The sequence below is a fragment of the Ostrinia nubilalis genome, chromosome 9, assembly GCF_963855985.1.
Source record: "Ostrinia nubilalis chromosome 9, ilOstNubi1.1, whole genome shotgun sequence".
Classification (NCBI taxonomy): Eukaryota; Metazoa; Arthropoda; class Insecta; order Lepidoptera; family Crambidae; genus Ostrinia; species Ostrinia nubilalis.
Genome location: NC_087096.1, coordinates 16,981,026 through 17,038,255, shown reverse-complemented (window position 1 = coordinate 17,038,255; position 57,230 = coordinate 16,981,026). Strand labels below are relative to the sequence as shown.

The 57,230-nt window shown below is 36.3% G+C and overlaps 1 protein-coding gene across 1 annotated transcript; it reads left to right on the top strand.

The window, feature by feature from the left end:
* Positions 1-21,601: 21,601 nt before the first annotated feature.
* LOC135074754 (ETS homologous factor-like) lies at positions 21,602-56,789 on the top strand. The gene is made up of 2 exons (XM_063969127.1): positions 21,602-22,556; positions 53,530-56,789. Exons 1-2 carry the CDS (start codon positions 21,646-21,648, stop codon positions 53,762-53,764), a joined length of 1,146 nt encoding a protein of 381 aa, XP_063825197.1. The 5' UTR covers positions 21,602-21,645; the 3' UTR covers positions 53,765-56,789.
* The last annotated feature ends 441 nt before the right edge of the window (positions 56,790-57,230 follow it).

Sequence of the window (57,230 nt, the reverse complement as noted above, 5' to 3'; positions counted from 1 at the left end):
GAAAATAACCGTAGTATTAATGCAAATAGACAGACAACCCTATCAATTTTAGCACGCAGCATCCCAGAGCCGCTCATCCAGGTCGCGTGAAGGGCACCGCGGGTTCGAGTCCGTGCTAACTCACCGCCCAACTGACAGGTTTCGAGTGTTTTGACAATAATCGACCGACCACTCGATTTTTTCCCTTTTGGGTGCATGATACAATGTTATCTGCTCGGATCTGCGACAATATTGCACGATCATTTGATACCTAAGTCATTTTATTAGTGAAATCATCATGTAAGACGTTACATACGATTGTAGTTAATATGGATTGTTATGAAGTTTAAATGAATAAAAAATACACAACTTTACGGCACCCCAGCAAGTGTCAAAAAGCAATTCAATGAAAAATTACTACAATATTTTAGTTTGATCCTGAATCGGGAAAAAAATATAGTCGCGTTACGCAATTATCCTATCAACCTCTTCCTTACAAATATCATTTTTTCGTAAATTTAAATCTATAGGGAGGATGACAAAACATCAGTGAATTGATGCGCATTTGACCAGTTTTCTTGATTCGTTACTCATACTGAATTGCACAATACCACATAGGTATATTACGTTAACGGCACAATATCACTTATTAAATTAACTCAAAAAGATACTTATTATTATTATTTATTTAAAATAGTTGATATATTGAAGAACGCGTATGCGATATTATGCACCATTAAGAATATTGTAGTCACGTTCTCTCACATGCTTGTTTGCTCGCAAACCGCTCGGCAGGAGGATAACCCAAGCTCAGGAGGACAATCCTAACTATGTTGTCTATAATTTATTGCTGTTATTGTAAACTTATAATGTGACCATTTAGCAGGCAGCATTTATTTCCGTTTTCCTCCACGTGGCTTGAGACGTGTCCGATATATTTGTAAAAGTAGAGTACATAAGCTTTTTGGCGCTTAGAGCGAGCTTTAAAGCTGCAGCACTATTTTTACTTGGTTTACAGATTTCACACTACTTACCCGCTTTTCTGCATTTTATTATGCACACTTATAAAACCTCTAAAGTAATCAAGTTTTTTGAGAAAGTTATTAATATAAGATTTTAAACTTTCGCGTTCCATTTCAACTATGCAGCCGAAACGTCAAGCCGTGAGTACATAATGTAACTCATTAATAAACGTCGCGTTAAGACCCGTGTCTTACTATTTTATTTAAGTTATTAATAATTAATTATACTGATTAACAAAGTGTTGCGAAATAGGACGAAACAGTGTTTTTACCTTTTAATAATTGTGTGATTTTATATTTGTTTGCATGAGAAAATTTAATTCAAATCTCAAGTTTATCCTCCTGACTGCTGTTTTGTAACATCTAGTTATCACTGACTCATGTTAGTATTATTTCGAGATTTTCATGCATAAAGGTGAATTGTAGACTAACTAGAGCAAACGTTCTTACGAATGGTACAATCCAGGTAAAATGTACGAGGTTTGGTTCGTTAAAGGGTGACACTGACACTAGAACATTTCATAGAGCGGATGGTTGTTATGTTACAAGTAAATGCTCTGGTCTATGCTCGCTTTTCAGCACCGTTTTTCGAGTGTGTGTGATTACCTACATTATATTAATTTTGTATTTATTTGAGGAGAAATGCAACATAATATTTCTGGAATAATTTCAATGTGCAGCCACAAAAGTGGTGAGTTCGTCATCGGGCGGTTATTTCAGCATGAGCTCATCATGATACCACTAGTGCTGTGACGTCAATGATTGACCATCACCCCGCTCTACGGCCAATAGGTATTGGTCATTTAACGAGGTAACCTAAGTTAGTGCGTACCTACTTCATTGTTTGTGGAAATAAGTGAATAACTACTGAGTATCCATCAAAACCTTTTTGCGTTTTATTTCTTTTTGGTTAATTAAGATTGACTGTCGATTCGATGTCGATGGATGGACAATGGACACGATATCACGAGGCACAAAAACAAATCCGATATCATCACGTTTCTTCTCTTTTTGTTACGAGGATGGGGATATGATTCTTAATTTCATAAGATATTGAAATATCAATATTATTTATTTATTTCCTAGTTCAATTAAAATTTTGCAGGCTTAAAGAACCAACCAGAATGTCCGAATACCTATAGGTAACATGGTTCTATGTTTCGATGAGTAACTAGCACTTAACTTCTATTTCGGCTCCTGACTGACACTTATCTAGGTCTGTGATTCCCGATGTCAAACTACAGTCTAGATTGATAGAGCAGAAAGATGAAGCTGATTTAGAAAAATGGAAAAAACGAGTAGGTACTGCTCCCAATTTGCATATTGAATCGCATCGTCCCATTTAAGTTGACGATTGACCGACTTGACTAAAAAGAGTATCAAAGCATTTGAATCCAATATTTAACTGTTAACCGATCATCAGCTAAAGTATGCAATACTTGAATGAACTGTCAACAAGTTACTGCTATTACTCATAGATTCACAGGTAGACGTGTCTATAAAAAGTTTATCTATCCTCTAGCACGTGCACGGTGACGTATACGAAAGGAAAACACACCAAAATATTATGCAAGATAGTTTCCTCGTTCGAAATGCGCCAAGAGGATTCCCACGCCGGCCGCGGTGACGCTCGTGACGTCTGCTGAGTAAGTCTCGGTCTTGAGATGGAGCTTTGGTGATCAGAGTTTTACGCTGAGACTGAGACGGCCGCCTGACTTAGTGATTCATGAAGGACTACTAAGTCAGGGGTCTAGTCCCACAGGGAGTTTGGTATGATGAGTACAACCAATTTACGTAAATTGGTCGTTTTCTACCGATATATTGCGCAATTGCATAAAAATGCATATTTTATACAAAGACAATTTAGTACAGTATAGCAATGTTTAGTAGCATTAGTTTGTAAAATATTTAACTAACTTTATTCAGAGTAATTATTATTGTTTTCAAATAATGCAAACTCAAGTGAGTGAAGTTGTTAAAATACTTAAGATATTAGTCAACATTAAAATACTGTGAATCTTCATTGAAGGGATCATCCGTTTGTTTTGTGGCGGCCATACAATAAGTATTTATTTATTTAGTATGTAAATAAAATCATTTCCCACCCACGAACAAAAGGCTCCTTCACTTAACGCCCGTTTGACGTCACTGTACAAAACATCAGTTTGACCGGTTCAGAGACCAAGGTCGCAACTTCGATTCCGATTCGGATTTTTTACCACAAACTCATGTTGTTATGCAGATTTTTTGCAAAACTCAAACTTCGGATAGGTTTTTTGCGATGCGTCTAGTGTAATAATGGATACCTTGTCATTCTTGACCATTGCCGGCAATCATGGCTTTTTATACCGCATCAAACATGTCGAGTAAGATGGAACAATACCAATTCATGTCATGGTAATAAACGTAGTCCACCAAATTACAAAAAATCTGCTGAACATCTGCTACGGAGTGAACTCTACATAGTGAGTATGATAAAACTTTAAAGATTGGGATTATTTTAACCCTGTATAAGAAAAATTAAATGATTACTTCTTCATACTCAAGCTGTGAAATCTCAACTGAAGAATGCGACCTAGTGGGAGAGGTATATCACAAGTTTAGAACTTTGTTTAAGCGTCAAGACTAAAAAAAAACCTTTACCTACCGCTTTTCCAAAAAAGTTGAATCATAATAATATTGTGATCAATGTTAGCTTCTTTGTTCAGCGTTAAGTATTAATTTACCCACATGGCATATACTGGCTGAATAGTTAATATTAATAAAGTAGCACTCAAACAAATAGCTATATGACATAACAGCACATCGTGGAACCGGTCGCGAGGATAATTCCTCGCCTTGAGCAAATTGGCTGGTGGCTGATGCAGGCAAAGATTTATTCCGATTAATTGACCGGTTGGATTTTATTATGGTGATAATAGGTTGAGGTGTTACATCAACACGTGCCTTTAGTAGACACCTGAGGACGTTAGGGGTGATCCTGCTGCGCAAAATAATCTGTTTATGGAGAAAAACATAAAAACAATAGCAGTTTTACTGATGTCGGGACTAGGGTTTCTGCTCGAGCTTTCTCGAACTCGAGAAAACTCGAGAAATTTGGCTTCATTCGAGACGAGAAAAAAATCACCGGAGCTCGAGAATTCTCGAGTTTCGATATTGAAGCTTTAATATTCTTGAAAGTCTATTTTCTTAGACAAAAGTTAATTATTTAATAGGTTAACATTGCTTTTAGACTGGCCTAGTCTTTCCTTTTTTAACTGATTTGATTTGCAAGTAATGATCTCAATCTAAGTAATAATGTTCACCAACGAGTATGCTATATTTATTACTAGCTTTCCGCCCGCGGCTTCGCCCACGTGGAATTTTGTCTGTCACAGAAAAACTTTATTGCGCGCGTCCCTGTTCCAAATACCAGAATAAAAACTATCCTATGTCCTTTCCCAGGACTCAAACTTTCTCTATGCCAAATTTCATCAAAATCGGTTAAGTGGTTTAGGCGTAAAAGCAAGACAGACAGACAGACAGAGTTACTTGACTGATTTAAATACTAAAAAATTTGTCAACGGTCTGTTAGGTTAGGTACTCGTGCCTCCTCGTAAAGTTTATTCAAGTCGTTATCTTTAAGAAATTTAAACATTTATTAAAAAGTTTTTTTGGTTTATAAAAAAAACTATTTATCGTAATTTTGCTATTTGGACTAATGTTCTTTGCAAAACAAGTGATTAAATTGTGGCTCCAGATTTTTATAGTTATATTTTATCCTTAAAGTACACGAGACTTTATAACTTTTGTTATGATTCTTCTTTCAGCCTATGATTATTAGTAAATATTAATTATGAAAGATTTTATTTTTTGTTTCTTTCCTTACCAAAATAACTGGTACTAAATTCTAATATTGATTGTTGTGCATAAAAGTAGGTATATTAGATTAAAAACACCTGTGTTTTTATAAAATTTCAACCGATTTCAGCAGTTTTCATTAAAAGACTCGAGACCCGAGAAAACTCGAGACTTTGGCCTCGAGAATTCTTGAAACTCGAGAAAAAAAATAAGTCGAGAAATCAGAAACCCTAGTCGGGACTGAACTAACTACATCTGACGAGGTTCATGGCTCTCGAACTGACGGCTTAACGTGCCTTCCTTTTTAGATCAATGATGTTAATTTGTCTTGAGATTTTTTAATTGGTTTGCCCGTCTGGCAGATGAATCCAGAACCTTATGATTGAGAGAGCCTAACTTTCTACTACCTTACAACTTAGACCAATCAGGCGATAATTGATTTCTAGTAAGTATACAAGAAATCAAATCTATTTAGGATCATTGCGTAACATAGGACCCCCATATGCCCCATGAATGGAAGTTTACAAGTGACTCACTCCTAAATTGTAACAAAACAATTAGTGATTCTCCAAGGTCACCTAGTATTTGGCTAAAGTCTCGTTTATTGTCACAACACCATGTTTATTTACCTTATCCGTCACCGAGGAAAACAGACTCAGTAGGTAGTTGGTGATTGACAGCTACTAGCATATTCACTTCTTGTAAGAATCTTTCACACGACTTCGGTTCCCCACAATGCGCAATAGAGGGTACATAGGACGCATTTCCCCGAAATAGGTATGTTCCCAGAAGGGATCTAAATAAGAAGTATTTTCGTTACATCACAAACAATCATTGAAAATTATTGATGACCTTTATTACGCAATCAAAATAATATGTAACTAATATCAAAATAAATCAAATAAACCATAGAGCGTTGAGAGCAAAAAAAATTTGAGATGGTATTTTAAAAATAAAATAATAAAGAGACAACATACTCGTAGATCAGCCCTAAAAGTGATCAGATTGTTTACGGTACTGTGACAACTATCTAATAATCTCTCTATCCAGAATATCTGAGATAAACCATTCGTTATAACAGTTAAAAACATTTAGAATTTTTATAGATATTTTATTACGCTTTAATCGGATCATAAACATAGTTCCGAAAACATCCTGTCTGAATTTCGTTATTCACATTACAGGTTTTACAAAATTATTAATAAACACGACCGCATTCATAACATTCTCCTTAGCAACATCTTCAATATATGAGTCAAATGTATTTTATGGGATGGTAATAGAGAAGTTATTGACTTTAAAACATAAGCTCTCACCCCTAAATTCTCCCCTGGATGAATCTTTGAACTAATATTCAAGTCAACAACAGCCTCGGATACTAAACTATCCCCACCTACTCCTGACAAGCGCTCTTTAATTGGAGTCTTTTTCAACCCAAGTCTTCGTACTGTTTCTTCAGTTACGAAAGACGACTCCGAGGCCTGATCAAGTAATGCTCTAATCTCTATACTCTCCTTCTTGGTCGACATAGCTTTAACTACCGCAGTCGGCAGTAAAACTTGATTATTATTTCCTGTCGACAAACAAGACCCAGAATTTCTATTTCCTACACCTCTTTGGACATTACCTCGAGGGTGTAAAAGATAATGATGTCTACGTTTGCAGATTCGGCATTTAGTTACATATTTACAGAATTTGGCAGAATGATTGAGTCCTAAACAATTAAAACATACATTGTTATTTAAAACAAATTCCCGACGAGACTCCACCGCCTCCCTTGCAAATTCTTTGCAATAACTAAGTTTATGCCCTCCTTCCGTACAAAACGGACATGGCACATTTTTTACAATGTGCATAGACTTAGTAGTTCTATTATGTACATTATTTACATTTACCGAAGTGGATTTTGAATCTAAAAACTCCAATGCCCTGTAACGATTAGTTAGAAAGTCTTTAAAATGATCATAAGTAGGCAGTTCATCCGATGTGTTAGTTTCCGAAATCATGAACTCCCACTGACGTCTAGATTCAGTATCCAACTTCGATGTCAAAATATGAACAAGAACTACATCCCAGCTATCTACATTTACACCAATATTGATCAAATTAGCCAAACAATCATTAGTTGTATCAATTAATTCCTTCAGCGCATGTGCCGACTCATTTACAATGTTTTTCTGACTAAATAACCGATTTAATGTTTGTTGGCAAATGAATTTCTTATTGTTATAACGTTCCTCTAATAAATGCCAACACCTATCATAATTACATTCCGCTATAGATATGTGCTTCACAAGTTGTTCTGCTTCTCCTGTAAGGTAGCTCTTTAGATAATGGAACTTCTGTACCTTTGTCAAATTATCATTGAAATGCACCAAAGAACGAAATAAATCGCAAAATGTGGGCCATTCCGAATATTTCCCCGAAAATGATGGAATAATAATTTTGGGCAATTCAAGTTGACTAATTTTCCCCTGAACAACTTGCGAAGTACTATCTTCATCGATGTTGGAAGTCAACTTCAACAAACAGGTTTTGAGATCACATTTGAACCAAGTGTACAATTCCTCTACTTGATCACATAAGTCTTCTTTAACATACAAGGAATCAGTTAGTTCCTCAGGACATGCACTACGCATCAACTCTTTGTGTCCTGAAGAAAACTCTACCCACAGCTGTTCCAACAGTTCCAATTTACCTTCTACATACTGTTTAGTTATTTGACTTTCCGAAAGTTTGTTGAAATTAACTTTATGTTTGTTCAAACGCTTAAAAACATCATACTGAAATCTCATAATATTTTCAATTTTACACTCTTTACGTTTCGCCATTTTATGAATTTGACAAAACAGAATAAACACTAAACAAAATACAAAACCTGTCACTGAAAAATCAAAAATTTAAAAGTCTTCTAAAAAGTAAATCGACTGTCAAAATTAAAACCCGCACTGACACTGACAGTCAATCAAAAAGTTACTCACAGTGACATTTCTCACGAATTATGCCGAAGTTTGAAGTCTCGCTTCTGCCAATCCTTGCCGAACCTCCTGCAACCTCTGGTAGGAGGGCTGCTCCGCGGACGTCACTCCGTCCTCAGCCTGACGTGCGCCGACCAAGCCAAGCGCCGTCGAGATCCTCCTCAGGACCTCTTAGGTGAAGACCTTCACCTCCTGCAGCCTCTGAGAGCTGCCCTTGGACCCTCCTCTGTCCTCAAATGGCACCGGTTCCTGACGTACACGCCGGCTAAGCCCAGCGCCGTCTGAGGCCCTCCTCTGGACCTCTGAGGTGCCCCACAGCAGCAGTCCACTGCTCGCGTGGAGGAGGAATCCACTCCTTAGGATGCTAGTACCTCCTCACAGCATCCTGCTCGAAGGACCATGTTTAACCCTCCCATAGAGGAGGGTGGAATTCCCTCACCCTGCGCACTTCCTAGGCGCTATCACTCACTCCTACCTACCACTGACTGGGTACTACTAACTACTAGTGAATGAAACACTGTCTTGAGGTCAACTGAATTCAATGCTTTATTGCGTCCCGGTTATATTTAATTATGTCTCTACCTTACAGTCGGAGCTACGGCACTTGGTGATGCGATGGCGTACGTACCCAATCTGTCTCACGTCTGACATAGCCAAAATGTATCGGCAAGTGAAGATCTCGGAATCAGATGTGGATTATCAACGGGTACTCTGGAGAGATGACCCTGAAACTGAGATAAAGCATTATAGAATGCTAAGAGTGACGTTTGGAACTGCATCCGCTGCATTTTCTTGAGAGCTGACGTGCGACCAATGATGGGAATCCAAATTCGTCTGAATCTCTGACACACGATTTGCGACAAAAACTTTCCATCTACTTGGGTGGCTGTTGATCCATGCGAGAACTATTGTAGAGTCTGTCCATGCTCGTAGGTTAACTTTCTCAACACCTAAAACTTTGGCTGTATCTAGCATCAGACGCGTTAGTAGCACTGCTCCGCATAGCTCTAATCTTGGAATTGATACCTGCTTGACTGGTGCGACTCTTGTTTTAGCAGTTAACAGTGACACACGAACGTTCCCTTGGGAGTCAATCACACGGACATAAACCACCGCCGCGTATGCCTCTTTGGAGGCATCACAGAAGCCATGCAATTCGATTACGCAATTAACCTCAATGTGGACCCATCTTGGTATGTTAATTGACTCCAACAGTTTCAGCTCTTCTCGGTAAGTAAACCACTCATCCAATATATTTGTAGGTACAGCTTCATCCCATTCAATCCCTTCTAACCATAGCTTCTGAATTAGTAATTTTGACTTCATGATGCTGGGTCCTACCCAGCCCAATGGATCATAAAATCGTGAAATATCACTAATTATTTTCCTTTTAGTTACAGGTTGTTCCAGCGTCGGGAGTTTGACAGCGTAACGGAATGAATCTTCACTGCGGTCCCAGGTAAGTCCAACTATCTTCACTGTTTCATCTGACTTAATCTTCAATCCCTCTTGAACATCTTTCATCCCTGTTTCTCTTTTCATCTCTTCTATTAACTCATCGCAGTTACTCGTCCATTTCATTAACTCGAATCCTCCTTTTCCTAGTAATTCATTCATTTCCTTAAATATCTGGAATCCTTCTTCTTTAGTTTGACATCCCGTCAATAGGTCATCCATGTAAAAATCTCTTAAGACTCTCCCCGCTGCCATAGGATAACTCCCACCCTCATCAATAGCCACTTGTTGCAATGTCTTGACAGCCAAGTATGGCGCAGATGCAGTTCCAAACGTCACTCTTAGCATTCTATAATGCTTTATCTCAGTTTCAGGGTCATCTCTCCAGAGTACCCGTTGATAATCCACATCTGATTCCGAGATCTTCACTTGCCGATACATTTTGGCTATGTCAGACGTGAGACAGATTGGGTACGTACGCCATCGCATCACCAAGTGCCGTAGCTCCGACTGTAAGGTAGGTCCCACTAGAAGGTTATCATTTAGAGACATATTATTCTTACCCTTACAGGAGGCATCGTACACTACCCGTACCTTCGTCGTTTCCCTGTCTTCTCGTATGACTGCGTGATGGGGTAAGTATATCGCCAATGGATTGTCAACTTGATCATCAGGTACAAGTTCCATGTGATTCAGATCTATGTATTCTTGCATCACTTCAGAGTACTTCTCTCTCAAGGCTTCATTCTTCATGAATTTCCGTTCCAACGAAAGAAATCTCCTTTCAGATATCTCCCTGGAGTTGTCTACACAAGGAGGATCATTCTTCAAGGGAAGTCGAACTACATATCTCCCTTCCTCGTCTCTTGAAGTTGTCTTTGTGAATATCTCCTCACATCTTTTTTCTTCCTCTGTAAACATTTTCTCTCTTTTTATTTCAGGTTCCGCTTCCAGTTCCCAGAACTTCTTAAGGAGATCATTTTCATCGATCAGTGAATGCATTACTACCATATTCTTTGGCTGCTGCTGTGAATCCATAACCGTGCCCGAAATGATCCAGCCTAAAGCTGTAGATTGTGCAATCACTCCACCCTGGATACCCTTCCTTAATCCTTCTTGCAGAATCTGCCCATACACATCTGCACCTAACAAAATATCCACTTTGTTGGGCGTATGGTACTCAGGGTCAGCCAAGGTAAGTCCCGTTAAATCCAAACCTTCCAGGTCACCAACCTTTTTCGCTGGAAGAAAAGCTGTGATCTTTCTTAACACGTACGCCTTGACCTTGAACTTGATTTCAGGATTGACCCGTGACTGCAAGTTGATGTTAACCGTCGAGTTGATGATGACCTTTTTATCTCCTCCCAGACCAGATACAACGTTTTTCGTCTTTGTCTTCTTTAAACCCAAACCTTGTATCGTCGCTTCGGTCACAAATGACGCCTGCGATCCTTGATCGAGCAAAGCGCGTACCGTTCTCCGTGTTCCGTTATTAGCTTCAATATTTACCACAGCTGTAGCTAATAGTACCTGTTTTCCCGTTTTATCCGCCGAAAAACACGAAGTAATATTTCCTTTTGCACCTCCTGCTTCTTCAGTAGTAAGCGTACAACCGACTACTGCAGAAGACCCTTGCTCCTTATCCTCACTGGCCTCTGAAATAAATTTCCCATTAGAATGAAGCAGTGAGTGGTGCTTCCTTTTGCAGATCTGACACCTTGTTTTGATACGACAATACTTAGCTGGGTGACTTCTACCTAAGCAATTGAAACAAATATTATTGTCCTGCACGAAATCTCTACGTCTGTCAACTGTTTCTTTCGCAAAACCCGGGCAAAATGCAAGTGTGTGTGCTTCCTTACATAAAACACAACTATGGTTATTTACATGGAGGGCTTTCAACTTATTTGAATTTTGAGTCACGTTTTTCCTAGGTGTGTTGGATCCAGAAACCAAAAATTCGATTGCGCGGTATCTATTTGTCAAAAACTCCTGAAACATTGAATATGTTGGTAGCTGATCAGCCGAGCTATGACTATTCACGTAAAACTCCCAACTACGTTTGGTTTCTGTGTCCAATTTCTGACTCAAAATATGTACAACAATCACGTCCCAGCTCCCCACGTTGACACCAATGTTCAGTAAAGTGGACATACAATCATTCGTGGTGTCAATCAGTTCTTTCAGTATGGGTGCGGACTCATTAACCATGGTTTTCTGATTGAAAAATCTAATCAACGTTTGTTGGCATATGTACTTCTTATTATTGTATCGCTCCTCCAGTAATTCCCAACATCTGTCATAGTTACATTCTGCGATCGAAATGTGCTTCACAAGCTGTTCCGCTTCGCCTTTGAGATAACTTTTTAAGTAATGGAACTTTTGAACCTTTGTTAAGTCATCATTATGATGCACCAATGAAGTAAACAAATCAAAAAATGTTGGCCATTCCGAATATTTGCCTGTAAATAATGGTATTACAATTTTGGGCAAATTAAGATGACTCGGTTTCGAAACAACTTGAGAAGCACCATCTTGGGAACAGCAGGGATTCAAGTGCGAAGTAAATTTCAGTAAACTGGTTTTTAACTCACATTTATACCATGTATACATTTCTTCCATTTTATCATATAAATCATCTTTCACATAAGAGGAATCAGTTAATTCATCAGACCCTGCACCACGCATTAATTCCCGGTGGCCTGATGAGAATTCAGCCCATAACTGTTCCACCAACTCTATTATATTTTCTATGTATTCCTTTGAAATTTGATTTGCTGATAATTTATTGAAATTTACCTTATTTTTCTCAAGACGTTTATAAATGTCATACTGAAAGCGCATTACGTTTTCTATTTCAGTTTTGAATTCCCTGCGTTTCGCCATTTTACGAAATTTAAAAAACAATAAGCAATAAACAAAATAAATCTAAATTTAAAAATAAAGTCTTTAAAAAGTAAATCGCTTGTCAAAATTCGAAACACACTGACACTTGACACACACTGACAATTAAAATTTTACTTACAGTGACAACTTCACACGAATTATGCCGAATCGCTACGTAGAGATGACGAACCTCCTACTCCCTCTGGCAGGAGGGCTGCTCTGAGGGCGTTCCTCCGTCCTCTGGTCACCAAACCTGACGCGCCGACTTGTTGCGCTGTCTGAGGTCCTCCCGACCTCTGATGTGACCGGTCGTCCTCCTCCAGCTGCAGCCTCTGTAGTAGGGCTGCAGAACTCCCCTCTGTCCTCCCACGTTACTGAATCCTGACGCGCGCCGAGCAGCAAGCCAAGCGCCGTCTGAGGTCCTCTTCTGGGCCTCTGAGTTGAACGTGGGGTACTCCCGTTGCAGCCTCTGAGGGCTGCCCGAGGACCCTCCTCCGTCCTCCGATGGCACCGATCCTGACGTACGCTGGCTACGCTCAGCGCCGTCTGAAGTCCTCCTGCGGACCTCTGGGGTGCCCCACAGCAGCAGTCCACTGCTCGTGGAGGAGGAATCCACTCCTTCGGACGCTAGTACTTCCTCACTAGCATCCGGCTCGAAGGACCATGTTTAACCCTCCCGTAGTGAGAGGGTGGAATTCCCTCACCCTGAGCACTCCTAGCCGTTATCACTCCTATCACTCACTCCTACACTGACTAGGGGTACTACTAACTAGTGAATCAAACACCGTCTTGAGGTCAACTGAATTCAAATTTATTCTTTCCTCGGTTATATATAAAGGGCGGGCAAAAAATCTGGACACCGCGCGCTAATAATTTGCCTTAATCTAAGAGGTGCCATCTATTGGCCAAACTACGTGAACTACCTGTCATCTAGCGCGCGGTGACATCTATCGGTAAACCACAATACCTTAAACCGACGTCAACAAGTCCTAAGATATTGATAGGATTGCACATTATTTTGCTCAGCGCTGCGTCACTGCCAAGCCCGCGCTGCCAACTAACCCATATGCATTCACGCAGCGCAACGGCGAAGAGAGCCGGCTCTCTATTGGCGCTAGCTACGCACATAACTTGAAACTTAAGTTGAGCTTTCTATACAAGGTGTTACTCGTTGACCAGAGACATAAATAAGTATTTATTTCGGTAAAAGATTTGTATGATCCTGTAGATTGGCGAAGGAATTTCAAGGGGGACCTTGTGGCGATGACTAGTAGAGCTAACAGTTTCACGAACAAAACATTTCACAGGTTTTCTCGTGTTGTGCAGAGAGCACAAGTTTTTGATTTTGCAAAATTGGATCAATACTACACTGACTAGAAAACGAAAACTACCTTATACAACATAATATTAAAAATTAGAACGGTATCATGCTTTGCAATTTTAAGCTAGCAATTTTTAGTGTCGATTTCTAAACTAAAACTCTAGTATTGTCTAATTTATAAGCTTTTTTGTTTTCCAAGCAAATGAAAATAAATTAAACAAAAGTTATCAACATCTATTCTAATATTTATGCATGATAAACTTTATATCTATCTGTTATACTTGCCTAATAGTCATTTAATTGCCAAACGGATTTGTATCAACGACCAGTCTCATGCGGTTGGTTAAACCAATACACACGATTAATCTAAAGTCTAAAAAAGATCACGTTTGCAGTCAAATTATGTCGATTAGAAAAACCTGCCAATTACGAGTCACCTGTTATTCCGACATTTCAGTGCGAGTTGGGCGCGTGCCGCGATGCGCGGGCGCAGCGCGATAAAATGGCGCTCCGTGTTTTGAGCGATGAGGAAAAAGGTCACTTTAATTACTAGAGACGAGAAGACTGCTTGACGGGACTGACGTAGGGCGGGAAAGTGGATAGAAATGTCGTCGCTTACAGTGATTATTGTGAAAAAAAAAAGTATTTATTGCCTTAGAACCATTAAGCATAGGTACAGGAAGTTGAGTCTTACAGCTACATAAAGTACACTGAAGGCAGTTTGGCTCAGTCTACGTTGTAAGCAGTCCAGGTTGTGCCTGGTTTTCAGGCATCCCCAATTCTCTGATCTAATGTGATTAATCTAATCATTCTCACGCAAAACAGTTATATAAAAATGTTGTAAATCTAGGCTGTTTGGCTATGTATTGACTATCAGTAGTAGGTATGTTATGAGTTGATTGTTTTAAATATCTTTTTATAGCTACTTAACTTTTTACAAATTTTACATTAGACAAAAGAAAAACTTCAGTACAAAACCTATTTTCTAGCATAGCTACGACTTATCATTAAAATTTTCTGAATATTTTGCGACATGTTATGGGTATGCATAATATTTTTTTATTTGCATTACTCGTGTCAAGGTGTTCTTGGATATAATTAATTAATAAAATAATAATAATTAAAAATATTAAATTCAAATATTAATTCCGTAAAGTTGCTGACATTATTTGCATGAATAGAGCGTCATTTTACTGGCCCGGCGCGCGCCGGGTTAATCCCGGCGGTTTTTCCGGCGCGCGTTTTCCCCGCGCGTCCGCGGCGCTTGCGCAATCGGCCGGTGAACCCGCGTTGTGATAGGTCCTGAGAGTGGGTGTGCTTTCTTTGTACGCAACCTTATCAGCCGTTGCTTACGGCGATATGTGACTAAATAGGTTTTAACTTTACTGCTATTATAGAGCAGTAAAGTAAAGCTAAAGAGGCTGCTAGTAGCAAACAGCCTAACTGGATTTTAGTTTTTTTATTAGCCACATTTTTTGTTAGATGATGATGTTGGAGATTAAGAAAAATATTTTTTTTTTGGCTTTACAGTAGAACGCCGATTATCCGAACGCCGATTAACCGAATTGCCAATTATCCGAATCGGTCCTAAGCGTAATCTAAAAAATTAAAACCAAGTAATCTTTGTTTTGTTGTATTGTAACAAGATGGAACTCACAGGAGTCTAGATATTTTTCAACTGAGTGTTATTGTAGAACTCTAAACACATAGAATAAACTTTATTCTATGTGTGTCAGTTCGTTTTTAACACATTTTTTCTTTATTACCAGTCTATGACCGATTATCCGAATTTTCGATTATCCGAATCGACCCCGGTCCCAATTAATTCGGATAATCGGCGTTCTACTGTATTTGTTTCTCTTTAATACGAGGTTAAGTGGGAAAAGCGCTGATGTAAAGATAGATAAAGTGAATTTAAAAGCCTATGCACTAGTTTAAAAAGGCTTTTACCAGCTACTTGAAAACTTATACTGTCTTCATCGTTAATAACTTTTATAATTTGCCCATTATACGAGTATTTCAGCAAGGACGTTAGTTGTATAGTATCCCGCAAACTTGATCACTGTTTATTATGTGTAATTAAATTGACAATAGGTAGGGTATAGGTATAGTAAGTCGTCCATGACGTGTTGGAAAGATTGTAGAGTCAGCACGGGTTTTAATATCTGACTCAACATAATTGTATGGTATATGGTGCAATAAGAAACCTGTTAATTGAATGAATTCTTGTCACAAAACGATTTAAAAAAAATTACTAATGAAATAAGTAATATAATACTATACTACTTAACTAAACCTAAATTAAAAGAGAGTAATGCCCGTTTTCACCATCAATCCCTGATTTTTAAATGACCCCTATGAAAACAAAATTCCTGTTATTTATTACTATAGGGGTCACTAAAAAATTACGAATTCATGGTGAAAACGAGCATAATTCTATTAAATACCTAAGTATCGTTATCTTAAAATATAATGATATTTTATGCGAATTTTATATAAGTAATTAAAACACACTAGTTTAGGTAAATCCATAAAATGTAGTATAAAATTTCTATAAAGAGGCTGTGTTTTCCAAATTATTTATCGTGTGCCTCATAATTTGGATTTTAGAGATAAAAACGTTGAGGAAAATGTCACAACAGTCTCATGTGCACTATTAATTAAAGATATTTAATCACAAAGTTCTTTTAAAATTATAAATTGAGAAAAAATGCAGTAAAATTCATTTTTTTAAATAGGTAATTTGTTTTTGTGCACGATTCAATCATCTTCAAGGCAAGAGTGAATAGGCATCATCTAGACAAGTATGTTTTAGACTAGCTTCATATATCTAATTATAATAACATAATATGGTTGAAAATATCTATAAATAGCCACAAACAGAAGTAGTCATGACCGGTATACAGGGTGTTAGGTAAATGGGTATATGAGCCGACACTAGCCCATGTTAACATATGCATATAAATGGTATGGTGAAGTCAGAAAATTGATATCATAATTTTAATTATTAAATTGTAATTTTCATACAAATCTGATTTTATAAATTTTATTTTGTATGAACATTTCAAAAATTAAAATGATGATATCAAATTTCTGACTTCACCATACCATTTATATGCATATGTTAACATGGTTTAGTGTCGGCTCATATACCCATTTACCTAACACCCTGTATAATAAGTCTACGATAACAATATAAAATGTTGTCAGTATTTTCGACTCTATAGAGATGGATATATCCACCTCTTATTACATATTACGATGCTTTGACTAGTTAACTAGATATTGTAGTTTTTATTAACTTGGATTTATTCTTAGTTACTCACTGCCTCCTAAAATAGATACTCATGGTGATTTTAATAAAGCATGATATTATGTCAAAAATAACCGCAAGAACATAGTAGTACATACGCAAATTGAGTATGACCCGAATTTAAAGGAGTTAGGTAGTTAGGTACTTCCCCAGGTAGGGTAAGTACATGCAAATTAAAGCAATGATACCTTATTATACCATTGAGGTACGTGCTTACTGTTACTACATACCTTCCAAAATCAATTCGATAATATTATTTTATGCAAGATTAGTTCGGGAGTTCGATTCTCTTCAAAGTTTCTGGGTTTGATTCTCAGTATTGTTATGTATAGTTTAACAATACTTTCTGTATCTCTTCCTACTTTGGTTAGGAAACAACAAAGTAAAGTCAGGCTGATTGACCAAAGATAGGGACGTAGGTACTAGGGAGGGCAAGTGTAGCCTTTGGTCTGATTGAGTCATGTCAAACGCCTATAAAGTATAATAAATGCTCTCTATTTAACCCTTACTACGAGTATAATTATGTAGAAGAAACGTTTCAAAAGTTTCTGCAGATTTTCATATCGTTCAAAATATTATCACAATACTATTAAACCTAACATTACATGAAAACAAATGTTCCTTTAATTCATGCGGAAACTCAGTACACAAAAAACACAGTTACATAATTCAATTATTTGATGCCATACCTACTTTACGTTTCCTTCTATTATATAATTAATGTCACATATTTTTCATATCCAGGAAAACCATAATTGATGGAATATTGCATTACCGTTAATTTAATACACGATCGGTTATTAATTTACCTAAAACTATTAATTACTTTTAGTACGTCACCTAGTGCGTCTAGGAAAAATGATGATCAGAAGTTAAACATTAATTTCATCATCCAATGTAAAGATAAATCATAGGAAACTCATAGCCTAGTTTTTGAGTTGAATTTACGTAAGAAGTTTTTCAACTATTTTAACATATTCACCATCACCGAAACGACCGAACATGATGGAGGACTGTTGTGGACGCCCTCTGCCCCATCCAGGGGACATACAATAGGACCTTAAGTCAAGTAAGTCATCATCACACAACATCTTGTGCTAAGATATTATACACTCGGCATCAAATAAATCGTACCTCCCGCGACAAGCACTTATCAAACGTATGCATCCCCACTTCCCACCAACGTTGGTACCATTTGAAAGCCTAGTTTTAAACTTCATTTCATTAAAGGAAAGGTTTTTACCGCAAAAATGTGTCTTTACAAGGATCCAGAGTCATTTCTTCAAAAAATAGGTAGTTACGCTATAGCCATTTTTTATGACTATAAAACTGTTAAGTTGGGATTAATCGCTATCCATCTGTTAAAGAGGACACGTGAGATCTTTATTTGGTTTTATAACCATAAAAATTGGTCTAATTGATCCCAGAGGTGAGCCCAAAGTAAGGTCTATTTTCAAGTCACATTTATGGTATATGTTAATCATTTATTTAGAAATGAAATGTATTTTTCTTTAAGGATATTTATTGGGCTTTCAAATAACACCAATATTGTTGGGGCACCATGATTGTGTCAGAAGAAAATCTTTAAAGTTCGCGTCGCGGAAGGTGCGGTTTATTTGATGTTGAGTGTAGTTGTAATCTATTTTAATCTATTTAGGTTATTTCTTTATATGTATGAAGATTAAGCTATCAAGCCTTATATGTTATATGTTGTGGACCTGGGTCAGGTCAGCGCGGAAAATGGCGCGAGCTGGTTCTCATTTGCATGCGGTACCTACACAACATAAACGAATGGCAATCAATGCGCACATGAATATGGAGACCATCAATCTTATGGGGGTAATCTGCGTTAGGTATTTAATAGTTGATAAGGATAAGAATAAGCTACTTGTTCATACAATCATGTCAGTCAGGTAGGTAGGTGTAATAATACATGCACGGTATCAATAAAGTTAAACGATGGCTATTGACTCGATAAAACCTCAACTAGAAAACACATTGATCATCAACCGACTGAAAAGATCACCTGCCAAACAATAAAATCTATGCCATAGTCAATCCGTTTGAAAACTACGTGAAAACAGACCTTTACAAATTTAAATGACAAAATAAAATTCATGAAAGCCTGATGAAGGATATTTTTGTATGCTATTTTTTTTAAATATTGGTCTTACTAAGATGTACTCAATCATGTCGGTTTCCATAAGGGAAGTCAAAACTTAACACAATTTTAAACGCCGCTGCTGCGCACAAACTACGTGGCATCACCCCACGTAGCGTGAGAATGATGAATTGTGGTATTACGTTTTTATTTCTAAGAAATGTTATGTGTGAGGAAAAAATGAAAAATACCTCAATAATGTTCATTCACGATCTTCAAGAAATCCCGAAGAAGTAATTGGTACTTGTACTATGTGTTTACTACTTGTGGTTATTCAGCAATTGTAGAGTAAACGGGACAACAATATACGTAACTACTTTTAATGAGTCTGTACATGGGTTAGGACTCCAAGTTTATTAAACTTCATACCTACATGTACAAATTACCTTAAAGTCAATCTTTATTTATTTTGAACGTTCATCATGCATTTTTACCCGACTGCGCCTGAAGGATGGTTATGTTTTTTATTTTGTTATTATTGAACTGTTTCTTAGTACTTTTGGACGACAGCCCGTTCCGTGAGACACTTTGAAAATATTTAAACTGTTCGAACTTTAGTAATAAATGTTCTACACAATATGCGCTCAAGAATGCCTCAAAAGCTGCGATGTTGACGGTCAGAGATTAATTTGTGTTGGAACTGCGTCAGGCACGTTTATTATCAAAACGCTCGAAACCTGATTCAGTTTCTAGCATTGACTAAACTTCAAGATTCAGACCAAATAAATCGGAATAATAATGTAATTATGCTAGTGTTTAGATTGAATTTTGAGCACCGCACCGCTTCGTATAACCGGCTTTAGTTTTAGCAACTTTTAGGTATGTATTTCTCTATTATTCCTAGTTCTAATGCACTCTAACAATAACAACACTGACAGCTCCATTTGGTTTATCGTATGTGGTTATACGGACGTCATTGTGATTCAATAGTTTTTCCACTGGGGACTCTATTAAGCTGCAAATTGCAATATGTCATATAATCGTCACTATTCGTCCTTTTCACTCGCCTAGAGTTCTGATATGAGAAGCAGAGACGGGTAGAGTGGTAAACAGAAATTGTTTGGAGTGGTAGGACCCAGAATGCGACTTCAGACTTGGTGGCGACGACATCACGTGGCCGAGTTAGGTTTGCTGTGACCTACTTTGTTTTTAAGCCAATATTTTGTTAGATGACAATATTGTATTATTTTAAATTGTCTACACTTTAACAGGGTAATACTTAAAGAAGAAATCGAGTGGTTCTGGATAAAAATCTTAATTGGAAATTTTAAATAATTTGCACACTTACCAATAACATTTGAATCACGAGAGTAAGAAAAAGACCATAAAATATTATATCGGAATTGGTAAGACGAGCAAAATTTTCCCACAATGAAATCATGAAGACCACGACCACTCTATCAACGACTAACGATTGAGGAGAAGAAGAATACTTAAAAACACAGCCAAAAAACTATTGATTTAATAAAAAAAAATAATTGTGTCAACAATAACCTAGCTCCAAAACTAACCAGAACTTACTTAATAGCGACCACATGCGGATTACGAGTAGGTCTGTACATCTCAATTCAAATTCAAATTGTTTATTTATGCAAGTAGGCTCTCATAGAGCACTTTTCCACGTCCCTGTCACTGCTTCGGGACAGTAATGCGAGTCTTCTCAGCTCTCGCTCAAAACTCGGTCACTATTGCTACTATAGATAAAACACTAATGAACTTGCACTGTAGTTTGCAAAGTATGAAGGTAGGTACAAGTCAACGAATCTGTAACTTTTTCAGGTAAACACTTTTGAACGGATATTTATAAAAGGTTCAAGGTTTTGATCTCGTAACAGACCAAAATTCACGGGGCACGTAGGCAATGTCATAAATGTAGTCTTAAAGGAATAACATTCAAAAAGCCAGTCAATATTATTCCATTTAAGTGTATTGCAATCCTACATAAATCTTATACTATCAAGATAATTAACTCACTAATGGCCTGTTAACTGTTTTTAATAGTTAAATCTATCGGAAGTCTGTGTCATACTGTACTAATTTTCAGAATAGATTAAGCCTAGCAACAGCTATAAAATGATTCAGTTTCTGTCACGAGACATGTGCAAACATAATATCTTGCAAACAAATGTATGTACTTTAATAACTTGTGTGAAAAATTGGCTTGTCAATACGATAAAATATTATCATTATGAAAAAGTGTGAAGGTCGTTGTCGACTTATGTTGATGAAACAATCATCTAAGTTCTAAAAATAGTGGCTTAATCTCAATGGTTTTGTTTATCGAGATAATGTTTACTTTGTTTTATATTTAGTTTTTTTTTTTTCTAAGTAACGAGTCGTAAACTAATATATTATTGCTCAATCCCGATATCAGCGATACATTTCTTATTATCATCATGATTAACAATTATTAACTTTATTTTCCTTACTTTAAAATACGCTCGCATAATGTAGCATCCGCTACTATCATCTTCCTAATGTAATGTATGTGTTTAGCTCCAAATTATGATTACGATCAGCCACCGTATCAGTTTATCAATGAACGTGTAAGTTTACATTTTCCTCCTGGCGCTCGGCGGGAGCGAGCGTAGTCGATGTAAACAAACAACGCTACGGCGGGAGGTAGTATACCCGCGCTCGCCGCCGCGCTCGCCAGTCCGCCGCCTGCCGCCGGCCGCGCCGCACGCACCATGATCGACTACGCGCGCCCCTACGAGCAGAACATGTGCGAGCTGTACCTCCCCCCCACCACGTCCGCGCCCGCGCGCCTCGACGACTTCCAAGTCTTCAAAAAGGGAACCGGCTACATCTACGGGAACTACTACTCCAACACCTTCGAGTACCCCGAGCCCGAGATCGACACCGCAGTCTACCACAACCTCGTCAACTCCAGGGAGTACCGCCGGGAGGAATGGAAGCTGAAGGTGGTCGACGACTGGAACGACGACGACACCGTGTCGTGGCTCATAGAGACCGCCCAGTGCTTGGGCTTCAGCGAGTACGACGTCCCCTTTCACAATTTCAAAGTGGACGGCAGCGAGCTCAAGCAGATGCGGCGCGAGGAGGTGCACCAGCGGATGGTCGCGCATCACGTAGAGCCCATGATGAGCCGGCGCCTGGCAGACGCCGTGTACGAAAAACTACAGTGCCGGTTAAGTGAAGAAATGTACAGAGATAGAGACTCTTCGGTATTCAGATATGTGGAGAGTGACCAGTACCCGCACCCGGACACAGTGCAGACAGTGTTAGACTTAGATTCCTTGGATCACAAGCACCGGTTGTACGGCTCGGACTACAGGCCGAACGACAGCAGTTTGATGCAGGGTCTGTGCGACTCCAGCGACGACACGGAGGAGGTGTTCCGCTCGTCTGCGACGGCGTCCCCGGAGTACTACGGCAGTGATGGAAGCAAGTCAGGAGACGAGGATGACAAACGCAAATCGTTCAAAAGACCGCCGGGCAGGCCGAAGGGGAGCGGCCGCAAGATCTGCAAGCGCCCGCGCAGCGTGTCAGTTCCCGAGTTCCTGCGGAATCTCCTGCTCGACGCGAGATATAACCCGACAATAATAAAATGGGAGGACAGAGAGCTGAAAAAGTTCAGGTGAGTTTCATTTGTTATTGTATTGTCCTTGGGCGCGTTGCAAAAAATGCAGCATCGTGACTTGACCATTTGCCGAGTGCATCTCGCATCTCGCTTTATATACGGCTCATACATTATGTATCACGTTGCCGGCACGTGGATTAGCACTGGCTGACAATAAACTGTTTTACAGCTGAACCGTTGGTGCTATTGACGTGAGAACGTTTGTTGTGGACTCATTCTAATCTTTAAAAGGTGCATAAAACGTTACTCGATGGGTTTGAAGCTTTGCCAAGAATTTGCTATTGTCCGAGCGGTGTTGTCATTTGAATATTAAAAAATCCCCGCCACCAATCAACCTTAAACTACATTATTAGACGAATGATTAGCTCGTAATTGCTGAGTTCTCCTTGAATCGAGTCAGGTATCTGTAGGTTATAGGTAAAGTGGCGACCATAATGAATGTAATTATACGCTGATGCCATCGTCGCCACGTTACATATGAAAACCCCCTTCTTTACTCGTCTAAGAACAATGACAGAATATGAAATGAAAATACAAATTGCATGACGTTCAATGACCTGCCTGCTCTCGTTTTTATTAGAATTGGTAATGCTATTCATATGTTTATCATCCATTATTCTGAGGTTAAGTGGAACCTCGTTTAAAGTTGTATCATCATTACTATGTTTGCGTTGTTTGATTACAATTACTTTGTAGTGGTATAAAATTCTATAAATTACCTATAATTTGTCAATAAATCACCTGTAGGTGCGATATTAATCTCGTACGTGTCAGTACAATAATCAGGCTGTGTGTATTGGCGGTCCGTCTTTTGTAACCGCATGCATACAATTTACACTGCTGCATTAATCTCATATGTAAATTCTGAGAATATGTGTTAGTAACTCACATACAACGTTATTTACATAAGCTTGAAACATGCATATTAGCGTCTATTGTTGATCGGAAAAGAAAAAAATACGCACGATTTTCCATCGCTTATTTTGATTGTGTAATTTGTTTACTGTTACCGAAAACAACATTCTTATCTCAGTAGACACACATGCATAATGACATGATTAACTCGAAAACGTGTTTTACTTTTTGCATTTTATTTAGTCTTAAAGATAACAATTGATTATCGTTTCTGGCTTGACATAATTATTTCCATTATCATTTCTCAGAGATAAAGCAAGTATGATTCATTCGACACACTAAAAGTCTCGCAAATATGTCTTAAAGCGCAAAAGAATCCAAGAACAATAGTCAATAGTCATGTGCTAAGTTTATGGGAAGAATAAGTGTCGATAAAAAGGTTGTTTTCAGGATTTATTCTACTTCGCTCGATCTAAATAAACAAGTGGCCTTTGGATGGCCAAAGTCCCGCCTTGGGATGGTCGTGAGACGAGACACGCGACGGCAATCGTAACTTTAATGACCCCATTAATTATTGCAGCATTGTTTTGTTCCATTTTTAAATGCAATTGACGGTTTGTTTTGCATTTAGATCAATTTACAAGTTTCTGAGATCACTATTGTCATCGTGCTAAAAATTTCATCACCGCATCATTCAATTTAAAAGCTTGTGTTTAAAGTTTGTTTACTACATGAAATCTTTGTGCAAATATTTCCCTTATTCCTTTTGCTGATTTCCAGAGAACTATCAACTTTTCCTCTCATGTAGTTCTTTGCCGTAGACAGAACTGTTAAATCCCGATATTATTGAGGTTTATTGCATATAAACGGGGTGTTAATATCGCCAGTTAGCCGTAATGACTGCTTGTTCTGTTTTTATCGCCTCAACCTTGTCTGCTTCGGCTGCGGCCTCCATACCTTCAATAGCATCTAAATTGCGAGTTATGTAACCCTTATCTTCAGTCGCCGAAGGCCCAATATCAACTGTCGCATCTTCGTCTTTATCTTGGTCAAAGATAACGCCACAAGTTCATGAATCAGTTGTTCCAAGTTCATCAATGTTAAGGTGCACTTTATTGTTAGGTAATAAGATATGTTTTCGAAGTGCGGTTATGGCTTGTCAGATGATTATGGTATCTGGGTTCCTGACGCTAATAGTTTTGTATATTAATTCATTAATGACATGTCGCTAAATGGATTTTTAGTTTCAACTAGACGCGGTATGTTTGGGTTGTTGTTTTTCGAATTTATATTCTTAATTGTTTTACCGATTTTAATGTACAAATTGTTTTTAAAAACATTAATTTATTCAAGTGACAACAAAACAACCTGCTGAACGCAATCACTTAATAACAAGTTACAAGAAGCCTCACCTTGTTTTCATGGCATCATGAAGAAAATCTATTTTCATTCTGAACGACTATTTGACTCTTTGATGGATTATTCTTTTGATTAGCACACGAGCACGGTACCTAGAACGCGCAAACCGGTTCCATATTTATTAACATTTATAATTCTTCGAAGCGGATGGTGTGTGCATACAAACTGAGGGCTCGCCATATATTTATGTTGGGGCAATAGGAGCGTAATTACTTCAATGGTTATTGTTATTGCTTTGAATCGCTAGTTTTATATTTTTATCATATTTAAGTTTTACATCCGCAAGCAATAATATTTTTGCTATATTTTAAATTTTCTTACCCGACTGCGCCAAAAGAAGGGTTATGTTATTGATATTTAGATTTTAACTCAAAATTAGGTATCTTTATTTTATTTTATTTATTTATTTTAGGAATTACAAACAAATGTGTTACAGAATCTTGTCGAACAAAAGTTATCTTGTCGAAAAAAAAAAAAAAGTCGAAGTCTACTAAACTAAGTTCTCAAAAACAGACGAAGTCTTAAATATACGGTTACAATGTGCCTGTTGTGTAAAACTTGGAATAAAGTTTTGTCATACAGTAATAAACAAATATTTTTAAATCTTCTTCTTTAATTTTTAAATGATCGACGCCAATAAAAATGCGTCAACAAACACCTTCCCCAAAAATACCTACATCAATTATTTGATTAAATAAACTTACTCTACCCACGAATGCTATTGTATGGAACCAGTTTTCTTTATGTAGTCCCTTAAAATCTTCACCTTTGCATACATTTGTTAAATCCACACACTCGTGATCCAAAGGCATAAAGTCTTCATTCGTTTGTTCTTTCGACTCTACATTAATGTTTCTTTTTCAAAGATACGTATTTGCTTTGGTTTTTTAGTCTCGTGAAATCACTTGGTCGGCGTGTTAATTTTTTTACGATGTTTTTTCTTGTTTCGACCTCGAGCTTTTTGCTCTGAGGCTTAATATCTCATGATATTTTAATGTTAAATTGTCTTAAAATGCACCTCGTGTCTCTAATAATTTATTAGCCGCATTAAGTATTCAGAAATGCTCATTCTTGGCGATTTAAACGATAAACCGTTGACGTACGAATATGTTACCATTTCGTTTCAACACACCCGATGACGTCAAAGTGTTTGGAAATCTTGACACTATTATACTTGTTTTGGTTTATGTCGCCTAGATTTTTGTTCGCCAAAAAAACTGTTGCGTAAAATCCTGTTGACGCATAAAAATGGCCAGAATATAAAATAGGAATGGACTACATCCCTAACTTGAGTAAATAATTAGTTAAAAAGTAATAATTCTCAACGTTAACAACAAATGATCCAATCGTAAAAAGTTAAAATAAATAATGTTCAAAACAAAAATACGTAATACGGCTCTCTCTGAATTTTAAACGAACTACCCTAAATTACACGTGGAAGGAACAGGGTATGTTTTATATATTTTAATAGAGTGGATGGATAAGGCCTTCGGGGGGGTAGTAGGCAACCCGGAAGCGGCCTTGAGGCGCGTGGCAACGGGGATGAAAGAAAAAATCTATACTATCCAAGCATCCAGTACAGGGGGAGCCGCCCGACACTACTCGGCGAGCGCTGAGAAAAATATTACGCTATTTATGTATGTGTAGCAAATAAATCCATTTATATAAACAAATTGTTAATTTAAAAGCCATGGTTAATTTAAAAACCAAATAAAAAAAATGTCTCCATGACAACGAAAAAAACATTCTTAAAAATAACTAAAGTACCGTCTAACACAATAGATAAACGCTTTTTTGTAAGTAAATTACCTTGTCAATTAATTGTAGTATCTATTTTAAGAAAATAGGTTACCTACGTCCCTGCATGCTTCTTGCTTACTAATTAATTGAACTTGATAAAAACATTTTGATGCAGTTTTTTTACTGACAGTATGTTTTGTTCCTAAAATTTAGGTATTTGTATCTAGAGTTAGCTATAGCAAATATTTATAATGCCCACTTTAAATACCTATCATAAAATATGGTCTCCGGCATAAATTTATTCGCGTTATTTTATCGTGCGGTCGCGTACAAATATTATGAGAGGTTTTCGGGTGTTATTAACTTAAATACCTACTAATTGATATCGCTAATTAGTAAATTAATACCGAATTCACGCGCAAATATTGCAGTTATTTATCGTGCGACTAAATTTTAAAGTCTGTTATCAAGTTAAAATCATTATGAATCTACCGTTATTAATATTATTTTGTCGTTGGTCATTCACGCGTTGTTTTTATTAACAAACCAAGTATCACAATAACAGAACAATAGAAGAAATTAAAAATAGCCTCTCCAACAAAAAAATAACTCTACCTCGTAGTACTAAACACGCTACGAAAAAACTAAATGCAACCCACGTTCCCGTAGCCCTGCGGTTGCCATGGCGACGCGCCCGGGAAGCTTGGAGTCACGTGTCGCTCCAACTTGTTTCCGCTTTTCGTTTTTCTTTTTCTCCCGCTTCCACGCGCATTTTTTCCCCTCCGCCGGGGGGTGCAGAGTAGCCCCCCCGGGGGTTGCACGAGTACCCCCCTCCGACAGCTCGTGTACGCGACTTAATTGCGTCTGTGAGTGTGGTCCAGAGAAATTAGAACGCGGTTAGTTTGCGGCACAGAGGGAGCAGTGTTTTTTGTTTGGGAGAGTTTTGTTTATTCGTTTACTTTTGAGAATGTGTGATTTTCGACATCTTTAATGAAATGAAATAGTTTATTCAGTACATAAGCCCTTTCCTTGGCACTTATACACGTCCCAAATAAAGCTTAATAAGTTTCTAAACTAGTAAAACACTAACATTAGATTATTTTTATTAAAGATAAAAATTAAAAAATGTGTTTCATTCTGGTATAAATTTAGTATTAAATATTTTAACGTAGTAAACCACACCATTTTCAAATAATCGGCTATATTCAGAAATAATCGATGTTGTGGTTAAGTTTACCCATTGTATTTATATGCCGAATAAATAGATAAGTAAATTCAGATGCAAAATTCCCAATTGTATTAATATCATTTATCGCTCGATATTGTTATTACATGTGAACAAATAAAATATTAATTTAACAATAGGGAAAATAAAATTAAAACAATACGCTTAATTAACCACATAGATGCCTTTATACGCGCGCGCGTCATATGGGGTACTAAAAATACAATTATCTTAAACCGTACTGTATTAATTATACATTATTATGTGTTACATTTGTATCATATTGCAATATTGTCATTTTAATGGCGTTCGCGGTGTTATTATCAATTTAGTTTGTTAATTATGTTCGAACAACAATAACGTTAACTGGAGCGACCTTATTAGCTGTTATTTGACTTGTAGTAAACACGCGGAGCAAGGTCGGCCGATTAGTGTTATCCAGCACCTGACCCCCGACCTCTCGTTACTACACTAATACATTTTTGCGACGATAACAAAAAAGTCACTAATTATTAACACGTTCGTAATGAGGTTCAACAGTTCATTTTAATAATTGCTTTATTTTCAAATTAATTACGGTTTTTCGTTACATTGTAGTTTCATATTTCTAAAGTGTAAAAAAACTAGTTTTTGAATAACACTCGATCTCTATTCCGTTCATTACTCTGTACGGAGGCTTGCACCAAAGTCCCTGTAACATTTCTTTTTCGTGAAAATCTATTTATAACTAGGGCAGCCTCGTGCCACGAGTCTTTGAGCGTTTTTCTACTTTACCGACTCTACGTAGAGTCCACGATCGTTTGGCATTCTGTGTGAGGGATACATATACATTTTTTTCTCATAGTGGCTCTATTATATTGATTAGTAAGACCCCTCCTTCCGGGTGCCTTCTTTTGTGCGTTATTCCTTTGCTTTCCTTTGTTTTTGGGTATATTTAGTATTTTCAAGTGGTGCCATAGCTGACAGGGCCTTAACAAAAGGAACTATGCTCAAGTGGTTATGTGACGGAAATGAAAATGTATGTTTACCAAAAAACACTTTGACATTTTCAAGAACAACAACAAAAATCTTTAAAGTCTCAAAATCCTTTAGTACTAGTCCACATAATGTGTGATACGAATATCACATTTGGCGACCAAACATAGATTTCTGAACCGAAAATTCTAATTCTTTGAACAAGGCGATGACAAAATTCAAAAACATTTAATGTTGTAAGATACAAGAATTTTTATTGTTAAAAACAAGTTGAGTAAACATCCTGATCTCAATGTAACGGAACGTGTATTTTTTAATAAATCTTATTTCAATAAAAATAGGACGAGACGTAGGTGTTGTACGAGTTACAGATTATACATACTATATTTATATATTTACGTAGGATGTTAATCCGTTAAGTCGTTTCATGGAAGAATGTATTCTGAATTTATTATTATCATTATTATCACTACCCACACTCTAATATTAAGTGGTTCAAGCAAAGGATTTTTCGGACGAGGCGCTACTTATTTTCAGCAGTAGCCCACACATAAGCTTTGTATTGTACTGGTATATTAAAAAAATGTTGGATCTTCTAAAAAATATTTTCCTACACGTGCCGAAAGTCACAAAAATGTCTACGCACTTTACTTATAACTAGTTGAGCTCATTACTTACTGTATTCCCGTGAAAAGCGTTTTCCCAAGAACTTCAGTACTATGGTTTGATTACTTTGCATTTCTGTGAAGCAAGATCTTATATGACACAGGACTGCGTACTTTACGAGAGGTTAAGCTACATTTTAGGGTGTAGGTACCTACTTATATTTAGTTTAAGTACTATGTACTAAACAATGTAAAAGTAAAGTAAAATAAAAATAAATTGAAACTATTTCCACGCCCTGCTTTCGAGATCCGTTCAGTGTAATCCCAGTTAGAAATCGACAGGGCTAGCTAGTGTTGAGCACTATACGGCCTGCCTCAGAGATAACTTTTTTGTCAGCTTTATTACGAGGTACGCATTAGTTTAAGAATTAATTTCATTTTATTGATCTTTATCACAAAATACCGCAAGTAGCCCTATACATAAAAAGCTCTGCGCTTTCTTATCACTGTCTGCCAGTAAACCATAACAAGGGATCTATTTTCAGATGAAAACTTTGAAATAAAGTTACTGATATTTTGGACTCGAATAAAAAATATGACAATAAAAAAACGTTTTCGGTACTTTTAGTCTGCACGTGATTGTTTTCGAGGAAACTTTGTGCCCAAACAAGTCTCAATGTCTTTTTGGTATTTCATTGTTCTAACATTGAAAAGTAAGTACTTTATTTGGTTTCGGAGTAAAATTAAAGGCACAAAAATAGCATTGTTTTTTCAAGTCACATTGCCGAGTTTAATTAGGTATGTTTACTTTCAAACAAAAGGTTAATTGGATTTAAAAATACCTAACACTAAGCGCAAACAGAAATGATTTTAAGTGTTGTTTTTGTAAAAGAAAATATTATTATTGGACATCAGTCATCAGTAAGTCTAGGCGCAGACCACCGATTTTTAGTTGGCCGATAGTTGAATCGGACTGTTTATCAGTCTGGAGATGTATAAAATTGTTGTGCGCACATTACACTGATTTGGTGTCGGCCGATTCTTTATACAAATTAGAATCGGGCCCAACTATGGGCCAACTAAAAGTCGGTAACCTGCGCCTAGGCTAACTCATTTCTTTTGTCTCTTCCTTAACTTTTATTCCTATAAACTAGTAGAGTTGATATGAGAAATATCGAGTTGTAGTTTTCTTCTAAGTATTTTCTTAAAAGACTCGATTCCTATTAGAAGAATCTTATAAGAATCTTATTGTGACATCCCATTCTACAACACAAGACAAATATTGACTAAAACTTGATTTCCCACCTAAAAGATCGACTGCAATATGTCCCACTCGAATGCATGAGCAGATAATTGCAAATCGAGTTTATTGACGTCATGTTGTCTCTACATAGAGAAAGTCAGATCATTATCTTGAGTCGCTAGTTGCGGCTCACATCCGTAGATCGCACTGACTCTACCGATGACGTTGTAGTTGTGTAACGTAAATCATGCCTTAGACCTAGGTCAGTTGTTTACGGAAAGTGTTCGCACTGCGCCAAGGACGCGCATTATCCGATCCTTCCTCATCAGAGGTAAGTGTGGCCAATATTGAGACTAATCACACTGCTCACTGAGTCATAGTTCTTGAGTAAAGCGGGTTACGCGATTTGCACGGTGGGAATCCCCGCGAATGCGCGGGCGCACACAAGTGAAGCTCGCGCACGCACACACACGCAGCGAGGTGACGTGCACTTGTTTTGGCCGTTCGCAAAACAATTCGCGAATTCTTATTAGAATTAGTATTTTTGGATGATGTTGATATTGTATGGGCGGTGATAACACAATATTGAGTATTGGTGATAATACTATGCATTGTTTTATAGATGCGATAAGTGATATTGCTTGAAGAAGATTAGTTGGAAGATTATGTACTGTCTGCCATCTTACTACATAATATGTATTAATACTACAAATGCGAAAGTAAAGATTCACAGTAGGAAGCTTGTTAGGCTTGTTATCTATCTATTCTGATGAAAAAATTTACAGTAATAAAATCATAGCGCTTAAACATCACATAGGGGGTGTTTTAAAAATAAGTACTTTACGCAGGTGATTTTTTTAAAATAGCTGAAGTAGGTATTTAAATAATTTATATTAACTAAGTATTTCAATATTTAGATTTTCGTTTTCAATTTAATATCACTTGACTAAAAAAATAGATAAATTAAAACCTAATTAATTCAATTTTTTTGCACATCGAGTAACGCGTGCACCCACACACGCGTGACATTGCGTTCGCGCATGTACATACATAAGGTCGCGTCCACACTACTATTTGTTGAGCTTATCAATATTGTTATCAGGTTAACATATACAAAGTTGATGTACTCGTCAATAAAGTAAACGATTTAAAAAGTTAATTCACTAGAGCGAATGAACAGTTATGAATGCCTAGTATCTATTGAAAGATACGTGACGTCACTTAACAGGTCATTGACCTATGAAGTATTTTAGGTACCGATGAAAATTAAACATTCAGCTTCAGTTCTGTTTTTGCGACGTAGAAGAAACTTTCTTACATTTTTTGGAGCAGCCCGCAAATACTTAATGGCGCTGCTTAACCAATTTTTTATTTGTTAAATTAATTAAAAAAAGTATTTTGGAACGGAAGCTTGTTTTTTTATATTATGTATGTAATAATTTATTGATATTGTAACTAAATGCGTTTATTAATAGCCTAACAAGTAATTAAAATAATAACAATGATTCTAAACTCTTCTTTTAACAAGTTTTTCATACATTTTAGTTTTTTAGTACTTTGTATTACATATAATGACGATAGCAGTAATCGTATTAAACAATTTCCGACGAAATCAAATTCAGGGTGGATAAAAATCACGATTTTTTTATTTTAATCAAAAAAATCAGATTTTTTTAAAAAAAACACGATTTTTTTGATTAATTTGATTTTTTAAATTTTTATTAGGTTCTGCGATCATTTCTTTAGTTTTTCTTACGGAATACATTTATATTTACGTAGAATTGATGTATGGAGCAGGCAACACCGCCAAAAAAAATTAATTAAGTGGTTATCTGAAAAATCGCAAATATGATTGTATGGAAAAATTAAATTTTTCAGATTCTCCATACAAAACGACAATTTCATACATTAACACCTAATATTAACATTGTTTTCGAACATTACAGTTGATTAATATTAACTCCCAGCCTTTCATTAATTCCATTTTCGGTCATTGATTTAAATCAATGATTTTTATTAAAAAAATCATGTAATAAAAATCGTGATTTAAATCATGATTTAAATCAACTTGATTTAAATCATGCAACCCTGAAATCAATAACAAATCAAATACAAATTCGACGTCAACATTGACTCGCAATATTGACAAATTACTGATAATATTGATATCATGTGGACTGACACCTGATTCACGGTTACCGAGAACTAGCTAGATATGACTGGAGAAATATTCATCAAAATTGCTTCATCAAACGATAAATAATAATGTAAAGATGCAATGCAAATATTAATGCGTTCTCTCAATTTGGGAATCATTTTGATTCGTTAAAAAAGCTTTATTCAAAACGGTTTACATTTCATATAAAATAAATATAACACCTTTTGTTGTCCGAATTTTTTAGCAGCACAAACCTGCAAAAAACCGAAAGCACGAGTCCGAAGTGTGACACGGCTTTATGCGAGAGCGAGCCAAGATATAAATACACTATCATAGCAATTAGCGTCTTCCGTCTCACTCTGCTGCTCGCGGCAGAGCGGGACGGACTGAGGATAACGTGCTATATAGTAAACGCACACAGACGTACAATCACATATCAGCGACTAGTGACATAGTGTGTCTAATCTTTAAACGTTTTCGAAGATTTCGCGTTTCTGAATGAGATATACCTAAGTGGGATTAGGCCGGGTATCCTTCCGTTTGGCCAAATTACTTTTCGCCAAATTTCACTTCGCAAACAACTTATCGCCAAAGTTTCATTTCCCAAATGAACTTTTAGCAACTGTACTTTTCGCAACTAATTCATTTGGTCAAATTATCATTTGGCCAAATTTTACTTGGCAAATGTTTATTTAGCAAATGTTTTATGTTGCCAAATATTATATCCCAAATAATTTGTTTGGTCAAATTGACACTTCACATACTTACTTACCCACCGTTACCCACAAATCAAAGCATAAGGCACATTATCATGGTTTTCACAATAATTTTATGTAAAACATTGCAGAAAATAGTATGGTTGCAAAAAGTAGGTATTGCAGAAAATAGTAGGTTAGGTTAGGTTAGAACAGTGACCCTTAATGCGCGAAGGCGAGCGAAGCGTGCCGCGGCAGCGGCCGCCGAGCGCTAGAATCACCTCTATTGTTAATGAATCATTTGGAAATTTCGATACAAAGAATGAAATAAGGAAATTAATGTAGAACAAATTTTATATTAACTCCCCACTAAGCAAAATAATAACCACAAGCTAATTTGTATACCATTCTATGCACCAATCAAATTATTTTGTAAATAGTTTATCGTGAAATATTTTTGCCTAATGAAACATTTGGCAAACCATACTTTGCCAACCAATAATTTGCTAAACAATAATATGCCAAAAAAAACATTTGCGAATTAAAAGTTTGCAATAAGTTGCTTTGCCAAAAATGAGAATTTGCCAAATGAAAATTTGCGAAACGTTGTTTGCGATGTGATAATTTGGGAAACGTTTTTTGGCCAAACATTAGTAATCCGGGATTAGGAGCGTGTTTACCACAACATTGGCCAGAATTAATTGGTTTTGAAACCAGTTCCAGATGTTGCAAAAAGAAACACGAGTGTGTTTTTTGTGTGTGTTTTATAAGCTAGCGTTACATGACCAGACAAATTGCAGATACATTGTTAGGTTTGTTTTTTATAAGTTTCATTGTATTCTTATGTATTTATTAATTGCATCGTAATTGGCGAATACATAATACTTTTGCTAGTTCCTTTACCTTCTTTCAACAATACTGAATAAGCTACTGGTAAGATGGATCGTGTATTGCAATTTTACTGCAAAGCATTGTTTCAAAGTATCAACAAGAACAAAAACTTAGGTAAGTAGTATAACAGTAGTTAATTCAGCTATCGATTAGTGTCGATCCGTTATTATTTCTTATTTAATTATGACGTGGATTAATTGACAAATCAATTTGATCGGGTCGAACCTTGGCCAGTAGATCTGGGACCATTAGTAGTTTGAAACTAAAGGATGTTAATGATTGACTTTTAATTGCATGTGCAATAATGAAATATTAATCCCGACATTTATGTTAGCACGAGCTACGATTTCTATTTACATAATGATAAGCATTAACTAATGTCTATCTCTGTATCTTTTTACTTCTATTATGTCTGATAACAAGCAAAAGAATATTTTTCTTAGAAAATTTTGTAGAGTCGACTTAAAAATGTATGAAAGAAAATGTTTTGTTGTAACTATTCTAAACAATAAAATAGGAATAAAAGTTTATACTTAGATAATTATGTTTACTTCATAAGCAGAACGTAACTTTTAAAACTATACATTGCTAAATGCAATGTACAGAAGTTCAAAATAATTTTGCTATAATTCACAAAATCGCTCTTCATCCCTGTACAGATACTTTTGATGTGTGTACGTGAAGGGTTTTAAGGCCCAATTCAATAGAAATACCATTAATACATTCCACGTGCTCCAAGACGTGTACTCATGAGGTATTACAATAAATAATTTCCCTGTTTCAATATTTTTACTTTCAATCCCTCCTGATACCCAATTAATGAAAAAGAGTATTATTGTTTGATAAGTGGTTTGTTGTTAAAATAGAAATATGAAATAACGAGGAAGTTAATAAGATTTAGTGTTTTCAGTATTGAGCACACCTGTGCTTTTATAAAAATTACTTTTTCGCGTGGGTGGTAACAGTTGAGGTCACAACCCTGGTCAGACTTTACAAGTCAAATGTTTTTATGATCCGTTATCCTTTAAGATATTATCCTTTAAATAATTGTATATTGCGTATTATAAAGTGTCTCGTATAGTCTTATGTCTTAACTGCGACGGTAGTAAAAATGTTTAAAGTTTTCAATTAGGTTCTGCTGCCTTTTTTGTTTAAGGTCAAAGTCAAAAGTCAAGGCTTGGGCAGACTGTAGAGTTAGCTTATTTACTGCTCACTAAAGGACGTCTGAGGCGAATTCATTTGATGTGTTAAAACAATTACAAAAAGCAATATATTTGTCATCACTTGTGATGCAAGAATGCGTCGCGCCGTCATCAAAAGACGCAAAAACTCTGCGCACGACCTCATTCCCAATGGAATCAATTAAAATACAAAATAGGTGGTTTATTGCCAGGGTTGGGCTGCTTAAAATGGCAATGATATTAGATTTTTTTATTGGTCAATTTGTTTCATCATTCGATTTTTAGTATTTATCGTTTGTTATTTAGTTAATGACATTTTAATCATCTAATTGATGTGATTTTTTAAATAACTAAAATTAAGTAAACAAAATTAGTACAATTCAAAACAAAAAACTCAATAAAAATATCAACCTACTGTCATCCCACATTCTCCCAGTCAGTGTCACCAAAACAAGAAAAAAAGATTAGAGAAATTCTCAACTCCGACAAAAATATATTTTGTGTTTGTTTACTCAGCGAGAATACCTGGAATACATTTTTCGTGCATGTTGTGAATTTTAAAATCAACACTGTCTGCACTAAATTATAAAACATATTGGCTTTGCATTAGGGTTCATATTTGACTAAGACATTTGAACGTGAGCATGGAAAAGTACGGTTCTGTGCCAATTTCAAAACGGCACATTTTGATCGCAATGTCAAATGTTGCAACAATACGCCTAAAGAAGAAAGTGTTTTTATAACCACAAGATTGGTCAAAGGCTATTTGTGTAGACATTGTTAATTGCACTTATCCTTTTATTTATGATAAATTGTTTTAATAATGTAATTTTTCATAATAGTTTTTGCGTTGGCTCATTTCCATATGAAGCGATCCAATTATTAGTTAATAACAGATACTAAATCCTAGAACTGGTAGTGATAAATCGTCCACAACCGACTTTTAATACCTAAAGGCGTTATTATGTAACGCTGAAATTTTTATGGGAGAAGAAAGCAACTTTCCATTATCGCATGACACTTGCTCGCAAGCCTTTTTTGATACCAGAAGAAAACACGAATGTTACATTAAATCTTAGGAATAAGCTTCACGGCCTTTGTGACGAGTTCTTGTCTCTGTACCTCGAGCCTTATTTCGTTCAAACGTTGTTGGTATCCCTCTACTACAAGTATATAAACACACCATAGTTCCACCTAATATAAGAATCACATAATTTGAAAATTATAAATAACTTGAAAAAAATCGAACTGCCTAAGGCGGGAATTGAACCCACTAAACTAAGAATCACCTAGCCGGCAACTAAGCAGACTTTCTATTATGACGACTAAACTATACTTTAAATAATACGAAATGTTGTGCGACTAAAATATAGGTACTTTAATACAAAATTTTGTGCTCATAACAATGACATTGCTTACAATGGATTCAAACCTGCACCCGCAACTGGTTTTACTTTTATAGTGTCACCGGACCGCTAGGGGTTACCAAATCTTATATCCTTTTGAAAGAATGTCAGTTAAAATATTAACCGGGTCTTATCTTCACCAGTTAATAAGTTGCAACGAGTAGATTGTTTTACCCAATTGTTTGGGTTGTGCGCATCGAATTGTTTTTTTTATTTTATTTTTTTTATCCACAACGAGGAAGCTCTTGGCCTGCATCTCACCTGATGGTAAGTGATGATCAGGCCGAAGGTGGAAGCGAGCTTTCAATGCATCGAATGTTTTCAGTGCATTGAGTAACGACATCAACATGACGGTGGCAAGCGACAGCCCCCATGCCGCCGATAGCGTTATCACGCACGTGACGGTCGTAAACACGTCGGGCCTGTTACAACGAGCTTTTACGACCCGATTAACTTTGACCGAACCGAAATTTTATCTTCATTGTATAATGTGGCAATAGATATGGGTAAAATTTTACATTTAGTAATGGAGAAATATTCCTATGGCAGATTACTTCTTTGCTTAAAATTTTATGAAAATTCTTTATTAGTATCGTTTTTTTACTTTTAACTACACGTGCCAAATAAAGATTGCTTACATAATTGTCTCGGAATGTTTTCAGTACATAACCCCGTTTTTCAGATTGGTTTTGTCTAATTTCCTGAATCGCAAACTCGATTTGGCACTTATGGGTCACACATCAAGAAGTACTGACGCTTTTTACAAAATAAAGGTATTTCTCATCTCAAAGATATAGTATTTTTTATTGACAATGATATTTTGCGAATTATCTGGCGCATAGTTTTTTAAATATTCTTTCTGGGGTCAGGGAGATCCCCTCTTCCTTCGCATGACACAGTCTTGTTTACATTGAACTTAACATCAGTTAAAAACATTATCAACATTCGTAACATATCTCGCCAATCGTTCGACGTGACCTCAAGAGTCAGGGGGTCCCCTAGCCGAGTAAGGGCACAGCCATACGGGCGTTTGACGCCGTTCGTGTGGCCTTGACCTTATATTGGAATGACGCTTCAGTAATCAATAATCTTTTGAAATTGTTTCAATACCGATATTTCGTTAATATTTTCAAATAAAATACATGAAAATTATTTCAGGCAGACAGAATAAGTTAAAACGCTCCAAAAAGGTTGTAAATAATGTACATAGTAACGTTTTGCATAGCAACATAGTTGACCAAATAATTAATCAAACTCGTGGATCGGCGGCATTAGAAATTCGAATTACTTAATTTATTATCCTCGTGCCTTCAGAAAAATAAAAATTGAACTCGTCCTCAATAAACAACTTACGTGCGAACGACAAAATTCAAAACCGGTGTTGTCCACTTTGTAGTCCGTGACGTCACCGACTAAGACGAGATTTGCGTAAACTAACCGACGACGAGCCCAAAACTTGTTTACGAACAGATAGGATCGTTTATCCGGCGCGATTCTGATCGCCAGCTTGCCCAGGTTAAAAAGATCGTAAGGTGCATTTACATGCGCAAGTTTTGCAAAACTTGGAATAATCTTGTCCGAATATCAACACAATGAAATAACAGAAATCTTGAGGAAAAGACTGTAAAAATAACAAAAAATATCTAATTAAAACCATACTTTATGTAGAGTCCTTTCAAAGAGAGCTTTCTACGACGAGAAGTTTTCGAAATAAATGTTTTTAAGGAAAATTTCGTACCCTTGTTAAACGATTCGAGAGACACGTGCGATTCAAAAATAAAGAGTAAAAGTGTCTTTTTGGCTCAAAACAGGAAATTCGATTAAGTCTGTACTAAATCAAAACCGAAACTAACGTTGTAAACAAAACACTTATGTGCTGCGCAGTTGAATTTTACATCCAACAAAGTAAACAGCTCTAAAAAAGGACAGTGCGCACTCAGAATTCGGATCCTTGTCTCAACAGGTTTCGCCGGACACCTTGCACATTGTACACGTACACAAAGTACCTATGTACAATGTTTATGTGCCCAAACGCGTCACAAGGTTCAAACAACTTGTGAATTGGACCCAAACACGTTTGGGCTCCAGTATTGTTATTATACATAATTATACCTTTTATGTACTTCTCGACCATAATGGACAAAGGATTTTGGTAAATAGTACCCAATTATATACACTTAAAAGTCTCGCTATACACGTGCAATGCAATATGTAAATAAAACACAAAAACCTTGAGAGGTATAAAAAAAGTTTTTTTTAAATGACGTGTTGTTTTGACTGCGTCTAATTCTTGTAATACGACATAATATACGGTCTTTACATGTTTTTAATTTGGTATTTGTATTCAAATTATTCATGATGCGCTTGAATCTGTTTGATACGTGTTAGACGAATCAAAAAAGCCGTTGCCTGGCCATGAAATTAACATTTTAAATCTAACTAGCATTTAATTATTATCAGACAATCAAATGTTGTCTTCTTCGCTTATTGTCGTGGCTTTAAAAATCTGAATATTGGAAATGTTTTACATTTGACTTCCTGTACTAATTTCATGAAACAAGCAAGGTTAAATCAAGTTGACCTCTATGCTATCATGTGTATATAAGTGTAACAACCCTGGTGCTAGACTTTATGAGCAGTAGCAGGCGTTTGACACGGCTCAATCACGGTAAAAGCTCTACTATTTTAATAGTTCACTTCTTGTAATTGACTTCAGACTAAATTCAATGGCATTAAATCACATGAGTTCTTACAATAAGTTTGGTTTTATGGAATGCAAGTTCCACAGATGATGCAATATGCATATAGACGCCTCTTAACAGACTCCTATGTTACAATACGGATATTTTAACCTGAGCTTGTTTTCCTTCTTTGAAATCTAACTAGCATTTACCAAGTATGTCAACCCAAGTACATCTTAAACTGCCAATTATTTATTAAGGTGACCAAGCAATATCTATAATTGTGGTAAACAATATGCTAATAGATCGAACGGCCTGACCTTAGCTTATGTCTAGATAATCTAAGTTTAACTGGCCTCATCATGGTTTTAATTGCGCCGCCAAGGCCGCCATAACACTGAATTATCACAATTATGAAGTCTGAGGTTATGATGACAGAACTGTAGGTACATCCAGCAGTCTATGCGACTCTACTATAATTTCAACTTGCTAAGTCTTATTTCTTTATTCCATTAACACACAAATCTATACTAATGAACTCTATCTTACAGTATTGCAAGAAAGGATTTTTTCCTGGCGGCTTGGTGACTGGAATTGAACCGCCACCGGTGCAGACTGAGAAGATGGTGAATTGTCTGCACGTGAAAAAAGAGGTTGTCCGGCTTGCAGAAATTTATATAAGTTACCGTTCCTTGTGTGAAATTAGAAAATGTAAATAAAACAGCTCCCTCTCAATTGACACAATTTATTTTTATCTCGTATGCTCCTATATAGTTAACAATTACGATATTATAATAACTACTGTAATAGTGCCAATCTCAAGGGATTCAGGGTCGTTAATTAGGTTCGGTTTGGTGAATATTATTGCCACTACAAATTTCTTAAAACTCAGCCTAAATATTAAAAGACTCTACTAGTTAAGATAACTGCGCGATGTCAGGTCGGAAAGACTCCTACTTGAAGGATGGAAAAGTGGGTACCTTGGAAGCCATGCGGTTATAAGCCGTTACCCTGAACGTTCCTCTCTTCTTCCGGGGTCCAACGGGTCTCGCACACTTTTAGGTTACAAGCAGCGTCCTCCACGGCCTCAAGCGCGCAGTGCCAGGTGAAGCTCTTGCATCTCTTTGACAGGTAAGCGTTCAAACTCTTGCAGAGACAGAGGTTTGATGACAAGGAGGAAATGCGAAGAGATCAGCAGTTCAGAAAGGAGTAATAATTATAGAAATCAATATGAAATATTGAAATATCTAAAATATGAAATGTAAAATCGTAAAATATGAAATTATGAAATGTTTGAACTACAAAATATTGTAAAATCCCGCATCTGAAACGAAAAATACGTGTGTCAGAATCACAAGTGGAACGTGGCATTAGGTTATGAAAAAAACCGCAATGGGAAACAAATACTCACGAAAACCGCTCGCTAATTTGAACTTTACTCGCAGTTTTCAGCATCCCAATACCCTCATCCGAATACGATTTAGGGAATCTCTGAAAGAAACGATCACATGAAATAACCACGTACTGGAATACGAAAAATATCAATCACGAAAAATAAATAAATTCTCCGACGGGAACTTACCTCATGTGTGTTATTTTTATTTATTCATCAAGAAATTATCGTGGATGCATTTTGCACCACCCGATTTGAAATAAAAGGAATTACATTCCCGAAAATAATCAAATTGCGGTTGCGCACGATCGACAAATTCCTAAGTGATTTGACAGCTCCACTGACAGCCGCTCTGTCATAGACATCGCGATACGTTTCGTTTCGCCGTTTGAAAAAGTAAATACTGTACTAATAAAACCATGATGAAAACAATTTCCAGAACACTGAAAATATTCTATTTGAAAAATAGAATAATCAATATAAAAACACTAGGAAATGTTTCATCAAAGTATATTTCAATTAACTGAGCAAAAAGCGCCATCTATTGCAAATTAATTCTAAATCACGCCAATAGATGTCGCTAGTGGTATCCAAAATCAGAATATTGAGAAGAAATATTAATTTGTGAAAAAACAGCAAACCGCAACGCTACAATACCCTCCCCCCTAGACATTCGCACGGAGAAAGAATCTGAGCTGCCCTCAGCGAACTACAAACTGAAAATAAGAGAAAAAAAAATAAGTGAATCTTTACACCAGAAAGACCCCCAAAAAGTCCAATTGAGAAAAAAAACTAACTTACTAACTATAACTAAACTTTCACAAAAGCAATACCAAACCAAAATGATCCATCTACCAGGACTAATGTTCTACCAACCAAAAAAAAAAATCTCTCCTGTCCGAGCATCCAAAATTCCCCATAAAGTCCCAACTGTGAACCAGTGGTACTCGATTCCCCCAGTAAAGTAGAACTTGACATGCAATTCTACTCATTCCTTTTCCAAAACGTTGTTAGGCTATTTCGGCCATAACTAACATTATTTGCTAAAATAAAATAAAAATGCCTGGGTTATAAAACCGCAGAATAAAACGTCGCTGATCACGATATAATTGGACGTCATCGCAACAAAACACAACCACAGGGAATAGTGCTCAAAACACATGATGTCATCCCTGGAAACAAAAATCTGGACTATAAAGTCACAGAGAAAAAAAACACGAGGCAAGTATACAGCAGATACTTGTCCACTCGAAAAAAGAAAAATAAATCGCATACCCTAAATGGGGCGATCACAAAAAAAAACTAACCTAAAGGTTTCCCTAAAAGGGAAAAGTAGCCTTGGCGTCATTGTTGGTAGAATACCAAACAACACTTGTGAAACAAGTCCTACGGCTGAGAACCCTGGCAAAAAAACTATTCGGCGAACTGAGGGTGAAAACAAAAGACAAGGATTAAACCTTGATGTCCTTGATATGCCAAGTACCGAGAGGCTTGCCATTGTGAGCAATTAACTCGTAAACAAGCGGAGATAGTACCTTCTTGACAATGCACTTCTCGTACTTTGGGGCAAGCTTGGTAGCCTTGAACTTCTCAGCGTCACTCTGAATGTACGTTTTGCGCCACACCTCCTGACCCTCTGAAAGTTTGACGTTACGTCTTCTGAGGTTGTAGTACCTGGTGTTCGTAGCGTGGGCCTTCAGTAAATGCGAACGTACCTTCTCGAACACTTCCTTCAAGACGCCAAACTCCCCTGCATAGTCTTCTCTTGGCATAGCAACTTCATACTCGCAGTCGTCCGTTTGCTTATAAAAGGAGCCATTTATTATAGGTTCTCTGCCATGAACCAAAAAGAACGGTGTAAATCCGGTAGATTCGTTCACAGCACTGTTAAGTGCGAACTGAATCTTAAACAAATTGAGATCCCAGGTTCTATGATCTTCTTTCACGTACGAAGATACAGCAGTCATTACTGTTTTGTTATACCTTTCGACCAAGTTTATCTGTGGCGTGTATCTAGGACCGTAATGTACACGAGGGACGTTATATTTCTCCAACAGGCTACGAAATTCCGATCCCGTAAATTGAACCCCATTGTCGGTAATTACGGTTTCAGGAATTCCATGAGCCAGGAGAACATAGTTCTCGAACGCCTTTGCCACAGCTGCGCTAGTCGCGCGTCTCAAGGGAAATAGCATTGTATATTTTGAAAAACAGCAAGTGACCACTAACAGATGAATGTAACCTGATCGGGATCTAGGCAAAGGTCCGACTAAGTCTATCGACAAAGCTTGAAACGGTCTGAAACATTGCTTAGGCTGACCCATGAGTCCAGGTGTCAAGGTAGTCTTGTGTTTGTACGCGGAACAAGTTGTGCAATTTTTTACGAAGTCCATGACGTCGCGGTACATCCCCAGCCAATAATACCTCAGGCTCAATCTTCGGTGTGTTTTGAATACACCAAAGTGTGCTGAAGTCGGAGGTTCGTGGTTTTCGGCGATGACTGCTTTCCTCTTGGACTTGGACACAACTTCTTTCCAGTCAAACTCCTGTGTCAGGGTATATTTACCTTTACTAAGCCTGTACAGTTTCCCATTTTCAATGCGATAGTTGGGGTAGTTCTTTGGATAAGCCGTGCAACCATGTATCACTTTATTATACCACTCGTCATCAACGTCTACTGAAACTGAGGTATCTATAGCATCTACATTCAATAAACGCGAGAGAGCGTCTGGGACAACATTATCCTTCCCCCTACGATGCTCGATAGTAAAATTGTATTGGGACAGACGACATCCCCAACGAGCTAAACGACCTGTCGGGTTCTCTAAGTTCATGAACCATTTAAGGGAAGCATGATCCGTAATAACCTTAAATGGTCTGGTGCCTAGGTACGGTTCAAATTTCTCTACCGCAAAAACTACCGCTAGTGCTTCCCTTTCGGTTGCACTGTAGTTACGTTCATTCTTATTAAGTGATCTACTAATATATGCAATAGGATGGTCATTCCCGTCTACTGTCTGGGTTAGCATACCACCTATGCCGTAACTTGACGCATCGCAATGAACAGAAAAGGGCTTCTCAAAATCTGGGCATGCTAAAACTGGAGCAGAGACCAAACAATTTTTTAAAGATTCAAAAGCCTCTTGTGCAGCTGGGTTCCACAAAAATTTAGTCTTAGTACTGGTGAGGGCATTCAAAGGCGCAGCAATGGATGCAAAATTCCGGATGAACCGACGGTACCAAGAACAAGTGCCAATAAACATTTTAACCTCTTTCGAAGTTTTTGGTACCGGGAAATCAAGAATTGCACGCACTTTGTCTGGGTCTGTCCTCAAACCATACTCATCAACGATGTACCCTAAATATTTCAGCGACTGTCTAAAAAATTTACTTTTTTCGAAGTTAATCGTCAAATTTGCACTTTGGATACGTTGGTGCAGTCGCTGTAGTAATAATAAGTGCGTATTGAAGTCCTCTGCAACTATTATGACGTCATCAACGTAACAAAAGATCATTCCTTTAGTTATGTCACTACAAAAAGGCGTTCCGAACAACATGTCCATCAATCTTTGCTGACGAGCAGGTGCTCCGCAAAGACCAAATGGCATTACCTTAAATTTGAACAAGCCTCTCCCTGGAACAGTGAAACTAGTTTTCTCTTGTGACTGTTCGTCTAATTTAATTTGCCAGAAACTAGATTTAAAATCCACAGAACTGATGTACTTAGCATTTCTAAGGCTGTCTAAAATTTGAGGTATGTACGGGATAGCGTAAGCATCACCTTTAGTGACTGCATTAAGTTTACGGCAGTCTAAACAAAATCGCCATGAACCGTCAGATTTAGGAACCATAAGTACGGGATTATTCCACGGACTTTCACTAGGTGTAATAACATCTAGCTCCAGCATCTTATCTACCTCCTTATGTAACTCCTTAGACTTCTCAGGTGACATGGGATATGGCCTACACTTAATCGGTGAAGCTTCGCCTGTGTTTATTGTGTGCTCAATAAGATCCGTCCTACCTAAGCCCTTGCTTTCAAAAGAAACACTATGAAACTGTTTGATCATCCTGTCTGCCAATTCACGTTGTTCCAAGTTTAAGTTTTCAAAAGACTGAATAAAATTGATAGGCTTGTCAATGTTCGATGAAGTTTTAAGAAAATTTTTAGGTGCCTCTACGTAACAAATATTTTGAAAAATCTCTGGCATTAATTTAAAATTTTTCCAAAAGTCTACTCCTAAAATGACATCAGAGACAATTGAAGGAATGACATAAAATGTAATTACCTTTGTGACGTCCTTAAATGTAATAGGTAATGTGATGGTTCCTATAGTGCTACAGAAAGACCCATCAGCAACAGTAACCGTTGATGCACACGACTCATCCAAAGAGTAACCCAGATCAATGAAACGTTGGTGTGCTCCGTTACCAATAATTGAAATTGCAGCTCCAGAATCCAATAGTCCGCAAACAGTCATGTCTAAAATGTTCACGTTCAAATATGGCCGAACATCATTTATATTAGGTTTAAACAAAACCGAAGTAACGTTGTTGTTTTTGAAATAAGAATCAACAATGTCCAACCATTGTTTATTTTCAGAAGGTTCGACATCTTCTGAAATAACATTACTTCGGTTACCTGCTAGTTTTTTGAATTGGTAGCACTCTTACACTTAGCACAATTTTTAGTAGTGTACCCTACTTCACCACACTTAAAACATAACAACCGTTTATCCGTACAGTATTTTGTACTATGTGTATTTGCCTTACACTTCAAACATAAGAGTTTTTTGTTAGAAGTTGGTTTACTGTCAGAAAAGGGTGGTTGTGTGACAGCAGTAACAGGCTTTGGTGATTTACCCTTGTAAGTGTACTCTGGATTCATACACGGCTGTTTAGATGGTTCATTGAAGGTACTAGTTTGCTGACGTCTTACTTCAATTTTACGACATTTATCCTTGAGGTCAGCAACAGTGTCGAAGTCGTGTAAAGCTAACAATTCAGCATAGATAGGCCTAATATTATGTAACAAGATCTCAATCTTATCTTGTTCAGAAAATGGCCGTTTCAAACGCGAAAACATTCCATTCATGATAGCAAAATAAATGTGGGTAGGTTCATCCTGACCTTGTGTACGAGAACGAATTTCTCCTATTAACCTATAGTCATAATCTGCAGGTGCAAACTCCTCAACCAATAATTCACTTAGTTCCTTCCACGACGAGACCTGATCTTTGACACCTCTATACCATAAAAGTGTTTGATCATGGAAAAAACAAAACGCCGACTTAAATAAAACACTATCAGAAATACTAAAAGCCGTCGCGCGTTCATTAACTAATTCCAAAAAGGAATGCACACTGGAATCAACTGAAAACTTTATGTTCCAATTTAAAATATTAACCTTCGATGACTGGTCCACAACAACAGTTTCCCTACAATCGTCTGACTGTAAATTGGAACTAGATTCCCCATCTGACTTGTTTGTGACGAAGCCTTCTAAAACTGAAAGGCACATGTTCAACTTCTGTTTTAAACTAGCATGAATAGCTGCGTCAACAGATTCCTTACACGCTGCTAGCCTATCCAGTCGGTGAAGCAAGTGGCAATACAAAGCCTTCGAACGAGTCAGCTGATACCGCTCCTTAGTCTTCTTGAAATTATCTAAATGTGATTGTAATTCCTTTAACTTGCCAGAAATATTGGGCAATTCCACACTAGGTTTAAGTTCTTCATCAATAATTTCCTCAGGACTAAACTCGGAACACAATGACTTAAGTTGTTTTTTCATTTTGGGAACTGTATCTTCCGGAGACTCAGATCGAACAGTTATCTCATACATAAGTTCGTCGCGTAATAATGAATGGTAGTAAACCGTTTTGGTATCCATTGTAAAAAGCTATGTGTAAAATAAACTAAGTGGCAAAAATATTATTTAAAAATTTTTGAATGAAAATGAATTTAAATTGTCAAATTTGTTGAGAATGGCACCTTACAAGATTGGATAAAACCTCTCACTTATGTTCTAAAACACACAATAACAACAATAATGTTATTGTTTAAAAAAAAATACAAGTAATAAACAAGTATGTAAATAATTACCAAAAAAAACAATGTACTAGGTAACTTCAAATTAATGTTATATGTCCGCAGTGACACAAAGGAAATTGTTACCTTAGTACAAAATAACAGGTAAATAGGTACTTTGTTATCCTATTACATAAACTAATTTTAAATTTCAACAAAAGTGTATGTCCTTGAAAAATTAATTAAAATTAAAGTAAGTAACGGGTTATATGTTTACATAAAGAAACACAAAAGCAGTGTAGGTATACTAAATTGATAACCTAACAATAAAAATGTTACTTACTTGTCCCAACTATAAAACAAGTTTCAACTCAACAAAATAACCAAACATTATGTAGTTCCTCATAAATAAGAGTAAGTACGCTCTGTTATAAATAGGTTATAAGTTTATGTTGTTAACAAAATGTGGGCCACAAAAATAAAATACAGGACAAACACAACACACAACATGAGAAATTCCCTAATTACAATAATAAAATAACTAAATAAAAGTGTATGAGAGGATAGTCAGCAAACAATGTCGCTTCTTTTATTAACCATCCACCCATAAACCTTTTACAAAAAAGGTGGCAATAATAAACACCAAAGAGGGGCGCCACTGCAAGAAAGGATTTTTTCCTGGCGGCTTGGTGACTGGAATTGAACCGCCACCGGTGCAGACTGAGAAGATGGTGAATTGTCTGCACGTGAAAAAAGAGGTTGTCCGGCTTGCAGAAATTTATATAAGTTACCGTTCCTTGTGTGAAATTAGAAAATGTAAATAAAACAGCTCCCTCTCAATTGACACAATTTATTTTTATCTCGTATGCTCCTATATAGTTAACAATTACGATATTATAATAACTACTGTAATAGTGCCAATCTCAAGGGATTCAGGGTCGTTAATTAGGTTCGGTTTGGTGAATATTATTGCCACTACAAATTTCTTAAAACTCAGCCTAAATATTAAAAGACTCTACTAGTTAAGATAACTGCGCGATGTCAGGTCGGAAAGACTCCTACTTGAAGGATGGAAAAGTGGGTACCTTGGAAGCCATGCGGTTATAAGCCGTTACCCTGAACGTTCCTCTCTTCTTCCGGGGTCCAACGGGTCTCGCACACTTTTAGGTTACAAGCAGCGTCCTCCACGGCCTCAAGCGCGCAGTGCCAGGTGAAGCTCTTGCATCTCTTTGACAGGTAAGCGTTCAAACTCTTGCAGAGACAGAGGTTTGATGACAAGGAGGAAATGCGAAGAGATCAGCAGTTCAGAAAGGAGTAATAATTATAGAAATCAATATGAAATATTGAAATATCTAAAATATGAAATGTAAAATCGTAAAATATGAAATTATGAAATGTTTGAACTACAAAATATTGTAAAATCCCGCATCTGAAACGAAAAATACGTGTGTCAGAATCACAAGTGGAACGTGGCATTAGGTTATGAAAAAAACCGCAATGGGAAACAAATACTCACGAAAACCGCTCGCTAATTTGAACTTTACTCGCAGTTTTCAGCATCCCAATACCCTCATCCGAATACGATTTAGGGAATCTCTGAAAGAAACGATCACATGAAATAACCACGTACTGGAATACGAAAAATATCAATCACGAAAAATAAATAAATTCTCCGACGGGAACTTACCTCATGTGTGTTATTTTTATTTATTCATCAAGAAATTATCGTGGATGCATTTTGCACCACCCGATTTGAAATAAAAGGAATTACATTCCCGAAAATAATCAAATTGCGGTTGCGCACGATCGACAAATTCCTAAGTGATTTGACAGCTCCACTGACAGCCGCTCTGTCATAGACATCGCGATACGTTTCGTTTCGCCGTTTGAAAAAGTAAATACTGTACTAATAAAACCATGATGAAAACAATTTCCAGAACACTGAAAATATTCTATTTGAAAAATAGAATAATCAATATAAAAACACTAGGAAATGTTTCATCAAAGTATATTTCAATTAACTGAGCAAAAAGCGCCATCTATTGCAAATTAATTCTAAATCACGCCAATAGATGTCGCTAGTGGTATCCAAAATCAGAATATTGAGAAGAAATATTAATTTGTGAAAAAACAGCAAACCGCAACGCTACAGTATAATGATCTGTAAACTTTTCTGATCGGGCGGATTCAATAGAATTTATTTGCTATTTGCATTAAAAAACGGTAATCAATTAGGTATTAGGTTAATTTAATGAATACGTAATCCTTAATTAGGTACTTGCTACTTGGTAGGTACATACCTTTTAGTGGATTAACAATGAGTTCAAAATGGACTAATAAAATAAATGGTAGAAGGCGATCTAGTATAATCTCTAGTTTATAAATTGCATAAATAAATAAAGCAATAGTATATCACCATGAACAAGAAGAACATAAAATATATTCTTAGAAAACTTTTTATTGCATCAAAATGTTTATATGTTACATCATTCGAGATTATCTTTTTGTTTAAGAAATAAAATAAAATAATACTTTGTATTTTGAGCTTTTTATAATATAGCAAAAACTGGATATTTCTCAATCAGGATTATAGCTGAAATTGAACAGCGCTGCACGGACAAGGCTGACCGGCTCATCAGCTATCGTTGCTAAGCATTTATGTCAGTATCGCTAAGGTCCTGTGCTGACGTCAGTCCCGCTCTTTACGACTTTATTAAAGAAATTGCTTTTAAATCGAAAAGGCTATCAAGTTCAGTTTAAGATGTTTTTATTGTTGTCATTTCGGTTTTATCCGAATTACGAATTACCAACGCAGTTATTGTTTGAAGGGGACCGGGAAATCCCTATTGTCTTGACAATCGGTGCCAGTTAGCACATAATGAATCACACGCACAACACTAGAGTAAGCCGCCGTCCGGACACAATATTTGTAAACTCTAGTTATAAAAAATGATAAGAAACTCCATTCCTAGACAGTGATAAAATGTTAAATAAACAAGTGTAAGTGGATGTTTGTAAATATGTTTACAGATATATTCAGAGACTATGATTTAGAACATTATTTTACTAATGTAGGAAACTTGAACTTGAAGGTATCTAACATAAATAAATAGAATTCGTGGTATAGAATAATGGGAGAGGAGCCTAAGGAAAAAGAGAAACTTATTGAAAGACTTTCAAACCCACAGTATCGAGTAACGGGTCTTTAAACTTAATGCCATTGCGCATATCCCGATAACTTTTCGGGTTGTGGATTCAGCTCACGTAGAGGCAGCTCCTTGGCCCAGCTGATGGCGCGACAAGCGCGGCCTTGCGCGCGCGCACCGCGCATCCAAATTCGAATGAATCATTTCGGAGAGAAGGTTAATGATTGGACCTGCGAGCCGGATAAAGGTCAATTGTATTGTGCGCTGGTTGACAATGCGGACGGTGTTGTTGTGCGATGACTAATTAATATGTGAAATTAGAATAACCAAGACTTTTGGAAATGAAATATCAAAAATTCTCGTAGCGCAACGACTTGGCAATGTTCCATGTATTGCAGTTTTGAATGTCTACAAGCAATGGTCGCCAGAGGCATCAGACACAATAAAATTACATTCTGCAACCAATATGGACCTTTGTCATTATAGAATCTCAATAACAGCAAAAAGCTATTAAAAAAGGAAGTATTATCTGCAATCGATACGATACTTGCCAATTATGCAATAATGATCTTCAGGAAATATTGTAATTTCTAAGTTACAAATGACTCGCGCTTGAGACAAGGATACCTAACCGTAATTAAAGTGAATAAAGTATTCACTTACAATCGGAAAAAAATCGGTTTTAAAGTCTCAATCGATGAAGGTTCAGTGAGGCAATCGATCAGGATGCCAAATGAACATAAAAAGACAATTATAGTAGACAAGGCTCGAGAAAAAATGGCTACCGACACGCCATCTGCCAATGCCATGGCTGTTTTTATGGCTGATGTTCGATCAATTGTTTTGTAACGCTATTACATTGGAAGCTATGTTACAACTCATCTAGATCACTAAACTGTAAAGAAATCAGACTAGTACTCTAGCTTGTTTACTATCGTAGTAATTACTTCCCAAGTTACAGCAGCAATAATATCTGAACAAACTTTGTGATGAAGAGAATACTAACTTAATATAAAACTCCACCAGCTGTTTCTTGTAATACGAAATGATGTCTGTAAACTAAAATACACGAACAAAACAAAACAAAAGCTATCATTTTCACTTATCACTTTGAGATCACAGATTTCCCGGAAAAGCTACTTACTCGGAGGCGTGTCGAGTAATATCAATTATCGCAAATGAACTACATTATTATCTGTCAAACGAGCCCACACGCTCCTCGAGGTTGATCTCTTGATTGGCCAGTTGGTAACAAGCATACAGTGTGTACCAATTTGTTACGTATCATCACAAATGTAATTAATTTTAGCATTATTATTTAAATTAGAACCTTTAAAACATCCTAAGAATTATTGAAATAGAGATCTAAATTGAATGAAAGTGGTATTTTGGTGGTATTAGTTAGTTTATCGTGTCCGTTTTTATCACCACCCCGTATAGCTAGATCCTCGGCCGCCACGCTGGTAATGACACAGGGCGGCCTTGGCTCCGATCGCAATCATCTGGACACAGCATCAAGAACTTGACACGGTTACACGTTGTTTTATTTTCTATACAGGGTGGACTGTCTGGTTTGGGCGCGTCTCTTATTTCAGTAAATTACTATCAAATAATATTACCGATGCAGGTTGTGTGTGACTCTACATATAAATGGCTGTGTAGGTATTGTGTTGTTTGTAGAAATAGAATCACAAAAATGTATAAATCGGGCAGTTTTTTAGCAAAATTACGCAAGTGGTTTTGTGAACATGCAGACAATGTGATTGTCAAAAGGACTATTCTGTCACACAGGACGTCCTATCTAGCATTTGTCACGTATGTTGGCTGACTCAAAATATTGTGGTCGCGTCGCGTCACTCGTAGGGTCCCGAGCTTCAAAACAATGAATGCAACTTTCATTGTTCACATTTATTAACACATGCCTACGTCTTTGTTTGTTTACAAAAGCAGTCATTCATATCTTAGCATTCAATTTAAAATATTAGTTACTGATATGAACTAAAGAAAATGAAAAACAAAAGCTCTTCGGTATTATTATTTGAATAAACCACAAAATACTAAAGGACGATATGTATTATTTATACAAATCTGAAGAAATTCAATTTTTCAGTTTAAAATGCTACATTCGCTTGTATCTTAGCCCACCCTATATATTTCTTGTTTTTCCATACTGGTTGGGAATCTTTATTATGAGCAAATTACTTGAGCAGCTATGTTATTAGTATTTCCAGATGAACTTGCCTCGTCAATTTTATATTCATCGCAAAAGTTATGTAACTCAGTACACCTCAAATAATGCAAGTATCTTTGCAATGCTGTTCACAATGCGGAATTGTGAAAAATTCTACTAAATTAATCAACTTTAGCAATTACATAGCTATGAAGTTTGTTTCAATAATTTACTTCAACATGCGCAAACGCAGACATAATACAAATAAATTCTCTTTAAATGACTGCTCACGCGTGCGTCAAAGTACGTACCTAGATTGAAGGGTTAAATAAAATTGATAAAATGAAAGAAAGGATAAGTTGGAAAAATAATTGAGTTACCTAATAGAGTTCAATACTCGAAACAGATTGCTGTTTTAACGATTATGATAAAAATAAAGATGGCACTACCGTCAATACCACCTAATGCAATTTTAAAAATACCGAATCTGTAAGCGATGGACGTGACGAATGCATCTGTTTGTAATGTTAAATATATTCTGAACTGTTAGAAACCGACTAATCTAAAACGATTGTTGCATTGTCTAGACACCGTAGTGATATGTATGTGAAATCGAATAAAGAAACACTTAACGTTTGCACAGCGGCCAACCGATTGAATGTACATACCTGCCACATTGCAAATGGGTAATCAGTCGATGACATTATATTACTAACGCATATCTAACGTGTTATGACAACTCGGACAAAGGGATACGATCGCTAGTAATCTATTTATTCGCATATCTAGACCGATGGACAGAGGACAAATTAAAATACATTAGTGTCCTTTAATGACCCTTTTATTCAAATACGCTAATGATAAACAAGTGTTTATATGACTCTCCAATTGTTTAGTCATCGCTAATAATCATCGAGTAACAACTTAAAGCTGATAAAAATTAATTAGATAGGTACTTAAAATTACGAAAGTCTTTTAGGAACAAACTTGTCTCTCCAAGGGATGCGTCAATAGTATGACATACGATATAACTAGAACTGATGATTTTGTGAATCTGCTTGACAAAAGTTACAATAACCCATACCAAAACAAATTTTGTAAATCAGATTGGCTATCATAGAATAAAATACTCAAAAACACCTTTTCTCTCTTTCCAGGTTCGTCAAACCAGACGAGGTAGCGAAGCTGTGGGGCAAGCTGAAGCAGAACGACAACATGACCTTCGAGAAGTTCAGCAGAGCCATGCGGTACCACTACCGGCAGTCGGTGCTGGTGTCCGTGCCCACGGCCCGCCTGGTCTACCAGTTCGGTCCCAAGGGCCCCGACATAACCACCCCCAGCCCCAGCTCCGTCAAAGTCAAGTCAGAAGACCTGGCCGTCACCTATTCCTAGTTTAAATTAAGTCGTAGGCTAGATAATTGTTGAAAACGATGCTCAGGTACCATACCATAATGCCAGTAGATTGATCGATAGTTCGCAGGATATTACAGGACGGTTAGGTTACGTTGCCGAGGGAGAACTGTGCGTTGTGAAACGACATGTGTTCAGAGTTGACAGTTTAGCGATTTTGAATCTGGTTTTAGAAGTTCAAACTGAAAATAGACCCAAAGATCTCATGAAAGCTGTTGTTGAGTTTATCTACGATTTTGTCATCAAAGATTTGAAGTTCTAAAACGTAGACGTTATTAAGAGTTGGAATTTTCTTGATGAGATTTCTCGTATCCTGCACTCGCATTTGTGAAAGATAAATGAATGTAAGGAATTTGTTCCTTTTAAGTATTAAGAAACGGCGTTTGATTGTATTGTAAGAACACTGGGAGTTTACGGTTCGATTGGTGTTCCCTTGTTATGGGTGTGATTAGGCTAAGCTCAATGTTCGACTTGGCATAGTTGATGGTTGTTCCGTGCATGTTATTGTATGTTGTTGGATGGATTTTCCCGTCAATTAACGGTTGTTGAAGTGTCCATATTATTTTTTTAAGTGATTTTTATGTATTTTGCGATCCAGTCTCGACGACTCGTGTTCAGACACACTAGCGGCGCAATTACGAATTTTTGATAAAGTATTTTTAATATTTTGAACGTTGTTACCATTTACGAGTTAGACACTAGTTGAACAAATATTTTGAACATTCCACGTTTTATTTATAACTTGTATTCGTAAGTTATTTAGATGTTACACATAACTTTAGCATAGGTAATGTTGCCATACGTATTAATTATTTGTTGAATGTACTTAAAGTCGACTCACTTTCATCACTGTATTCGTCATCGATTTTGTAATTGTAATTTGTAATGTTAAGAGATTTGACGTCCGTCACAAGTTTATAGTTTAAAGAATTCTCTCAAGTCTCAGTGTTAGTATAGTTGACTGGCGCCGGTGCAATAACACAATGACAACAAAAGATCTGAGGCCAAAGATTAGTTTCGACAAAAATGTTGTTTTTATTAAGATTATTTTAAAGGTTGGTTTCACTGTTAATGGTTACTGGTAGGTACTTAACATTTGTCAAAATCGGTCTTAAAAGTATCGTAGAAACAGGTTAGACTTGTTGAGATTCATCTCTGTCAATGTAGGAGCAAGGTCTTCAGTGACATACTCGTACAAAATGGGGATAAATTTCAGTTAATCATTTGTTAAATGTGTCCTTTTCAAAAGTAATTAATAATTTATTGGAAGAATAATTGTTTCAAAAGTCAAATAGCATTTTTAAATGTCAATTTTTAAGTGACTGAACTGTATGAATGCATTTTTTTAAATTGTTTTATTATGCATTATTAATCAATTAGCATTTGTATAATTTTAATATAACTTAAGCTTACTTTCAGCAGTTTATTAACACGGTGAAACCCGCCCAAAAAGTATAATTATTTTTGACAATTTAAAGTTAGAATAGTATTAAGTTTCGAGTCTCTCAGGCGATCGCTGTGATGTAAGATAAATTCAAATTTATTTCTGTAAATAACACCATCTTTTCTTTCCAATCGTTTTCGTATTCCATTTTTATTTTATTGGCCTGCGGTGACAGGTGTATAATAAGTCATTAATACCATTAATATTTTAACAATTATAATATGTATAATATTTAATATGTGTCATGCACGTCGCTATCACCAAATGACTGGGTCAATGTTTCATACCAAACCATATACGTAATAATTTCTGACTACTTTATGAAACAATATAAAATGATATCAGACCTGCTGATTTGTCATATTAATGATATAATAATATATCCGAATTACTTATACCGTAGGCAAAATGTTTAGACATTTTAATTATTTTCTTACTAACTCAATGTATACGCAGGGTAATCTTCTATGTTTTAATGTAAAAAGCTTATTCTTTTCTGTATTTTCATCACGGATCTCGTCGAGTTTTAACCACATTCGAATAATTTTCATTAGCTATGTCATTCATACTAGGTTGCATATAAACATGAATTTTAAAATATTTTTATTTAACATAAGCAGGTCTGTTGCTCATTCGTATAAAATAGCTGGAACTTCAGTACAAAGTTGTGGTCTTATTATACAACGATAAATACGTACATAATATGAATATATGTAATATATACAAATAATAATATATTATTGTATCAACATTATAACTTTTCAAGTTGAAAAAATATGAAATAGTTTAAGATACGCATTTTTATTATTTATAATTTTAATTGTTTGTGTATTACCAAAATATTTTAATACACTTTGTGTAGATGATTGCAAGCAAAAGAATGTCATAATATTTTTAAATAAATTATTGTTGCTAGTAAAAATATAGACAATGTGGTAATTTTTTACGAGTGCTAAGAGTTTAAACGCATAAACAAAATTTATGATTTTTGAATAAACTAGGTATTTTTGGTGCACTCAATATAAAAAAGGAAGTAATTTTACTCTACAATATTATGTATGATATTAAATGGATGTTTGATTACATTGTTTACTAATTGAATGCAATTAGCGGTTCTATTAGCATTACTTTGACTACTTATCATCACAATATTAAGGTTATTGTTGGTGCGAAAATAATTTTATGTAACGTGCCAAATATTTATAATCTATGTCAATTGGTATAATAACTATTCATTTTTATGTATTACTAATAAATTTTTGATTAATATATTGACACGAATTTCCATAATACTTAAATAAATGTGGGAAGAGAGAATTTAAATCTCGACTGAAATTATTATTTATGATAATTATTTATATCAATACCGTAATGGAGTTCACCAGTAGGATTATTTCTTTGGAGCGATTTTTTAGTATTAATGTTTATGTGAATTTACTTTATAGAGAACCTAGCGTAAGTTGATCTGTTGTTTCTCGTGCGAATAGCGAGACATTTTATTGTATTATTTCTGAAATTTATGTGAAATAAGACGAAGAATATAAAATTTATGTATGTGAATTATACGGTTGTTTTAATAACCTTTCGTTAGTAAGTTACATGACAAAAAACATGAAATCAGCACTCGCGTTTACATACCTATTATGAGGACATAATTGCATATGACTATAGAAAGATACCAACTAATGCGCTGAGTTCGAAACTCAGTGTCGCATTAGAAATTGACACACACAAAGTATGCTCAATCAAAATAATGTGCTCATTACTGTGGTCAGTACTCAACGTTCGAATAATCTTTAGTACTACGCAAGCAATGTAAACTGTTTACATTATAACGTCTGCAGCAATGTGTTCTGTTTTTGGGCATATTACAGCGACACCGGCCCCGTCCCTTGTCACATCTCCCTTTAGTTTCTGTGATCTGTGCTTTTTAATAAGAGTAACTGCAAACAAACATTAATACTACTGCACGATGATTCTAATAATCTTAACCAGAGAGCATAT

Coding starts and splice junctions, on each gene's coding strand:
- LOC135074754 (XM_063969127.1), top strand. CDS start 21,646: ATGATCGACTACGCGCGCCCCTACGAGCAGAACATGTGCGAGCTGTAC. Junction 22,557..53,529: donor AGAGAGCTGAAAAAGTTCAG/GTGAGTTTCATT, acceptor CTCTCTTTCCAG/GTTCGTCAAACCAGACGAGG.